At 23.1% G+C, this 72,089-nt stretch overlaps 5 protein-coding genes across 7 annotated transcripts in view; 4 read left to right on the forward strand and 1 right to left on the reverse strand.

The window, feature by feature from the left end:
* The first annotated feature begins 7,979 nt into the window (after positions 1–7,979).
* LOC105360119 (uncharacterized) lies at positions 7,980–18,443 on the forward strand. Of its 3 annotated transcripts, none has more exons than XM_011496916.1 (12): positions 7,980–8,377; positions 10,558–10,628; positions 10,771–10,880; positions 12,545–12,759; positions 13,878–13,986; positions 14,891–14,985; positions 15,087–15,150; positions 15,236–15,311; positions 16,047–16,274; positions 16,680–16,785; positions 17,575–17,803; positions 18,221–18,443. In XM_011496916.1, exons 2-12 carry the CDS (start codon positions 10,571–10,573, stop codon positions 18,359–18,361), a joined length of 1,431 nt encoding a protein of 476 aa, XP_011495218.1. In that variant the 5' UTR covers positions 7,980–8,377; positions 10,558–10,570; the 3' UTR covers positions 18,362–18,443. The 3 variants fall into 3 exon arrangements, with proteins under 3 accessions (XP_011495218.1, XP_011495220.1, XP_011495219.1); XM_011496918.1 differs by having other exon boundaries at positions 16,047–16,184; XM_011496917.1 differs by lacking the exon at positions 7,980–8,377 and having other exon boundaries at positions 10,558–10,671.
* Positions 18,444–20,896: 2,453 nt separating this feature from the next.
* CysRS (cysteine--tRNA ligase, cytoplasmic) lies at positions 20,897–25,375 on the forward strand. Its single transcript, XM_011496919.1, has 9 exons — positions 20,897–21,251; positions 21,382–21,564; positions 21,746–22,088; positions 22,205–22,345; positions 22,703–22,913; positions 23,259–23,876; positions 23,935–24,140; positions 24,566–24,949; positions 25,158–25,375. Exons 2-9 carry the CDS (start codon positions 21,386–21,388, stop codon positions 25,266–25,268), a joined length of 2,193 nt encoding a protein of 730 aa, XP_011495221.1. The 5' UTR covers positions 20,897–21,251; positions 21,382–21,385; the 3' UTR covers positions 25,269–25,375.
* Positions 25,376–29,987: 4,612 nt separating this feature from the next.
* Positions 29,988–32,032, reverse strand: LOC105360121 (chymotrypsin-2-like). The gene is made up of 4 exons (XM_011496920.1): positions 31,902–32,032; positions 31,402–31,751; positions 31,010–31,273; positions 29,988–30,358 (listed from the first exon to the last, which is right to left on the reverse strand). Exons 1-4 carry the CDS (start codon positions 31,945–31,947, stop codon positions 30,197–30,199), a joined length of 822 nt encoding a protein of 273 aa, XP_011495222.1. The 5' UTR covers positions 31,948–32,032; the 3' UTR covers positions 29,988–30,196.
* A 17,160-nt stretch (positions 32,033–49,192) lies between these two features.
* Positions 49,193–52,253, forward strand: LOC105360359 (chymotrypsin-2-like). The gene is made up of 5 exons (XM_011497249.1): positions 49,193–49,238; positions 49,335–49,681; positions 49,931–50,194; positions 51,966–52,102; positions 52,250–52,253. The coding sequence occupies exons 1-5, from the start codon at positions 49,193–49,195 to the stop codon at positions 52,251–52,253; spliced, it is 798 nt and encodes a 265-aa protein (XP_011495551.1).
* An 8,982-nt stretch (positions 52,254–61,235) lies between these two features.
* Positions 61,236–72,089, forward strand: part of LOC105360361 (uncharacterized) — a 12,228-nt gene continuing 1,374 nt past the window's right edge. Inside the window, exons 1-5 of the mRNA XM_011497251.1 lie at positions 61,236–61,309; positions 61,947–61,995; positions 62,078–62,427; positions 62,527–62,790; positions 63,257–63,352. Coding sequence (XP_011495553.1) covers positions 61,959–61,995; positions 62,078–62,427; positions 62,527–62,790; positions 63,257–63,352 — 747 coding nt within the window. The 5' untranslated portion in view covers positions 61,236–61,309; positions 61,947–61,958. The remainder of the gene's footprint in view (positions 61,310–61,946; positions 61,996–62,077; positions 62,428–62,526; positions 62,791–63,256; positions 63,353–72,089) is intronic.

A 72,089-nucleotide genomic window follows, 5' to 3' on the forward strand; every position in this document is an offset into this window, starting at 1 on the left:
AAACATTTACTCGGTATTCTTATTGGGCAAATCCTCCATTCGAAATGTCATTGCTTTCAACACAGAAATACATAAGAAAAACGAAAATTATCCACGGGAAATGCACTTTCTGTTTGATCGTCTTCTTTGCCACTGTCGTCATCGCTGATACGTTTGTGTTCCTCGCGAAGGCATATAACTCTTACTGAAAGCACCGAAGCCTCAACCACCGCGCGCTCTTTCTCTCATTTTAAATATAACGGTGTATAAATAAGTATGAGCAATAGCAGGAGTACGCGAGGCTGCCTCGCAGACCACAATTCCCTTCTCTCTTTCTCTACTTTGGAGTGAAAAAAGATAGATATATAGAAAGAAAGAGAACGAGAGGGGGAAGACAGAATGAGGGAACGATCGAATAAAAGAGAAGGAGATAATGAAGGAATAAAATGTAGTTGGAGATCGTGGAAGTAAGAAATGCCGAACAAGGAGACAAACTCTGCTAGATATCCTGCGGACCTTGATGCATCATTTTTCTGGGACATAATTATCGTGGTGAGACTACATGTCACTTAATAAGTCCGTTAAAGTCGAAGATAAGCAAAGAGGTACAAAGCACAGCGAGTCAAGTATTCTGATTTTCAACGGATATAGTCAGTTAGTAGTAAAACTTGATACATGAACTTGATTTTTTAATGGTTCTATTGACGACGAATGCAATTATATTGATTTTCAATCAGATCTTGTTTCTTAGAAAACAGCAATATTTGTTGGAAAGAATTTTGAAAAACTTACTTCGAGAGTATGAAGTAGCATACTAAAGTGATTGCTTAAGTAAATGCTTTATTTGTTCGATGAATTATTGTTTAAGTAAATGATTGATTTATACTGTCATTGATTAGTGTTCATACTAGTTAGCAAAATAAAGTTTGTTAATATAATAAAACTTTTGAATAAAAAAAATTATAAATATTTGTATGTAATGATTGATGGTATTATTTAAATAAATTTGTTTAAAATATCGAATTTCATTCATATTCTACATTTATATAGAAAAAATATATACTATTATTTTACGTTGAAGAATTTTTTTTTAATTAAAAATGCATTTAATTAATTATACATTGTGAGCTGAAACTTAATTATCTATTATAAAAATAGACATTTTTTTAAAAATTATTTCTACATTTATTAATTTCTAACAATTTATAGATTATTAATATTTTAGTATAACGTTTAATAATGATGATAAAGAGATTGAAATATATGATTACTATCTATCTCAAATATATATATATATATATATATATATATTGTGTGGGTGTGTGTTTGTTTGTTTGTTTGTGTGTGTGTGTGTGTGCGCGCGCGCGCGTGCGTGCGTGCGTGTGTGCGTGCGCGACACAGCAATGTCTTTCTACAATGTATATATTTATTTAAAATATATTCAATTTCCTTCTCTTATCAATAAATTTCTTATGTAGTTAAGTTGTTCTATTTTATTCATTTATGAAGTTCTAGTTGCATACTCGACATGTAACTACATGTAGGAATATATGTAAGAAGACGATAAGAAAAGTATATAGTCCAACACAGATTAGCTTCTCATCGCTTACTCCGTTGATTCTCTTTTTCAAAACAAATTGATCTTGACTGAAAAGAATCGCATTACACGATAATATTTAAGTATTTAAAGTACATTTAGCAAGTATAAGTAGGATGGCAGTTGGTTCAATTATTACTTAAAAATATGCTACATATGTATTGCATATAAGTTTTAATATTATAATATATTAATATATTAAATAATGCTATAATTCATAATTTCAAGTGTGGTTTTTCACTTAATTTGTTTATTATTTTTATTTATTTTATTTTTGACTGTTAATTAAATATATTCTTGGATGATTACATCAAATAAAGATACATAGATTATATCAAAAAAATTTATTTCATGGTTTTTTTTTTTAGACAATTTAGGATAAATTATTTTTTTACAATTCAATTTCAATATTATCGTTTCTTTTAATATTGTTATTTATTTACATATGGTTTTTACAATCAAATAACATTACATTTTATAATAAATATTGACAGTAATGTCTAAAACAGGATTCTTACTAAGCAAAAGTAATATTAAATATTAATTTATATTGATTTTATTTACATATTTTATTTATCAAATTAATGAAAATATTTTTATGATATGTGGCTTTAATATTTTAACATAATTTCTTTTTCTGAAATTATTTGAAAACCAACAAAGTTTAGACATTTCGTGTCAAGGGCTTCTATATATATTTCTGTGAATAAGAATTTCATTAGAAGTTCTTTAACTTTAATTTAAGTAATTATACTTGATATATTGATAATACAATAATTTAGTATTTTAAAGCTATTTTATTTTAATTTTATCATTTTGTAATAATATTTCTTTCATTATATATCTTATGCCCTGAAATTATTATACATTCCATTAATTTGTAAAAGTTTTCGAACGAAGTAACATGATTTTTTATTACTGAAATATGTAAAAATAATTCTGAAATATAAATTAAACTTAAATTTTGGTGTAATATTGATAATATTTTGAACATTATTTTTACTTGAAGCACATTGAATACGTGAATGACTTTATACATATTTTTAACTTCACATTAAAACCCAAATTAAAATAAAAATTTTGTTTTCAAAATAATGCAAGTTCTTTTATAAAAACATAAAATTATTTTTATACTTTCGTGAAAACAGTCAGATCCTTAAAATCTTTACTTCCATTTAATCTCATTGTATTAATTTTATTCAAAATTTTAAATAATATGTAAATTATTTTTTATACTAATTATTTTTTTTTAATGTTTAAAATAAATAAAGATATTTTGAAAGATACACGATTTAATATAAATATAAAATTACTTTTACTTTGTTTTTTAATTCTAATTATTTGTTTATAAGCTCAATATATAACAATTACTTCTATAATAAATGTATAAATATGAATAGATAAAAAACACTTGCAAACCTTTTATTAGAAATAGATTAAAAGAATACAATTATTTAATCATTTAATATTTGATAGTTTTTTTTAATTTTTGTATTATTCAAATGTAGCTTAAAAATTAAATTCATAATCTAGTTATTTTACATATGTATCGATTCCTTTTTGTATCCGAATAGTGTAATAATTTATTGTAATTAATTATATTTAGTTAAACAGGCTGATTTTAATTCTTTAATGCAATTGAAAATATTCATCAACTATTTATAAAGTTGGAAACCTCTTTTATAGTTTCATAACTATTTGTATTTAATAATTTCTAATAATTACGTAATAAGAATCTACATTTAACGATTTCTAATTTATATATATATATATATATATATATATATATATATATATATATATATATTTGTATATTGAAAATGTACATATTAATTGATTTAACTTTCATGTTCATTTGTAAGAAAGTATAGGTTTTATTTTTAATGATTAAAATTGATATTATAACGATGATTAATTAATAGAACATGTAATTTTATGATTTTTACCCTTTTTGAAATTACAATAGCAGTTAAAATAGTTAAAAAAGTTTTTAATAAAAGAAAATATTGTACGAATATATGAATATTAAAGTATATTCATCATTAGAATCGTCTATGATTATACAATACATGTTGTAATCTTAATATGTAAGTTTCAACATTTTTCATTCAAATTTACTCTAGTTTTTCACTTTTTGTTTACTTGCAAATTTACTTTTATGATTTCACAGTTAAAAATAGAATTCGAATTTGTAATCTTGCTTATATATATATATATATATATATATATATATACATGTATACATATACTTTTTTTTTAAACAATGTCATTGATACTTTCTGAAAATTTAATTATTATCTATCGCAAATATTTCTTGATATATTATATACAATATTAATTATAAATAATTACATAAAGTATTATAGTTATTTCCAAATTTTGAAATGTAGGGTCTAACGTATATTTTAACAATATTTTGATAAAAATAAATACTTGCGGATACTATTAATATAATATTATTAAAAGTATTTTGGTAATAACAACAATTTTAGATTTTTATTTTATATATAGTTTAAATAAGTTATATATTCATTAAAATTGATCAAAACAAATATATTTTTCATTAATTATTTATTGAATTATTTTTATACTTAAACATTAGCATAATAAAAAAATACGTTTATTAAAATTATCATATATATATATATATGTGCAGATGTGTTTAATTTTTGTGAAGTAAATTGTACATCTTAATTAATTTAATTACATGAATTATTTTATAAACTTTCTAATGAATAATTTTTATTCTTTTTTAGGCAGACGAGATACTTTGTGGCGGACTGTGATTTTTTGAGATGCCACGTCTCGCAGAGTCTTCGTTGCAAATAAACAAGGAAACTGGCACAATGTTAAAGGATTTCTTAATATTTGTTAACGAACTTGCATGTTTTTACAAGCAAGGGTGAGTTTTCATGTGTGTTTTTTTTATACTAATATGAACAATTTATGTTTTAATGGCATTATAATTCTTTTGGTTAATATTATTTGGTCGAATTTAATCATAAAATATTTTTATTTACTACTTGTGTCATTGGCAGGACAACAATAATATGAAACTGCTTATTAAAATTTTACAAAAGTAATAATAAATTATATTATGGAAAAAAATTCGATTATGTTAAGTTCGACTTTTGCAACAATATTTTTTCTTATTAAGCCTATGTGTATGTGCTATAAATGTTTTTATATAATATATGATATAAAATATAATAATAATATATGAACGATTAAATTTAATTGTATATAATATATGTAATTGTTATTAATACTTTAAGAAAAAAAAAATTATTAATTAAATAGGAGAATTTTCAATTTTATGATTAATCAGCTTAATGTTTCAATTAGTCAATTTAGTGCTTAAGTTTAGGTTACTAATTCTCATTAAATCTTTACGAATAAAATATGTAAAATACAATTATGCATATATAATTTTTATGTGAATTGTTTTTATATTATTATTAATAGCTGTAAAAAATAATAAAACGTAATTATCTATATGCTCAGTCAAGATACATATAATTACAATGAAATAATAAGTCTGACTTGTTTCATACGTTTATTTTTTTTTTGTTTGATAAATTAAAAAAAAAAAATTACAGCCGTATTATATTTTTTAGTTGAATTACGCAATTTAAAATAATTTGATATTTAAAGTTAAACAATTTACACGAACTAAAACCTGTATAAATCATGTTTACATAGTCATTATCAGTATGGGTAATTTTCTCTTATGTATACGTATGTGTAAATAAACGTATTGGGTAATTAAATAGATTTATAAATAATATGTATACGTTAGCAGGCGCGAATCATCATAATTTTATGAATCAAAAAATAGTTTATTACCTAAAGGGGTTACTTAATTTCAAAAGTTTTGAAAAATACAAGATTTAGTTTCTATGTTTTATAATAAATCATAAAAATTAAAATTAAAAATATTTGTTTAAAAATTTTATAATATAATGAGTTAATTAATCATGAGAATGCAGTCAATGTCGCTTTTTTTTTAGCTATAATCGTTTATAAAATAAAAAGGAAATTTTTAATTTCATTAGCGAAAGCGAAACTTTTCACTTTTTTTTTTTTTTTTTTTTTTTAGAATAACGATATAATTTGGCGAATGTTACAAAATCTCATTGGTTTTTATGTTTCTATTTCTAGCTTTAAATCACCATTCAAATTCTAATTTCTTTTACATAATATCGTCTATGAACATAAATGACAATTTGCACAATTGTACACATATATATATCTTTTTACATATTTATTATATTTTCTATTTTTTAATTTATGTAAAAATATTTAATGAAAGTCAGAAATCAGGTATACGAAAGCATCACTTTTTTTTCAAATTCATAGCAAGAACATTTGTTCTACTATAAAATCTTTTAAATAATTTTTAAATAGATTCCGATCGTTAGATATTTTATTTTAAAAATTTCAAAAAATTATTAATAATGAAAATGTGATTTAGACGCTCGCTAGTAAAATTTCTTAATATTTTTTTTCCTAACTGAATGAAACAGAAAAGAATGTTATAAGATAATTTTGTAATTGGAAAATTAATACAAAGTTTGTTATCATTGCATAAAATAATTTAATATAAAATCAAGTATTTTTAGAAGTGTAAATTTTGTGTTCAATTTGACAAATGTATGAAAGAAAAATAATTTATTTGCAGCTATTTTTCTACACTCATTGAAACGACAGAGCATATGTTTTCCAAACATTGTAGGAAATATTTTTGAAATTAACGACTGCAGGTGCAAAACTATAAGAAATGATTTAAAATAAAATATGGAAGATTAACTCGTCTTATTAAATAATTAAGGGATATATAATTAAGAATAGTTTTTTTTTTTTTTTTTTTTTAATAAATTCAGAATAAATATAATTAACAATTTTAGGGAGCAAATAGATTTAGTTTGTTTCTTGTATATAGCTAATATGAAATTGGCGAATATCCAAGAGATATTTTCATATAAATATGTCTTTATTTGCATAAAAAATTTAATAATTAATCGCAGATATTGTAAGAGTTATGAAAAAGTTTCCGACTGTATATTCAATGTAAATTTGATTATAATAAAATTAATTTTAAACCTCTTATAAACAAATAATGTACAAATAAAATTTGGATGTATTTTCAGATCCTCACTAACCAATACTGGTAAAATACGTAATAAACAATTTTTTATGTAGATTGAGATAAAACTTCTTTTACTTGCTTACAAATTAAGGTTATAAATACTTTTAATTATTTATTTGATGCAAAAGAGTCTGAACTAGATAAAATCGTTATATAATCGATCGGATAAAAATTGAAGGAATATAATTGCCAATTAAGAATGCTGGAGTGCTTTAAGTTGCCAGCTATATTATGTGGAAAAAAAAATATCCATTATTCAGATAAGAACGAATAAAAAATTAATATATAATATGACATAGAAGTACTATAAAAATTGAAAAATAATCTCATGAATTAAAAAATTTTCAATTTTTTACATTGGGATGCGACCATTGCCACCATAAAATAATAATTTTTACAATAAAAATAAGATAATATCGAGATATTTATAAAGACTTCACGTTTATTGACGTTTCTAGTAAAATGTTTACATTTTCAGCCGTAATATAAGAATATTTTATTTTTAGACATTATTAAAAAGGCTTTTGGAAACATTATAATTAACAAAATTTTATATGAAATTATACGACATCTAGAATAACTAAATCTAGAATACTTAAACGAGTGAGTTCGATAATTTATTTTAATATTATATTAAATTACGATATTAAATGCAACAACTGATTTATCTTAATTTAAAAGCATGTTCTATATATATTCTTTAAATAGATATACGTAAACAATTTACTGAGTTTAATACATCGAATATTTTTATAATATATAACGGTCAAATTTAATTGAAATCCGTTGTATAGTTATATTATTATTTTTTAGTGAATTCAAGTAGCACGTGAAATTAATAAAAAAAATTTTCATGTTAGTAACGTATATTCTTATGTCGCGTTACACTTAAAAACAAGTTAATAAATCGGCAAGTCTATATAAATTGTTTATCACTGACAAAATAGGTATCAATTGTTATTCATTAACGTTAATGTCATATTATAAAATAGTTAATAGCGGAATAATGAGAAGAAAACAATAATTGTCATTGCTGAAAATTCTTTCTTAAAGGTTTTTCTTAACATTGAAATTAATTTAGGATATTTCCCTCCAATTACACGAGCTCATCTAATTTTAGAAACTTTTACATGACTCAGAAATTGAAATATTCTGAAAGGCTTGAACTCCTAAGACGTACGATGTAAAAAAAAAAAAAAATAATAATAAAAAATAAAAAAAAAAATTATTTTTTCATAAAAAAGAAAAACGATATATGAGAATCACACATAAAATTTAAAGTAACAATTATCTTCGTAAGTAAGGCTCACTTAAATGACTCGTGAGTAATTAATGTACATAAATATTTCATAGATATAGACATTCGTACAATGTTACCATCCTACGGGTTATCCTCCTTTCGTAATAAATAGAGAATTTAGAGTAATAATGTGTGATCCTTAGTGCCCTCCTCCCTTAAAATCCCTCCATTAAACTTTAATCTGCAATGACAACTGAGACACAAATCAATGTGCTCACTCATCTGAGCAGAGTTTTTCGTTCTCTGTTGCAGGCGAGAAGCGTCAGTGCATCAAACATGAACGAAGTGTATCTTAACCATGTTGAAGCGTGGGATTGCTTTATATACCTGTAAAAGGATTTGATATTTAAAAGTACGTTTAAGTCTTCCAGCTATTCTTATTTTTTTTTTATTTTTTTTGTTTTTTTTTTGTTTATTTATTTATTTTTTTTATTTATTTATGCGTGCTAATTTCATGTTGCGTATTATATAAAGTTTATATTTGAGATTTTCATTTGTATACAATATCAAATCCTGATTATTAATTATCGAGCGTTTGCATGACGTCTGTAAATGGTTTTGCCGCTTATATTATTTATGCATGTAAATAATTGTATTATCCAAATTCTCTTTTGACGTGTTATGTTAAATTATCTCATGAACGAAATTAACCGTGCGATAAGTTTTCCAATAGCATGAACTTTAAAAATAATTCCTAATAAAATACAGCTACACTAGGCATAAAAAAAAAACAAACTATCATTTATTTCCTGTACATGTCTTGTACTATTACTATTCTCTACTAAAGGATTTGACGTGAAAAAAATTAAGTAAAATTTATCGATTGTTTAATAAAATGAAGAAACTTATCGACTACTCATACATAATGTACATATTATCGGGAGATATAAATAGTAGAAATTTTATTGTACTTTTTATGCGTCATAAAAAATATTCGTAATAATAATTAATGTTTTTCTTAATACAAGATTAATAATTAAGTAAACGGTAATTTACGTAAAATAATATTTGTACTTAAAGATATGTACAAATGCCTTTCACGACTTTTATAATATTCACTTTGTATTCGCATTCCGAATGCTTTAATGTCTTATGTTAGCCCTAATACTGTTCTTTTTTTTTTTTTTTTTTTTTTTTTAATTTAGAAATAAATTAAAAAAATAGTTAATATTTTGTTAAATTGTATTATTCGATCGAAAATAATTATAATCTGAAATATTTACGATAAAATTTATATTCATAATGCAGAATAATATTTGCAATAATCATGCGACGTTATTATTTACAAAAAATATTTAAAATATTTAATAAGTTTCCTACTGGCTTATTGAACATTTAATGATTTAAAATTGCATGATTATTATTTTGATTATTTCTTCGGTGTTTGTAAAAAGAAACATTTTTTTTTTAGTAGAAATAGACATTTAAAAAAATATTTTTAAGTACAAGTCTAAAATACACATGTAAATTTAAAATTTGAATTAATTATATAATTGTTTAAAATGGAAAGCCAAGGCGATGATAATAAGAGAATGCCTATATTTAAAGAAATTTTATTATTATAATTTATTATTGTATTCATTATTTAAAATATGCAATTCAATAATATATATATATATATATATATATATATTCAATATTAGCGTTTATTATAATAATTGAGTTTGTGAAAATGAAAGTCTTTAAAAAGGTAGGGCAATGAAAATTATAATTATTAAGTACAACATTTTTGTTAAAAAAATTAATTGTTAATAGTAGATAGTAGATTATATTAATTTCATTTGAACGAGTACGATCACATTATATGAAATCCTTCGCAAATAGAATTACTATTTTTATTAGTATTTTTCATAGTCAAGTACTCTTCATATATTTGCAATTCTCTAAGAAACATAAAAGCATACTACAAGTTATTAATTATTTAAAACCATGGCTTCTCCTCTTAAATCATATCATTATATTTTAACTATTGTTTATTCCCTGTTTAAGAAATATTATGAAACTGCAAAAAGTATGCGATGATTCAGTGATTAATATAATTGTAAATGACATAAAATTGTCAACATTAAGCGACTTGAACATCTTGTTATTATTCATGATTTCGAATGAAATTGATTTGCTTGAAGTTTGAGTCGTGTAAATACATAATAAAACTTCAATTTATTTTGTATCTTAAAACTTCAACCTGTGATTTTCAGCAAAAAATTTCGTTGTGTATAGAATAAATGCAAAAATTCACAATATTCAACGAAAACAAAAATCTTATAATATATTTTCATTACGCTCTAACTGTGCATTAATTTTATTTTATTTTCAATCAATTTTTTTTTTTTTTACAATTGTCACATTAAAAAAGGATAAACATAAGTGGAATATATTTTGGAAAATCATCTGAGTTTGCTATATTAACTTAACTAGTATGTTCATTTAACGCATTATCCCCGTTAACACATTCTAATTTTTATAATTTTTAGCCTTTGTTCAATAAATAATTATTTCTTATTCATATCTTTTTTTTTGTTCTTTTTCTAGAGTATCTGTTCCTATGAGCACCTCTTGCTCTTTGCACTGTGATGGAAAGGATACTGGCAAGGCTATCTCAAGTACGTTCCTAGACATATAGAATGGCAATGCCAAACGTAAAGTGTATGCGAGAAATATCGACAGTCTTAAAATAAGTCGTATTTCTCACCTTTTTTTTAATCGAAATGTCATTTTCTCTTTTTCTTGACCATGCAATACCAGAAAGGATGGCGTATGAGGTGTTCCTGGGTGGATCGTGTAATCCCACCACCTGGAGGATCGACATCGCTATTCCAACGCTCCAGAGCCTTGGTATTACCTATTATAACCCTGTGAGTAAGTTTTATTTATGTTATGTGAGAAATAATTAACTTTTTCTTTCAAAGTGCTACATTTATAATTTTATCAAAACTACATTCGCCTCTAATTCATATTTTAGCAGTAAATTTACGATTTTATTGATTATTTACTCAATTTTATTTTTGGAAATACATAATTATTGTAATAAAATTTCTCGTCAATACATTTAATGACAATTAGACATGTTAACAATTGTTTTGTTGTAATTTTAAAGATAGGCATTATCATTTTAATAATTTAATAATCATCAAGAAATATTTATTTTTATGAATTTTAATATTTGTATGAAGAGTCAATTATATATTTTTAATTTATGTTTAAGTTTTTCAAGTCTATTTCTTAACAAGTTTTTAAAATGTATTGAAACGATGATCATACTTCGAATAAAATTGATAGATTTTAATTGATTACACTATTACATTCAAGAATGTGAATTAAGTTTACAATTCTTGCATTAAAAAGAAAAAATTTGTTTAAAAACAATCAACTTTTTAACATAAAACTAAATTGAGGATTTTATGTAATGTGTTCGTTATTTGAATATCCTTCAATAAGTTAGATATTTTAATTAAACTTATGATATTACCTTAGTGATCTAATTTTTTTGTTATTTTTTTCTATAATTAATGTTGTTTTTTTAGAACCTTATTTAATTATTCGAACGTCGACTATCAAAACAAAAAAATCGATAACAGATATATGTTTTTATGTATATTAATGTGAATAATAAAAACGTTTGTGGATATATTCCAATCAAATTGTTGCAAGTTGTTAATAAATTTGTTGTTAATAAATTAAATTTTTTTTCAACTTTCACTTCATAAAGGGTCAGTGGCGTTGCGAATCTACGATGAAAATTTAAAAATGCAGAATCATCAAGATGAGAATGCTATTACAATCGTATTTTTAATTCACTAAATTGAGTGTGAATTAAGTGGTTTTTAAATTTCATTAAGGAGACTCTTAAAGCGCTTTAACTTTTGTAGCTCAATTACAAAAAATATTTGTTTAAAAAAACGACCGTATTCAACAACTACATTTTTATTAATTTTACATATACTATTTATAGTACCGAATGATTAATTTTTTATTTATCAAAGAATTATAATGATACGTTATTATATATAATTATAAAATATATGTTTAAAGCATTGAATTGAAAAGATCAAAAAATTCATGAGGATTAAATTACAACTAACAATTGTATGTATTGTAAAAAAGCTATTGATCCTATAAATAACATAAAAAGTATCTAATGATAAGGTTGATGAGTCGATTTATTTATGTTATTCAAAGAAAAAATATGAAAATATTCGGTGGAAATAATGTTGCTTGTGTCAAAGTTTTATTCATCTAACAATTATGTAAAATTTATTATCTAATTTCAAGTGAGTAAGCAGATTATCATTATATTTGTTCGACAAGTGAACTGTCTAGGAGCCTACTTTTATTCAACCACATAACGAATTTTATCTCTATACAACCGTTTGAAATTTTCTAATTACATGATTTTGTAAAAGCATTTTAAAAGCAAGTTGTATTCGCCATTAAATAAAAAATAAAAAAAATAGTCAAAAGCTCCCTGCGCAAACATACGATATCAGCGAGAACATAAAAAAATTTTTTTATTGCGCAGCAAGTATCTCATTGGAGCCCGGAACTCATCGCCCAGGAATACGAAGCCAAGGAGACGGCCCGCGTGTTACTCTTCGTCATAGACGACAGAACACGCAACTGCGCGGGTATCATCGAGACAGCCGAGTTGGCCGGTACACGCCGAGAGTCCCTCATCGTCGTCATACATCCTTACAGACAAGGCCAATCGATCCTCGGGGAGATCGTATCCAACCAGTGGGTTACATTGATTATTACATGGCACATAAATGAACAGCTAAGCAACCTCGATAGTTGCGAACGGGTCATACGCTCGTCTTTCATTCGAGGGGACGCCAGATATCTCTGTCCTTGTCGTCCGTTCGATAAATAATCACCGAGGCGAATAAACGCCAACTGTCCTCGCTCGCGCACGTTAGAGAATTCTGTATCATTTTATTTTTTGCTTAAATTTAAAACTTAGCTTCTTTTTCTCTTTCATTTTATTTCTCAACTACCGAGATGAAATGAAGCTATAGTAATTAAAGTTCTGCATTCTTATTAATAATAACATTGCTCCTCTAGATATGTTATTTATTGTATAAATGTATGATTTAATTATCATATTATTGCACGCGCGTGTATTTCTAATAATGCAAATGCAATTAGAAATGAATAATTTTTTATATTTAATTTCTTTACTTTTCAATCCGTTTAGACAAAGACAAGATATTTGACGTTTCGTCGATTTAATAGAAAATAGTAATAAATTACAAACTAAAATGATATTTCGAATGCTAAAATAAAACGATGTTTAAAGTGCCAGATTTGACTTGAAAGTGTACGTATATTAATAATTATTATATATGCTAATACTAAAAATAGGAAAAATAAAACTATTCGAAAAATTAAATTACTTTCATAAGCATATGAATTATCTAACTTGGTCATTTTTCTAATTTCAAATTCAAAATTTATATTAAATATCTCATTTGATCAAAAAAATTTAAAGGCATTATAGAATTTTGTAATAAAAATAATTTTAAAACATTGCATTCAATTGATTACAAATCAAATTCAATTCAGATTTTTCAAGATAATTAATTTATTAAGGCTTTATGCCGCTGTTTGTGAAGTAATGGCAAAGTGACGAAAAAAATATAGGATTCGTGCCAAATATTCAGACTATCGTTGATAAAATAAAAAATGCATAGTGTTCAATAGCTAGCATTCTATTTTCAATAAATTATTAGATTCATCACATTAATGTTTCAATCGTGTAATGTATAAACAAACATCTGTTATTCTTTTGGCTCGTTTTAAATTTAAATTAAACATTGTGAACGAAAATGTTTGTCTTGTTAAAAAATTTTTAGAGAGTATTATGAGCTGACGAATGGACTGTTGGTTCTGCAGTATCTTATGGAGAGGCAAAGGATACCAATTTTCGAGAGCATATCGGCCGCGCTCAATTGTACGTCTAAGGTGAATTTCTCGCATTTTATATGTATTTTGAAATAAGTATATGATAATTACAATTATATAAAGATAAAAAAATTAACTAACGGTATCTGTAAAAAATATATTCTATTCTTATTCATTGAAATCTTGAAAATTTTATTGAAAAGATTTTGTAGATCTTTATATGATGTAAAATTCAATTTTATAAAATTTTATTTATAGATAGATTATAGATTAATAAAAGTAAAATAATTGCTGCAACAAATCGTTTATTTAAGAAATTGTTGCATATATTTATAAATTACTCGTTATAATCAATTGTATCGAAAAACTATTAGTCATTCAATTTTTTAATTTATAAATAAATAAATGAATAAATAAATAAATAAATAAATAAATATATATATGTATATATATATATATATATATATATATATATATATATTTAATGTATGGTCAATAGTTGTATGATTTAAAGTACACAATTGTAATAACTTCATCGATTATATAATAGTCCAACTGTATCGGTTTCGTAAAATCAATATAAATGATGGCCTTGTAAATATTTAAATACTTCTGAGTATGATATATGTATTTTCTCTTTACTATAGGATATTAAATAATATATAATAGAACATTTATTATAATTTATTTGAAAGATTTTCGTCAAAAATGTATAAATCATATGATATTAAATGCGATCAGTTGAGAATAATATTTTTTCTGCAATTATATTAACAAATAATATAGTTCATAATTATTAAATAATATTTTATATATTTATAATCATTTATATATAACATTTCTATAAATATTTATATTATAAATTTCTATCTTCACTTCACAATCATATTATATTATAAATATATATTATTCATTAATAAAGTTTACTTAATTAAATTTAGAAATAATATTTGATTGCTTAAAGATTCTTCGTAATACGACGAATGTTCAAGATTTGCATAGTGAAGATGGAATTAGGCCATCTAGAATCTCATTCGGTCAACAAGGAACCGATATCACGTATGTACACACCTTATTACGCAGTTTTCCAAGACAATAGATACTGGTTTAAATAATTTACAATGCTATTTCAGTGTATAACAAGATTATTTATTTTCCAGAAAGTTAAGAGAAGCGTTCAAATCTCTGGATAATAATGATACAGGGACAATAAGTTTTGCCGAGGTAAGCTTACGTAATAAATAACTAATACGTGCATGTTTTTGCGTATTTTCAGAAATTAATGACAAATTTATTGATAAATCTTTAGGCCTTAATGATACTTCAAAACAATGGGAAATGCAATATACCTGTTTCTGATGTGCGCAATGGTGTAAATAGATCTGGTAAGATATTTTTATTTTATTCAGAATAATAGAAACAAAAAAATTATTTGCTATAAAAATGTTCATCTTTCATTGATAATAACCATTGGAAAAAATGGATAAGTATTTTTAATAAAACGAAGGATTTATTCAATATTTCTAAAAAATAATATGGGATAAAAATAATTGCACTAAATAATAAATTATTATATCTATTTAATTTAAAATTGTTATTAAATTTATAAATGTATTAAATTGATTATTTATAAATCTATTACACTCTGTATAATAATGATTATTCAGTTTTATTAATTTAAATCTATTGATATATATATATATATATATATATATATATACATTAATATACATTACGAATATAAAATGAATAATTATTTTACTTGCTTTCCTTTTTCTTTTAGTTATATATTTATTAATTTTGAAAATATCAAGTTAATTTTTAATATTAACAATGAGATAATTAAAATTTTCAAATGACTAATCAATATCTTATGGTATTTTTATGATAAAAAAAAAAAAAAAAAAAAAAAATGTAACTATAGTTCAATTTCTGATAAAATTCTTATAAATCAGATGAATTCAAAATATATTTTTATTTTAATAGATAACTAATGAATCAATAAGATTTATTCGTTGTCTTTGAAAATATTATTATCGAAGCTTTTCTTTCAAGATTTAAGCAATAAAAATTAAGCTTCCATTAACGGAATAATAAATTATCTTTCTAATTTATTTCAGATGCGCATGAAAAACCAATGATTGAGAAATTGTCAAGCTACGGTGATGCAAGGGAACAGCGAGTTAACTTTGAACAATTCTGTGCTATAGCCAACGAATGGTCATGGCGTTTAAAGAATAACGGAGTAACCTGCGAAAGTGAGATACTTTCGGTTTGGCGTATATTATATAGGAAGGCCTCAAAATTTTTGCGCAGGGCTTTGATACATCCTTTTAATCGTTTTCTAGGTATTTCGAAATATTTTAGAAAATTAAATGCAAAGCAAATTTATCTGGGTAAACATTAATATGTTACTTTACATTATTCTTCTAAATCACATTATATGAATTTCTTAATTCCTAAACGTCCTTTTCTTCTAACAATTTATAACACCGATTAATGAGACATTCACTTTATTGAATACAGATTAAAGTTCTAAAAATTCTTGTTTATGCAGATATTATCAATACTGCAGTAATATTAATAACGTGTGATTTATTCTATTAAATTTAATACTTCGTTGTGAGATGATTTTCATTGTATTGTAAAGCACGCGCAGAAATTGAGTAGCTGTAAATTGAATATTAATTCAAATTAAGCCCACAAAGCACTGCCTACACATTTTCGGTAAAATGATAAAATTTATATTCTAGATTGGACCAATTCTATAATAATAGATTCCGAAAAGAAGGATCTGTATATAGCTGTAGTCGATAAAGATTTAATTTGGTTAGAGTCGTCAGCAATACCATTGATAGAGTAAGTTAATCAACCTATTAAGCGACCTACTTTATAGATACAATTAAAACGAATAGAAAGGCAATAAAATTTTCTTAAATATAATGACAATCTTTTATTCGTATTAATTTATAATGGGGGAAGTTGGCTGGAGAGTGGGGGGAGAGCGGGGGGGGGGATTTTCTGCACTAAGTAATGTATGAATTATTTATATGAAGATATTAAAAAAAAAATTTCTCATTTCATAATTTATCCTTAATAATTATTTATAAAAATTATCTCTCGATACATTATAAGTTTTAAATACATTACCTTACGTATGGATTTTATACAATTTACTTATTAAAAAAATTATTAATATTAACGAGTTTGTTTTAATTTATGTAGATAATAATGTGTACACATCCATTGCAACTGTGCTATGATAAAACTGTGCATTCAATTTTATTGTACTACATATGTTTATTTAAATTTATATGTAGTCATTTAGTTTATTACTTTATTACTTGCAACTCAGTGATTCATGTTTATGAAACAAAGTAATGGAAAAAGAAATTATATATCGAAAAATTTTATTCATTTTCTTTCATTTTTTTTTTTTTTTTTTTCGATAATGAGAATGCTCATTGAATAAACATTAAATTATTATTGTATAATATCAACTCAAACGAACTAAATACTTATTAAATACTTATTAAAAAAAAAAAAAAAAAACAAACAAATAATTAGTAACATACTGCAGTTAATTTGTAATATCCCTTACTTGCATTTAAAATTTGTTTAAGTGTTAATTTATTTGTGGACTTTCAGGTCATTGGGCCTAACACTTCATCGTTCAAGTACAAATGAGTTTAACGTTCGAGTATTACCTCTAGAGTTGCAGCGCATGAAGAATTCACGATTAATAATGGTGGTTATACCTCACCATACACGCGGTATAGCATTAATGGCTCTGGCTGCTCATTTGATCGGATTACGCGCTAAACTCGTCCTTTGTGTTCAAGCTCTACCTGAAGGATTTTCGGTGTCTGGTGAGAAGGTAATGAACAAAACGCCAAGCTTATTATATTAGATTTTTTCATTTTTTTTCTTATTCCAATAGACGTTAAACTCTACGTTAAAATTGAAATGAATAGACTATTAAAGCCTGAGATGTAATCAAATTCAAATTTAAAAAAAGCAATTATTATTTATCCAAACATTTATTTATATAAACAAAAGCTGATCACAAAATGTCGAATTTCAATTATTATAATGTAATAGCAACTATCTCTTAACATTAAGGATTAAACTAATTATTTAAAATAGCAGACACACAAATATATATATATATATATATATATATATATATATATATATATATTTTTCATCAAAGGTCATTAATAGTAATCCGTATGATGGTAATTTTGTATTTGCGCAATGCCTCTATTAAATAAATAAAAACTTCACGTTTCAGTTGACGGAGCAAGCAACAAAAGACTACAATAGGGGTAGAATATACTTGTCAGACATGGCGACGCGCGAAGGTGTACCTGTTTATGAAAATATCGATGATGCACTGCAGCATGCGATACAAATAATTCAAAGTCCTTGCTGATTCGATGACATATATGTACTTTTTAATTTTTATCACGTGATCTTCACACAACATACAAAACCTAAAAGTATAGACGTTGCGAGAAAAAAATAATCAATAAACTAATTTATTTTTAACCACTTCTCACTATTTTATCATTATGATAAAGAAATAAATCTAGGAGTGTCTGTATATGTGCGTGTATGCGTGTGCGTTCATACACGTACCCACCCATACACACACACACACACACACAGAGAGAGAGAGAGAGAGAGAGAGAGAGAGAGAGAGAGAGTGTGTGTGTATATTTAATTGTATCTGCCGATTATAAATTTTATATTTAATAATGTCAATCTTCGTGAAAAAGAATATTTATAATTTAAAAAATCAATTTATAAATTTATAAATAGATCGTAACAAATAATGTATAACATTTTTTTAAATCTTTTATTGAAACTCAGCTAAGGAGAGAAATTTTTAATATAAACTTGCAACACAAGTTGACAATTACATTGTAATATTTTTGAATTTGTTGTCGATCGATTAATTTATCGATTTCATAATTGTTAATTTTGATCTGAGAAGAAAAGTCAAAATGAATATGTGAATGTTGGGTGTTTGCAATGAATTAAAAAAGTGTATGAATGAAAGAAAGAAAGTTAGATAATAAATTATACAAAAAGACGGATGAATAATTATAATTCAAATATGTTTTGTTATTATAATAATATTATAAATATATTATGATTTCATCAATGTTATATAGAATATTCGTAAAGAGATTTAAGAACGGTAAAGAAAGAAATATTTTTTATTGTCTGATATGTGCTTAAAACTACAAACTAGAAATTCTTTCGTAGAATAATATTAACAGTGCATAAGAATTTTATTGTATTTTTTTTATTTATATCTTACTTCGTTTATCGATATATTAAATATTTTATGAAATCAATCAATTTTATAAACATAAGATTTTATATTATGTACAAAGGAATTATCACTTATACAAATTTGTGTAAAATATTTAAACATATTAAATTAAATTTATCAATATTCAGTTAATATATGTGAAACGTATAATAAAACAAGTTTTGTCTATCTTATTGCTTCAAATGTGCAATCGTACACTAAAAGTATAACGAGTAAAAAATTAGTTACATTAAACTGTTAATAAATTAATTATTGTCCATAAATAAATGAATTTTATACCTTAAATACAATTCTATTGATTTCAATAAAATATTGATATAAAATAATATCATTTTGTATTGTACAAATATATTTATTCAAATCGATTAAATATTCGTAATTTCTTATAATTGTGATTGATCATAAAAGTAAAATATAACTATAATTTTATGTTGAATATAAAATTAATACAAAATTTTAGTTCAAAAGATGTATTTGAAAATGAAAATAATAAATCAAAGCCTTGTTTTCACAAACATCTTTTTTATTTTATAAAAATATACGCTATTATTTTTTGTATTAATAAATGTAGTACAAACTATAAATAATTCTGAATTATTTATAGATAGTACTATTTATAAATGTAATATATTTTCTGATTAGTAAAAAATTATAAATTTCTTATAAATTAGAAAGTTCATTTTGTGACTAATAACAATTAGTTGTTTAATAAATTTGAAAATAAATATACTAATAAAACAAATGTGGTTGGATTAATAAAAAATATTAAACAAATTAATTGATTATATTTTATATATATGTTTTACTTTATGCCTAAACAAAAATGTTTACAAACACATTTAAGAGTTTTAAGTGTCAAGAGATATATTTGACAAATAAATATTATTCCCCTATTTTATTTTAATTTTAGTTAATTGTTGTACTAAGATTAATTATTTACGATATCATATATTAGAATGCACTAAAATAAATTTTATAAATTCATTGAACACGTCGAGAGCTAAATGTTAAGTATAAAAAATTATATTAAATTTATAAAATATACGATATAAAATTAAAATAAAAAATTTTTATTTGCCCGTCTGTGTTCCGCATGTACGTATATACATTGAGAGAACATTTCAATTTCTATTCACATTAGTTAGTTAAAAAAATTTATAAATAAAAAAATATTTAAGAAAGCAAATGAATACAAAAATAAATAAGGAACTTATTATAGTAAATGACGATTATAAATTAAAATTCTAATAATTTATTAATAACTATCTGAATGGAAAATTAATTTTTTAATTGTTATTCAATTTATATAATGGCAACACTAATCGAAATTTTTAAATCTATAGCAATTTCTATTTTAAAGATTCACAAACTTTACTTAAGTACTTGCAAAATTGCTGAAGTGTTTTAAATTCTGCAATTTTGCAAATGTTACAGGAGTAATCATGTATAGCGTTAAAAAGCATATATAAAAGTACAATATTAAAGAAAATACAACAGAATAAAAGTTATAAAAGTAGGTGAATAAAACCAATGAATATTTTCGTGAAATATGATTTAAATCTAATTTTAATTAACAATGGAAAATTATTTTATAATTTTTCTCTCCATTATCGGAGCACCCATGCATTATTGGCACGTTGGAATTACACGGATTTGCAAAATCCAGTAGACTCACACTTCCATTGGGCATGTGACAATGGATACACACGTTTCCTAACTTAATGTCATCATCGCCCATTTGTGCTCTTTTAATTTGTCTTGTTTGTAAATTCGTGAGATTACGTATGGACATACCGAAGGCGCCATATGACTTATTAAATCTGTTTTTACGTGAATTTTTTACGTTGTATAAATGACATATAAAAATTAAATAATTATATGATTTAATGGTGTATTATTTTATTGTATTTTCATATATTCTATCGCACTAAATAGATTAATTTAGTTTTATAACCTCTTAAAATCTCAGGACTCCAGCAAGGTGAGCAATTGCTTACAATAATTAAACTTCATTATGAAGTTTAATGAAGTATTTTTATTTACATACTCTTTTGTATTTTATATTTTTTACATTTATACATTAATGTATGTTTTTTTTTTTATAAGCGCAGCAGAATGTCAAAACGAATACAGCCTCCCTGGAGCGCACCAGAACGTAAAAGTGGAACTTGTTTAAAACTTTACAATAGTTTCACTCGTCAAAAGGATGAATTTATTCCACAAAATAAAAATAGAGTTATGTGGTACAGCTGTGGACCAACTGTATACGATGCGTCTCATATGGGCCATGCAAGGTAAAGTTACTATAATTCTAATAAGTCAAAAAATTCTTTTTTATGCGCACAATATTCCATTTGACTTAATTTTTAAAAGTATTATTATTTTAAAATATGAGAATTTACGTGATATATATTTGAATATTGTAATAATGACTTTATTTTTATTAATTATTTAAAATATTTTATCATATTTCAGGTCTTTTATGTCATTTGATATTTTGAGAAGAGTATTGACAAATTATTTCAAATACGACGTACTATATGTTATGAACGTAACAGATATCGATGATAAAATCATTAAACGTGCTAGACAAAATCACCTTTATGAAAATTATATCAAAGAAAATCATCCTCTTGATCAAGTATTAAGTCACATCAATGATGTTCTGATAACTTTGAAAGATAAAATAGAACTCACCACAAATCTTGATAAGAAAAATATGTTTAAAAATATGGTGAGTAAAGTAGAAAATTCTGTTAATAAACTTGAATCAGCTGTCAAATCCAGTAATCAAGAAGATGTTAAAACAATGCTACAGGTAATATTTTAACGTATGCAAAGAAATCTAAATAATTGCAATATCAGCATATTTACAAAGTATATACCAAATATCAAAATAATTTTGAAAAATTACATTTTTTATTCCCTATGTAGATTTTATTAAAAGAAGCGAAAGATCCACTTTCAGATTGGCTCGATAAACAGAAAGGTGATACAATTAATGAACATTCTATATTTAACAAACTGTCTCAATATTGGGAAAATGATTTTCATAAAGACATGGATACATTAAACGTAAGAAATTGATATTTAAAAAAATAACTAACATTTATGAAAAATATTATAGATTATAATTATAGATTAAAGTAATATTAATGTTTTAGCTATAAATCTTAAAAAAATTATATTATAAATCTTTTACAAAATCCATTTACAAAATATAATTACCAAATTTTCTTGTTATATACTTTATTTCAAATTTTGAAATTAATTAATTTAAAAATTCTATTCTATGAAACTATAAAAAAATATATATTAATTACATGTATATTGAACATTTTTTAATTTAGTTTTAACTGGAATTCCATAAACAACGTTGTTTCAAGTCTTATTATTTAATTATATATTTGTTATAACAATGATTCCCTGCAGGTCTTGAGACCCAATGTTCTGACAAGAGTTAGCGAATACGTTCCAGAAATCATTGCGTACATAGAAAAAATTATAGAAAATAATCTAGCTTATGAAAACAATGGCTCTGTATATTTTGATGTTAAGGCATTTGATAAACGTGATAATCATTTTTATGCTAAATTAGTACCAGAAGCTTATGGTGATACATCAACATTAAATGAAGGAGAAGGTATTGCACTTTTATCTAATTAATTATATATGCACTATTAAATATACATACATAATGTATATTATATATATATATATATATATATATATATATATATATACATAAAATTACTTGTAGAATTACAAATTAATTAATTAATATCGAAATTTAGAAAATCTTTATAATTTTGAAAATATACATTCATGCAAAAATTCTATATAAACAAAATAATAAAAATAACGAATGTACATTAAATTTCGAAATGTTTAAATTATAAATTAGAATAGTTAGAAAAATTATTATTTCTTATTATAAACTATGTCTTAAAAAATTTTTTTCATTATTAAAAAGAAATTTCGTCTATAGGTGACTTAAGTGTGACAGATGAAAGGTTATCCGAGAAACGTTCGCCAACTGATTTTGCTCTATGGAAAAGTTCAAAAATGGGAGAGCCTTGGTGGGATTCACCTTGGGGTAAAGGCAGGCCAGGTTGGCACATCGAATGCTCTGTTATGGCTTCAGTGATTTGTGGTGAAAACGTTGATATTCATACTGGTGGAGTGGATCTCAAATTTCCTCATCATGACAATGAATTAGCTCAAGCGGAAGCTTACTTCGATAACAATGACTGGGTCAAATATTTTCTCCATGCTGGTCATCTGACTATCTCTGGATGTAAAATGTCCAAATCATTGAAAAACTTCATTACAATTAAGGAAGCTCTCACAAAAAACACTGCCAGGCAGTTGAGATTAGTATTTTTATTGCACTCTTGGAAAAATACGTTAGACTACAGTGAAACTACCATGGACATGGCTGTTCAATATGAAAAATTTTTAAATGAATTTTTCCTAAACGTCAAATGTATTTTAAGAAAACCAAAATGTAATATTATTGGAACTTTTGAGAAGTGGGATAGTTTTGAGATTGATTTAAATAATAAATTTTACAATACTAAAGATGAGGTTCATAATGCATTATGTGGTGAGTATCTAAAATGTGATAAATAATACAAAATTTTAAAGTATGTTTTTTGTAACAGATAATATTGATACGAGGACAGTTCTTGACACAATAAGAGAATTAGTGACGAACTGCAATATTTATATGAAAAATCGTGAAAGCCCTAATGGCTCGTTGCTTCAGGACATTGCAATTTACATAACAGAAATATTTACCATTTTTGGAGCTATTTCTTCACACGATACGTTTGGCTTCCCGCTCGATGATAAAAATCAAAATCTTAATGTAAGACATTATGTTATTGAATTAAACTATCCATATCAGAATATTATATTGTTCCAGCAAAATTACTTTATGCTGCATGTAATGCTGAAACATTAACAAATAATATAACTGTTTTAAATGGATACAAAATAATTTTATAAAAATACTTATAACTTTTACTAAGATGTTATGACAATGTTCAAGATACAAAACAGACACTAGAAATCGATACTAAATACTACAAAATATATATTAGCTATCTAAACTAAAAATTATTTATAAATATTCAGCTCAATTGTTATTTACGTATAATTTATTTTTAATTTATTTTGCACTCCATCCACATTATAAAGCCAATATGTTCGCAATCTTACGTATATTTCAAATTGCAAAATTATTGCTTAATCCTATATGTATAATAAATTACTCACATTTCATTGGTGGAGGTCGAGGAAACGGTAATGCCGTACTTAAACATCCTTGCGGACTTTCGTGAGAAGGTGCGCGAACATGCACGAGCACTCGGCGCCAAGGACATATTACGAGAGTGCGATAAGCTACGGGATGAGGTGCTCCTGGACGTGGGGGTGCGATTAGAGGACGTGGGCATGGGCTCGAGGAGCATAAAACTCGTTGACAGGGAGGAGCTTTTGAAGGAGCGGGAAATAAAGAAGCGTCAAGAGGCCGAGCGAATTGCCGAAAAGGAGAAGAAAATTGCAGCTGCTGCCGCTGCTGCCGCTGCTGCCAAAGAGAAGGAAGCCCAGTCGAAAATACCGCCAAAGGAAATGTTTTTGCACATGACGGACAAGTACTCTCAATTTGACGAATCTGTAAGTTGGAAGGATATATTGCCAATGATTTCCACTTGTTAAAATTGATCACTAAAGTTAAAACTAAATCACTTGCTTAGGCCTATGCTTATATTTCATTCAAGAAGAAAATTAATTTTCCAATATTATTTGATTAATGAATTAATCATAACTCATAATATACTCTTAATACTTTTATTACTTTTTTAATTAATACTTTTGATTATAGGGTTTACCTACACATGATGCTACGGGAAAGGAAATTACTAAAAGTCAGTTGAAAAAATTAGAAAAAATACAGAGAGCGCAGGAGAATAAATATAAACATACGTGTTCTTAGTCTAAAAAGATTTTTGTCTAGAAAGACTAATTGCCAAAGTGATTATAACAAGTATTTTTATAACGTAAAAGTTTAATATTATTTTTAATAAAATATTAAAGATAACATCGATGCATGTAAAATAAAAATCAATATTTAATGAAAGTGTATATTTGAATTTTTTTTCCCCTTTCTTAACGCAAGTTAATACTAAGTGCAATAATTATAAAAATATAATGGGAAAATTGTCTTAACGAAGATGTAAATATACTCCAAATACGTATTATCTTAAAGATCAAAATGAATCGTGAGTAGAGTAATAGTCAACAGCACATAATTTGAATAATTTAACTGTTAATAATAGTTCTTCTTTATTAAATATGCTATTGTTCAATTTTGTTGTTGCTGTCGTTATTATTATTATTATTTTTTTTTTTTTATTTTTTTTTTAAGCAACAAAAAAGTCCATGAAATGAAAGAATTATTCAAATTAAATTCTAAAATATTTACAACAATTTACAAGAAAAAAAAGATATATCTAAGGTATTATTGAGATAAGCCGAGAGCGAAAATTTCTTTCTCATGCGCAACAATCAAAATAATAAGTTTAAAACTGCCAAACAAATAATCGTATGGTTAAAACGTAAAGGCAGCAGCGTCCGAATAAAGGATTTTTATTCAAAAGTTGGAAAACTCTGTCTAACTTACGGGTGAGGTGCTCTGGGCACTTGTATAGACATTTCAATGTCGACGGCAATTCAATGGCCAATGGATGTATAACCGCCTGAATATGAATATGTATGGATCGTGTCTTTTGCATGGTTTGTAAAGCCGTCAATGTCCGTTGCATATATGCGTCAACACTTTTTTCATGCATCGCTAAAACTTTCGATAAGTGACCCGTTCATTAATCAAAGCATGAGGTAAAAAAAAATTGCTTTAATATGTGCGATTATCGAAAGGATTTTCCATTTAAAAGAGTCGTTTCGATGTTTTTTTTTCGGATTTTTCATTGCCGGAAGTCGTATAATTGAATTTAACAACTTTTATTATAACTAATAAACGAAATACCAGACTGTTATTTTTTTGTTTGTTTGTTTTTTTTTTTTTTTTTTTTTTTTATTAAAACATTATATCGTTTTATTATTAATATTTTCATACGCTTGATATTTTATATCAATAATAATAATTATTATTATTATTATCATTATATTGTATCAATACTAATTAATATAGAATTAAATAAATACGTTCATTTTTCGTTATCTGGAAAATATCGCGGTACTTTTGTATAATTTACAATGATATATTGAATATATTATTGTACAATCTAAATATTAGTAATTCTTGAGCAAAGAATATTTTTTTAATAGAATGACGTATAATAATAAATTTACATATGTTAAAAATTTATCATAAATTAATTATATATGCAATAATTAGATATAAATAAATTGTTTAATAAAATACGATATTTTAATTAAAATATGACGTTCTTTTTTTTTTTTTTTTTTTTTTTTTTTTTAAATATTCACGATATTTAATTATTAGCCAATTAATAACTTTATTTTAGAAATAAAATGCAAACGTATTATTCATTATAAATGAAAAAAGTTACTATTGGTAGACTTATAACTATTAAATTTAGGCAAAGAATATTTTTTAAGTCTATCATAATACGTAATCCTATTTTCAGGAATATATAATAAGAAGATAGTTATTATCAAAAAATATTTTTACTAACGTACAAATTTAAACAAAAAGGCATATAAAGAATAACTACTGTTTAAATCAGTAAAAAATATCTATCTAAGCTTTTAAATAAACAAATATAAGCATGCATATATATTAATGATAAAAATATTATCTTTATCATTATTTACATTTTGTGAATAAAGAGCTGCTTAGTTGTTCAACAATTCTTAAAAAATACATAGATGTTCACTTCATACATAATGTCATTCCAGAATTTTTTTAATCTTAAAGTGTATTCAATGGCCTACATAATACATAACGTCAATTGTGTTGAATAACATATTTTGTCTCTTATTATAAATTACACAAAACAATCCAATATCCATTTTAGTTAGGAACACGAAATTTAAACTTATTTATTAATTTTTTTTTTTTTAATATCCCAAAGCCTAAGACATCTTAATAATTTAAAATTAATTTTTAATTATGAATATGTAATAACATACATATTATAAGAACATTATATATTGTCTATTAATTCAATAATTTTTTATAGACAATTTTTTTACGCAATAATGTAATTCCAATATTTCATCAAAAACATAATTTATATATATTTTTTCTATTTTTATTTGTAATTAAAGTTTCTTTCTACTTTATACTTCCCGGCTCTTGAATTTGTATTTGTAAGAACACTTGAATTTTATATATTAAATTTATAATTAAAATATATTTTTGAATATATTAGTAATCTATTGCAGTAAAAATAATCCATTCGTAATAACTGACTTCTAAATAATGAAATTCTCTTAAGTAACTTTTTATTGGGTTAATTATATAATTATTTCTTAAATCTATGAATTATAAAAAATTCAAGCACTGAATTATATTTGAAATTAGTATTTGAATTATAATTTCTTTATTATAATACATTAATTATCTAATAAAATAATCAATTATTATATAAGAATATTTGTAAAATATGCTAATAAATTTACATATATTTTCATTCTTTAATTGTGAGATTTTAAATATTTTTTTATTAAAACTATTTATACAGGTGAGATGATTACTGTTAAGTTATATAGATAATATTAGCTTTTTATAATATTTTAAAGTATGTTAGAAAACATATTTTTACTTTTAAATAAAATTTTACTGTGTATATACGCGTTAAATTTATTCCATTAATTTTTATATTTCAAAATTTTTTGACATATTTCGCAAACTAATGCACATAATATTTGAATTACTTATATTAAAGAAACATTATATTATTTGATCAAGATATATGAACATTCCTTTAATACAATATTATAAATAATATATTCATTTAGTGTAAGTAAATCAAATGCTTTAAATTATTTTAATTAATAATTAATATGAATAAATTTAATATTACAAATGGAAATCTACAGATAATCAGTTAAACATTAAAAGCTTTGGGAGGATTTATTCATACGTATTGATCATAGTATGTTAAAATTAAAATAATTACTAACTTTTAGAAGAAGAGAGAATTTGTTGTGGCATATAATTATAATAAGAATTAATATACGAAACAAATATCAAAAGGGCTGGTTTTTAATAAAAATTTATATAATTCGCTTAAAAGAACAAATATAATTAATTTCATGTACTTTTTACTTGAAAAAAAAATCTGTAGTTTCTCTACTCTACCTTACTCTACTCTCTATCTATCTCTTTTAATCTAGTTTCCCTTTTTGAAAACTATTATAAAGTACGTATGCATTTTATATATATGTATTTGTTCATCCTATTTGCCTTATTCTCTAATAAATGTTCCTATTTATTTTTATCGCTTGGTATATTACTTATCTGTCGTTTTTTTTTTTTTTTTTTTTTTTTTTTTTTTTTTTTTGTACGAGGTTTATTTGTTATAATGAAGAAAGAACGTATATCGAGTAAAAATGTAAAAGACTATTATTATTATATACTTATTATTATATTATTTATAATTATTATATATAAGACTAATTATTATATATCTTACCTTATTATATGTCTCACTTATTAATAAAATTTGTTTGTTATAAAGTGGTATTTTAAAAAATAGTACATATTAAATTAGTGGTCTAGTAAGTAACAAGATACAATTGATTGTGGTTTTTATTAATTTCAGAATTAAAAATATAGTTAAAAAATATTGAAACAATATATTGCTTTTTTATTTGAAAATACATTCATACTATTTTACATATATTAGATTTTATAAATTTTAAATTACTATTTGGTTATTAGTCTTGAATGAAATATACAAATACTCCATTATTATTATTAAAATTCATAATAATACTTCCTTAATACGTTTTTAAAACACTTAAATTGTTCATAAATTCAATTTTTTAACTCAATTTTATAGCATTCCATAGAGTTTTATTTGAATAAAAAATACAAGTTGTACTCAATAAAATTATTAATATAGATGTTTTAAAAACTTTGAATATGCAATTTTTTATGTATTAATTATATCGATTATTGCTGATGGTTATTGCTAAAGGTACAACAATAATGTTATAACTGTTGCATATAAATTACTTATACATGAATTAATTTTGTAAAATCACCAATTTATTATGTTAATTTTAAGATAATATTGTAATACGCGACAGAAAAAAAATTTTATAAGATAAAATAAGATAAAATCGTACTTTATTTACATTTATTGAATGTACATCGACCAATAAACAACGTCGACATTTTATTGCTTCAATTTTTAATAAAATATAATTCTTTTGTATATAAAAATTTGTACAAAAAATATCATTGAAATATTAATATTAATATTATTAATATTAAGTTTTTTTTTTCATAGATTCAGATGTGTGTAATAATTCTCATTATTGATACAAATTATATATGAGTTTTATGAAATTAAACTACAAATATTTTTCAAACTTATATAATAAAAATATCTTTGTATTATAATATAGATAACTTTTGAATACTTATGTTAAATCAATCACTTTTATAACAATATATGACTTTTTGCTTTTACAATACACTGTTTGATCAGACGTGTGTTTTATATTATGATGGAAATAAGTATTTTTCAGATTGTTGAATAGATTTTCTAACGATATCATAATTTTTTAATAACATTTAACTAAAAAATTGTATACAATTTAATTAAGACTTATTGAATCTATAACTCCAACTTTTATTTGACAGCTAAATGAAAAGTTGATAGAATTCATTTAGAAATACTGACTAATTATAGTTTAATACCTCATTTAAAGAAAATTTATAACATTTGATATAAAATTTCTATAAAAATGTAGAGACATATGCATATTTATTTTATTTGGATTAATAAATTCATTCGGATAAAGACACGTTGCTTTATGAATTGCCACAAGTTTTCCATTAAAAAATATCGGGCCGCCACTATCGCCCTAAAAAAGATAATGCAAATACACTCGTTAATAGTGAAAAATTGAGATAAAAAAAATTTATTTAAAAATGTTTGAAACATAAATCATTAAATGAATCACGCTTTCGTTAAAATAATTATTGAGAATAATATTAATAAACAAAAGGGATTATATATAAAAAATTTCCCATACCATTACATTGTCTTATTAATATCTTATGGTTATTATCAACGGCATAAATACGACGAAATTATCGCATGAATATAGAGTTTATCACATAAAGATTTCAAATGTAACAAGATACGGAAGATGATATATGCACGTCTCTGTGTACCGACTTCGGCGCACTTCTTATGAATTATAAATTCATCCTTTTTTATATGTTAGAATATTAGAGAGGATTTTTCATAAACTTGTTGTCACCGCTTTCAAGAGGCGCGCATGTGTATTCCCGTTGCGTACACACCCAATCCTACGACTATTTTAAAACATCAAATGGTATTAATTAACATTCGTTAACTTCCTTTGCCAAGTAATATTATGTTATATTATCTTGAATACGGTTTGATTAAAACTGTTTCGAATGCTCAATACCGATAATCAAATGTTTATAATCATTTTCGATGATTCTCTTTATTATTTTATATATTTTATGAATAATTCAGTACTTACGGCAGTCATTATTGCATATGGAATTCTAATGCTACAAATGATGTTTTTAGGAACTAGAACGTCGAATCCACGGACTACTTTTATTTTAAGCGCACAAAAGTCATTCGTAATAACTGTTAATATAGTTGATCTTAAAAATCTAGAATAGTTGCCATCTTCTACTTTGCCCCATGCTGCTATGAGAACATTTGCCCAATATAAATTTTCAACTGGCAATGGTGATATAGTTGCTGGTATAATTTCATTCGGTACTGGTCTAAGTAACTAACGATAATTATAGTTAGCTTTATGAACACATTGCAATTTTATACATTGATTATTTAAATAAGGCACATAAAATTGATTACATGACTTTCGTGATATAATAAAATTACTTATAAAACGTGATTTACTCTAACTATAGCAATGTCGTTCAACTGAGTTTCAACGGGCACACTATAAATTGTAGCCCACTCATCGAAAGTTATCCACCAAAATGGAAAGTATCTTGTACCACTTCTCAAATCATATGAACCAATGACTACTTCAAATCCATTTGCTGGAATAGATTCCATAATATGGGAAGTAGTTAAAACATCTTGTCTTGAGACAAGTACCCCTGAAGATAAGTGATCCTTCTCCACCTCAACATTTCCAGGATTAATTTTCCTAAGCGATACGACAAGAGTAAGGTATCCCTCGGTTATATTTGAAATATCTTGTCCGACCATTGGTTTGGCGTTTGCGAATCCATATATATGACCTAACGAATAAGATTTCCAATTTAATGAAAATATAATCACATTGAAATACCTGAAATTATTTATTTTATATTTTACACGCTATCCTTTTGCTTCTTTTTTTTTTTTTTTTTTTTTTTTTTTTTTTTTTTTTTCTTTTTTTTATTACTTACAAAATATTAGGATTTGAGCAAGAGAGAGCTGAATTTTAAGCAGCATATCGACTGTACAAACAGATAAATTGTAATTAATAAAAAAATATCAATAATTATAAATAGTCAAGGAAATATTTATACTCTATTGATTTCAATACATTGAAAAATTGAAAATTTACTTCTAACACACTTCGTATGATTTAAAGATTTAAAATCTTATTATTTTATTTAGACCTTCTACCTATAATTTGCTTAAGATTTATATAAGAAATAATAAACACTGTATTAACTTATATAATAAATAATGGTAGGTTTAATTTATCATTATCTTCGTTAACAGCAAATACGACGCAGTAATACCATTATTATTCAAAATTTTAATTGACGTAATATGGAATTATCAAGAGGTTACGCAATTAATTATATTTAAAAAATGGAATGAAATAATTAAAATAATTATAATGTAATTATTTCTTTATATAGTATTATACTTGTAAAATACTAAATTTAAATGAATATTGTTAGTTATATTTAATTAGCAAAAATTTTGTATAAATAAATGGCAAGGTTAAACTATAAAGGGAAATTTTTATTTAATTATTTTATTATTTATCTTTGTTATCCATTATAATATTACAAATAATAGCGGTTAGATTAGGATTAGAAAGGCGTAAGATAACGAATTGCGTTGGACGAAAAGTGGATTTGGTAGGGGGAAGACAGACGGACAGTCGAAAACTTGGGAACAAGTTTGTTAACCAGCCAAGTAAGAGGAGACGACCAAGGATGAGAAAGACAATAAAGAAGAGAGCTTTTAAGAACTAAAATTAACTCTTCGCACATCTCGCTCTTGAGGATTTACAATATTACAAAATCCTATATTTACGTTACATACCACGTAATATACCCATTTAAATCCATTACATATTTAACAATAAGCGTAAGATGTAATTGTTATTATTTTATAATAATAAGGCTTATAACGTTGTAAAGTAATTGATTTAAATTACCGTTTTAATTCATTCCTTCATTTTTAGTTTATAAAAATTGTTTTTTGTTTACGATATTGGTATTGGTATTACAATATTCAATGGAAATTTTAAGTTATTTAATATACACTAGTTTTGATACTTAATTTAAATTTAGATTTTAAAATTAAACGACAGAGTCTAATATTCAATTCAAAAAGAATCAAAGAGAACACAATTTTACGTACCTATTAAGGTAAAAAGTGTGTTCGTTTACTGTAACTTTGCGTTTCCCGGTATCGAAATAATAGCTTTCTCTTTTACTTAATTAAGAAATAGCTTTACATAGCAATAGAAAGATTAGATGGCAATGAGACTCGTATTAACTGATAAAACAATATCGATGTAATCAACATGAAATTTAATAAAAATTTAATAAATGTAATAAAATAAATACAAATTTTATTACTATTGTAAGGTATAAGATTTCGTTTATGTTCCTTTTTTCAAATTGCAAAATTTTTTTAATTATATTCTATTTTAAATATATTATATATAATGTTCGAATTTTTAATCATTATTTTTTAATTATGGGGTTAAAATTTTCATTGTTAGTATGCAATTTATTGGTAGAGTAGAGATAAATATAAAATAATGGATAAGTTACAAAAATTATTGATATTTCTCTTATAATAAATTGTATTAAAAAATGCTTAATGAATTACAAAACAATTAATATAAATAAAAAAGTAATTCGCACTTCTCTAGAAAATTTAATTGTGAAAATATCGATTAAATTAAAGAAGTTCGTTCGATCAAATCCGATTCTGTTTGCAGCTGGCTTTGTGTATTTTTAAATGTATTTTTTGAAAAATCGTATATGAAAGTTTTAGTACCTATATTTCTCTAGTGCATGCTGAATAATAATACGATAATTTTTTATATTAAGATTTTCTTCTGATTAATTTTTTTTAATTATAAATAGAAAAAATTAAATTTTTCAAAAATATGAAAATGGCGTAAACTTCCAAATGTAAGTATAATATATTAGTTTCTCTAAAAATTATAAAGTATCTTTATATATATATATATATATATATATATATATATATATATATATTTATAATATAAAGTATTTTATAATAATATAATATAAATATTAATCTAATAAAAAAAAAAGCGTCTTAAAATTACAATATTGGGAAATGTTAATTAACACTGCACAGGTTAATGACGGCAAATTATTACATTAGTCATTCTTAATCATTTTACTTATTACAGAAGAGCGCAAACGAAAAAAGCATTTCATGTAGAAAAGTTCCAATAAATTAAAAAGCCATGAGGTGTAACTTACGAAAGAGAATTCTTATACTCGTAAAGTATAGTGGGGTTGCGTTTGAGAAACGCGAGGAGTCAGGGGGTTGGATGGGTAAAAGAGCGCATCACTAGACGAAGACTGGCGCTCAAATCCCTGTGGATAAAAGAGTAAGAAATATATATATATATATATATATATATATATATATATGTATAGAGAGCGAGAGAGAGAGAGAGAGAGAGAGCCGCAGGTATGTATAGAGAGAGAGAGAGAGAGAGAGAGAGAGAGAACCGGTGGGGAAAAGACCACCCCAGAGCGTTGACTCACTCTTGCAGTATCACCCCAATGATTTTTTTTAACCCCTTACACAGTATAGCACAGCCACCCTCAGATGTCTCGCGTGTGTGGCCACCGTTGAGGAGAAAAAAGCATCTGGGGTACGAGAATCCTTTCGCTGCAACCATCAGCTCCCCCCCCCCCCCCCCCCCCCCCCCTCCACCCACCCCACCCCGTCATGTCTTCTTCCAAAAAAAAAAGAGTTCGCACATATCTTGCTCATATCCTGAAGGACTCGGATAGATTTTCATTCTTTTTTTCATTTCCCTGTTAAAAATACTGGATGAAATTGATGGTCACTTAATGATAATATTTGTTTGCTTAAGAACATTATGACGAAAAAAAATCGATTCTTGCAAGGTGTATTTAAACATTTTTATACTTTTTCTAAATACTAATTTTACCAAATCTATTAACTGTTTAAGACGATCAATTCTTTACTCATTTAATAAAAAGTAAAACTTATTCTAATAAATTATTTTTAATATATTACAATATACGAATAATTTTAAATATATACATATATAATGTATAATATAATATATGGATATAATATATAAAATTTTTTAATAAATTCAGTTTATATATATATATATATATAATAAAACTTAGTGTAGCGATTATTAGAACATAAATTGTGATATACTTTCATTTTAATAAATGGACAACAATGCTTTAACTGTGTATATAATGAGAGTTTTAAAACTGAATCATAGAAACAGATGTTCAAATGTAATTCTTAAATAAATAATTAACATACGATTATTAAATCATATAGCACGTAATTATTTAGGGAAAAAGAAATTTAAAATATAATAATGAAAATTTTGTATAGTTACAAATCTTTAAATAAATGAATGTAGCACTTTTGAACTTTTAAATAAAATAATTCATGAAAGAAATCATAATTTTCTAAATTAGTAGATAAGGCGACAAGGATGAATAATAAAATTTATTGCCGATTTCATTTTCAATAGATATTAAAAATTATTGTTACACTTGATTTAATTGATAAGGCATTCAAGTTTTACATCATTAATTAACCATATTTATATACTTTATATTCATGTTGTTAAATAAAGTAATATAATATTTTATCATTATTTTCAATTTGTTATAAAACATCTGCAATAACAATTGTTATGTATAAATTGAAAATAGTATTCTTTTTTGAGAAACAAAAAATACTCCGTTTTACTTAATCATTAATTTTATTAATCAACAAAAAAATATAAATAACAAGACAAAAATTAAGTACTTTGTGTTTCAAAAGCCCTTCTCAATTTTATTTTGCTTTAGCATCAGTGTGTGTCGTACTGTTAAAAATATTCTTATTTCCCTTCTATTCAAGAGAAAGGAAAAGGTTTTTCAGGTGAACTATTTTTTTGGTCATTATGCGTTTGTGTGTGTGCGTGTGTGTGTTCGTGCACGCGGGAGGGGGGGGGTGTGTTGTACATAGAATGCATTTTTCGTTGGAGCTTCTAATTTATTGTTCAAAGCGAAACATAAATAAATTATAAGAATGTTTTTGCTCAATGGTAATGATGCAGTTTTCATTTTCCCTAAATATAATGGTAATGTGAAAACGTGCTGTAAGCAACCGTCGATCTCATTCCACATTTCCATTATAGGCTGTGTTTTTTTAATTATTTTATAAGATTTTTTATAAGGCTCTTATTTTTCTACAAGTGGCATCCATCCGTTTTTTCCATTTAACATAGCGCAAGTGAATATCTTTTCAATGAATGAAACAGGTTTTTGAAATAGTGCTTTCTTACTAATAGTGCTCCTGTATACTGAACATGGTACTATTGCATGTTCGGTTGACATTAATAGGAACTGTAGATCAATAAATTAATTGTTTGATCATAGCCCTCCCTTATAATTTTTCCTAAATTGTGCATGATTTTATGCACAGATAATCATAATATTATTATTTTCGTTACTATTGTTGTTATTTATTATTATATTTATGTTTATTTTTATTGTAAAAAAAAAAAAAAAAAAAAAAAAAAAAAAGAAAAACTCTAATGTTAAATAGAATTAAACTCACTATATATTTAATTTATTTTCTCTCAAGAATATGTGATAACATATCGTAAATGTTGTAAAGCAAGAGTATAATGCAATAAAAATAATCATTTACGCCGAATAATGTCAAGCTAATAAAAGTCTATAGAGATTTTTCATTAAATATGTAAGACATTAAAACAAAGCAATTAATTTAATTTATAATGTAAATGGCTAATTTACATCTTTGTCCATTTAATTTCTATTACTACATCTAAAATAAGAATAGAATAATCTTATTGATGCTATCAGTAAAATATGGGTGTAATGAAAATGTAGAAGCTTAGAGAAGCTTTAGGCTTTGTAATCGAAATTAAAAAAATGCGAAGGCGGAATGCTTTGCAAGCGCCAAGCTCACGCGTAGCCAATGAATAATTTCTCCGTAACGACTGTCTTAAAAATTGTCTCTTCCTCGATTTTTCCTTCTGTTGTTCTATGATTCATCCTATCTCTGTCGCGCTGATTTAAATTCTTTTTTTTTTTGAAAGAGGTCGGGGACTTGGAAATTAGGCCCTGTGTCGAATAAGAGAATAAGAACAGGGAATACATAAATATATATAGTTGAATTTTGATGAAGCCATGGACTTATTTCACCAGTAGTCTTTAGGTTCTTAAGGTTTAGCAGGGTATTTGATTGATCTGCCTCTACGTGAATGCCATAAATTCGCGCTGTTAATCGAATTTCTTATTGTAAGTACATAAGTGCAATGTAACTATGTGCAAACAACAATATATTCGTATGATAATACGGGATATAGACATTCTCTGAGATTTTTCTAGTCAAATTAATTTACGAATATTAACTAAGCTTTTTTCATAACTGAAACTAAAATAAACTATTCGTTATTAGGTATCTTTATTACTGTTACAACAACAACTACAATATAAACAACCTATCTCAATCTCTAATGATATTAATCAAATTACCAAACATAAATTTATAAGTTCTCGTTCTTAATGAAATGAGAAAACTGAACATAAAATCAGCCATTGTTTTGATCTATAATATGTTATGAAAGTATACGCGTCGAGGTTATTTCGCTTAAAAATGCAATTAGTGCTACAATGGCTCACGCCAAAAGGGATTAAATATGCGTTGATGATTCTCTGTGCACATATCGAGAAAGAAGACAGTGAAAATACATGAATGTGCGTGGGAGAGAAAAAGAGAGCCAACGTTATGATCCAGGGCCGCGGGGAGAGTCTAAAAAAAAAATCGTTACGGCTTCACTCTCCTTTTCTTTCTTGTTTTTTTTACGTAGGGGTGCAGATTCTGCATGACACTGGGGTGGTCGTTGCCACCCTCGTCTTTTTTTTTTAGAATAGCTTTCTGTCTCTGTCTCTCTGTCTCTCTCTCTCTCTCTCTCTCTCTCTCTCTCTCTCTCTCTCTACCTACCTATCTCTAATTCGCTCGCACACGTTTCCTCTCTTTTTTTCTCCCTTCTTTATCAAATATCGCGAGAAACGCACGCGCTTTCTCACTTTTAAACGTTCGAGCAATGGCACAATACGAATAGAAGCAAGGGATGGATATTAGATGAGAAGGAATAATCTCTTTCCAGAAGTTTTAATGTAATTACTTTTTTCTTATAATCGCACGAGGGACTTTTAAAATACGTCAGAATTGGAGTTGTTGCTTGGATGATTCATCGGGAGGAAATATTATTTTTCCCAAGATTGATGTGAAATCTGTGGAATTAATTTACTTAATTAAACGTCTTATTGCATTGTTAATAATGTTTGCCTTTGATATCTCCAGTGACATTAAAATAAATCATTGTCATTATTAATATAAATTTCTCATAAACATCAAAAAACTAACTTTTTTGACAATGATAATTATAAATTTTAATTTTCGATAAAGATAAGCTATACATCAGAAATTATATTAGCATATGAATTGTGTGGACACTCATTCAGCATCAATGATGTTTTTATTTTATTAAAATATTTAAGATATTCCTTCAACTTTTAACAGACTAAAATAGATACCATTATGACGTTGATTCTAAAATTTATGTAATATTTATGTACCATCAATTTATGTACTACAATCCAAATTATTATCAAATACTTGAAAGATAACAAATTACATAACATAGAAATATACGATAAAATATTTCATTAAATAGAATATCAATATTTAGATAAGTTTTTAATAAAAAAAAAATTGAAAATAAGCAAAATGACCAGAGAGACATGATAACAGATGATAAGAGTAAGAGAGACAGAGACAGAGAGAGAGAATATATTGTCCAATACGAAAACTAATTTAAAAGGTAAAAGATAAAAAGATTAGAAAATTTGTAACATCTTTAAGATATATAATTAAAATCAATAATTTTGGCATAATTACAATACATAACATTGTTTTCATTTATAAATATATAGAGATAAATGTAAATCATATTCAATATATATTAACTTTAAATTAAAATATCAGCTTCATCGTCTAATAATTACAGATTTTGTATATAGTTTAGATAATATAATATTTGTATAAAACTAAATAGTCAAGGAGAATGCCACTATTACTAGAGAGAGAGAGAGAGAGAGAGAGAGAGAGAAAGAGAGAAAAAGAGAGGCTTGTCACAACGAGCCTTATTATATAAATAAATATTTCAAGTATCCGAGTGTTAAAACAAATGAACCCATTTACATATTTAACTGGTTTTGTATTACAAATAAAATAAATATATTTTAAATATATATTATTATGTATTTAATATGTACTCCTACATTATTGAATGTTATAACTTTGAAAATTCCATTAAAATGAAATATAAATTAGCCTAATTAAAAGAAATTAAAAACACTCTATTGACATCTAATCATTATTTTCTATTTTTCTTAATTATTTAACAGTTTTTAAACAATCCGATATGACGATCTTTTATTATTTTATTTTTATTACTAGTATTTTTATTGCTATATTTTTTAATAAAAATCGGTATATAAAACATCAATGCAAATATATTAGAGTTAAATGTTTGTAAGCCATTAAATAACAAATACTTTTTTCTTACCGCTACTATCACTATTTTTATGAAAGACTGCAATACTAAAATCTATATAAAATTCATTATATTATGATTCAAAAATTGATAAACAAACTTGTTTAAATTTAATTGTAATTTTAATGTTAATAATTACACGATAATTGAAATTTTACTTCGAATATATAAGCTTTTTATTTACAGCATTGTAATAATATTTTCTGATTATTTGTCGAAGGATTTGAATTTTCAAATTGTATTATCTTTTATTTATTAATCAGATAATATTAAAATTTTTATTTCAAATCACCGTTATATTAATTATCGTCCAATATATTGTCTAATAATAATAAATTCATTCCATTTATTAATATTCATCTAAATTGAATGGGTGAGGGCAATATGGTGAATTTATAAAATTATGTGAAACCATGCGTACTTTCGCAATGCTTATTACCTCTCCTATTTTGTACAGAAAATCGATTTATTTGACACAAAGTATGTCACTGTGTGTACATTCTACTGATTTCTGCAACGCCTGTATGAAATGGAGTGCGCATGAACGCATAAATTCATCTACAAACTAAGACTACTGTAAAATATCTGATATATGTATATATATATATATATATATATATATAAACATGCCTATTGTACTTTTGCAATTGACGCTAAAAGCAGGATTAAGCGCGTACTTTCAAATTAAAGATATTTTTAAAAGTAAAAATTGTACTTGTCCGCAATATTAATAATTTATATTAATTAATAAACTTACTCATTTAAATATTTATTTCCTAATTTTATTAGTATTATCTTGCCGATAATATTTTACTAAATAATTACTATCCTTACTAACGGCTTATTAAAGAAACTTATTTGATAAAAATTGTAAACATCCTTTCTTAAACTTAAGCAATATAACCAACACATATTAGGTAAAATATTTAATATATTACATTAGATAGATAGTTCAATAAATACTGCGATTTTTTCACTAAATGAATAAGTTATTGTTGTATTTATTATTGAAAATAAATATGTTTTAATATTGTTCAACTTTGTCGTCTATGCATTGAATATATTAGACGTATTAACTATCTGTTTTAATTATTTATAATTTGTTATCTAAAAATATATTAAAAATTGCGCGTTTAACTGCAATTATTTTATAAAAACTTCATATAATAGATTTCATTAAACTAAAATGATCTCTTCGTGTATGGTGTTCATATACAATCATACGTAGAGTAATTTACTTGCCAGTATAATTTAATATGTTTATTCAAACCGAAATATATGGTAAATAATAAAATAAGTGTTAAATTTATGGTCTAAAAGAATCATTATCAATATATTTCAATATTAAATAACGTTAATATGATACATTATTATCCGAATTCTTATGCATGTTCGTAAGTGGAAATTACAAAGTAAATATAAACATTTTAAATATAAATAGATTTTTGATATTTCTATGAACACAGATAAATGAGCCATTAGAAAAAAGAAGTACCTTGACAAGTGTACATAAAAAACATATTATATAAACCAACTAATAAGCTACATGTGCTACGTTATAATTAATTAATCCGTGTTTCCAATGTTTTAATCAGCTATTCACCAACGATTTAGCTATTTCATCATTTTCTAATTAAATGGAATTTAATAATTTATTTATATTAATTTTATAAGCTACTAAAACGGCAATTTATATAAATTGTATGTAGATGTAAATTTCTTTAAATGCAATGATATTAAATAATTTAGTAACAATTTATGAATTATTATTAATAAAAGTAGTTATATTTCAGATGAGCAGAAGATTAATTTGATTTCTTATGTGTAACTTTTTAATAAACTCTTGATAATCAAGTAATACATTCTCCTTTCTTACGATAAAAATCTGCAGGAGCGTTGCCTTCATTATTATTATATTATTATAATATATATATTTTTATTACATATATTTAAATTGATATAAATATTATTTTCAAATATATAAAAAATAAGTATAAAATATTGTATATAATAGTATAGTTACTATATTAGAAAAATTATAAATTATAATTTATTATATATAATTAAAATTATATATTATTTGTAATTATTATTTGGTATGCCAAATTCAATATTTACAGATTTAAATATATTATAGTTGTTTTATTAAAATAATTCATATAATAATATATATATATATATATATATATATATAACATTGATATTTAAAAATTGGAAAAGTATATGTTTTTTAAAAATATTATTATGTATATTTCAGGAGTTAAATCAATACAGTTATTCATATAAATTAATAAATCTAATTGTATATTTCTTGACTATGTCAGATTATAATTATTAATCTTATGAAAACACTGATTAAAAGCACTAAATTATAAATATCGTAAGGTACAAGTATCATTAGTCATTTTAACGGATAAGTAAAGTGCTTTCTAAACAAAATAATTTATTTTATCTACTACTATTACATATACTCAGCAATATATAATTATGCGAAAAATCAAAATTTTGTGAATGCAAAAATATATAAAGTGTTCAATATACATATATATCTTAAATTATACATACGTCGTATATTTTTCATTTACAAGATTTGATTATTTAAATGTATGGGCATTTAATTATATCAATTTTTATTTATTATTTTTCATTGTTTGCTTCTGTATAGAAATAATAATTAATTTACACTAACAATTTATACATCTGTAGTGTTTTTTTTTTAATATAAATTCCCTGTAATAAAAAGAGCCAAGAAAAAAGCAATCAAGGAAGGATTCAATTTTGTTATTTGTTTCAAATAATATGATAAAATAAAGATAGACACGTTTGAAAGAGTTAATTGTATAAATCTTAAATTCTTCCCTAGAAGGATAAGTAATTAAATCTAAACTATTATTTATTATAATAAAAATATAATATATCATAATTTTTATATATATATATATCTAAATTTGATAAGAGAACATTTAAGATTTCAATTATAAATTAATTTCATTAAAAATCACACTTACACATACACACACATATGTATATATATATATATATATATATATATATTCAAAATAGAAGAAAATGTAAAATAAACTGCTGAAAATTTAAAATAAAATTTTAATTTATGATTATATTTTATATTATTTATTATTTATTAATATTTTATAACATACTTTTACATTTAATAAATAATATGAAACACAATTTTTAACTTATATTGCATTGCAATACATATTGATTTATAAAAATTTTATATAAATATAATTATTGGTATGGTATTGTACCATATTATTGTAATATGGTATAATATTATAATAGTATATTAATAGTATAATAATAATAATAATAATAATCGTATAATAATAGTATAATAACAATAATAATAATCGTATAATAATTAGTATAATACCATATTGTATATGGTAACAACAAAAATATTAAATATTAATTCAATATATAATAATAAATCAGTCAAAAATAAAACCATATAAATATAATTATTATATTAATAATATGTAATATTTTTAATAATTATTAAATTAAATTGATGAAAATTGGCTAGAGCTACATCATTTTGACCATTCAATGAATATTGCATTGAATATATATTTATCAAAATATAAAGAATTTTTATAAAATTAATTTTTAAGTAAATTAATATAAATAATTAATTAATAATTAAGATGAATTAATTTGGGTATTTTATCTTCCATTTCATATTATATAAAATAGAAAATTGTTAATGTATTTAATAAATAATATTATTATTACATATTAAACATAAATAGTTAATAGATTCTAAAATAAGAATTATTTGCATATTATTAAAAAAATATAAATACGTGATCAGGTACTAAACGATTATATATGCTTTGTTATAAGAACTTATTCGTTAAAAATAAAAATAATGCACATTGGCATTAAGATTACTATATTTTTTTAATCTAATGATGAAATAGTATAATATTAAGAGGAGGTTAATTAAAAAATAATTTTATTAATATATATCCAGCGTGGCATATTTTATACTATTTTCAAAATGATTCCCGCAGAAGTTTCACAAATGTCCCAGTCATGTGCCTAAAGATAATTATGCCATGTTAAAATTTATATTTTTTATATTTTTGTATTTATCATAAACATAATTCATGTATGTATAAATCATGTTATATAAACTGATACTATTAATAGCATCCATATATATATATATATATATATATATATATATATATATATTATTGATAAATCAATACATAATGCATTGTAGTTTTGATGTTATTAATTGTTTAGATATTAAGTGATACTTTTATAGTATCAATATCAAATAAATATTTAATGCCTTTGTATATAAATAAAAATTTTTTAAATACTTCATATTGAACATTTACAATATTCGTAATTAAAATATTAAACATTTTAACACAGAAAAAACGAAAGAAAATTATCATAATAAATGGTTATAATTAAAAAAATTATCAGTTTGACAGTGATTTCTCATATTAAAAAAGTATTCTATGTGACAATTAAGTTAGATAAATATTCAATATTTATTAATCTTTTGAAAGATTGTACTGATATAACAGTATAATTTAAAATTGATATTTAAATATTATAAAACAATTTTCAATTAAATATTGAACAAAATTATGTATAATTAATCTATTATAAGTATAATAAAATAATAGGATAAATATATTAAAAGTTATATACTATATTAGATATTAGATACTTAAAAGTTATAACAAAAAATTATCTATAATTGAAGAATTCATATTTATAAAACAATATAATTTAAGCATTTATTATAAAAACATTATTAATATATTAGAAAACCTATATCTACTAAAATGTAACTTACTAAATTGTATTTAATTAATTTTATTTAAATTACAAAGGTAATAAATTTTTAAATATAAATATATAAGAATTAAAAAATAATTTTAATATAATTAAGTATAATAAAAGTAACATAATTCTACTTCAAACTACGATAAAAGACTGATTAAAATATTTACAGTGCCTAGGTGTGCATAAAGAAATAGCAAGATTTCAATATCAGTATATAGGATTTTTTTAAATTAAAATATAATATTCTTTTTTAAAACCTAATCTCAATATCGAAATCGTCTATTGGAAATTAAGAAACACAAAAATTAAATAAATGTAAAATACATAATTGTCAGTAAACTTAATTTTATTATTGCTATTTTTTGTGAATCAAAAAATTTTTTATACTTGGAAATATATTAACATAATTTTTTCTATATTTAGTAAAATGATATTATTCTTGTAATAATTAACAGAAAAGTTTTCTAATCAATTGTAGTTGCGACATGCGAATTTCCAAAACTTGAAGTCAAATATATTCATAAATATAATATTTTCTCAATATTTTCTCAAATGTTTTATACAATAATGTCACAACGTTACGAACACTACAAATAAATAAAAAATTACAATAAAAATTAGGATTCATTTTTTGTTACAAAAAATCATATTTTTTAAATTCCTATTGTCGCTATATTTAGGTATAGTTGAATAACGTTTTCCTATAAATAACCTCTCGCAGAAAGTTCGAATTTATAAAAAAAAGTAATTAATCATCATCCGTGTAGTTAAAACAAGTATTGTTAGAAAAATTTATATAAAGCTTTGAAATAATTATTCATTCTTATTAATTATTTCTAACAATAATCCTAATAAACATTATCTGAATATGTAAAATGTATTCCATTTTTATAATAATCACTCTTCGAATACTTCATTATAATATTATTTTAATAAAAATATATTTTCATAATAACCACACGTCATATGCTATTCAATTTAAAAAAAAAATAGAATTATAATAAACTTAGAAAAAAATTTATAAGTATTCTTTGAACTGTTTATGATGGTTTTAATACATTTTCAATATATATTTCTTTTTCTCTAATTGGGCTGGTTATTATGTTGTCTATGTGATAAATAATTAATCAATTCAAGCAACTAAAAAGAAAAAATTCTATCAAAACTACATTAGTTTTATGGAAAATTTATTTGAACTCATTTTTACACATCTTCTGTTCACAATTACTTTTATAACTCTCCAGTCAATATGATTGAAGATACTTTTATATTTAAAGAAAAAGTGTTCAATATCAAACGTTAAACTATTCTTCTAATTTTATGTACAATTTCTAATTGACATTTAGAAATATAAATTTAAAAACAGTTTTTTTTTATTTTTAGTAAATTCTCGTGATTACAAATTACTTGAAATGTTTCTAAGGTTATTTAAGTTAACTAAAATCTACTAATAATAATTTTCCTAATTGATTGTTTGGCACTTTAAAGTACTTATACAATCTTTTTGTGTATATAAATTTAAAAATCTTCTTTATTATTCAAATTCATTATTATAATTAATCATTTATGAAACAATCTACTAACATTTGTATTTATTAACACTATATAATAATAAATACATAATAGATAAATGATAATTGATACATAAATATTTAATTACCAAGTAAATTGAAATGATATCCATTATTTAGATAATAAATGGAGATTATAAGAGATAAACTGGCTATGTACGAATAGGATACAACCAGATAAATTCTTTCTGAATATAGAATAACACGAACAAATGTTAAACATCTTTTTTATTTCAAACAACCAGTTCCTAGTTATAAACAATATATAAAGTAAAAGTGCTTTATACTTACATTATTCATATAGTTGTACTTAAAAAGATTAGAATAATTTTATAAAAATTTATAAATAAATAGAAAAATGTTTAATATTGGAAAATAATACATTTAATTTAACTTAGTAAAACTATTAGAAAAATTTTAAATAAAGTAAGTAAAACTAAATTCAAATAATAAGAAATAAATTATCGTTATTCTACAAAATTTCTTGTTACAAATATATATCTGCTAAAAAATGTTAATAGTTTGTTCGGGAAACAAATTTTTTACAAGAAAATTAATTTTCTAACAAATAATCTGAATCTTTTATTTTTATTTCGATTATAAGATTTTTAATTTTAATTAAACCATAAGTATTATGCACAGATTTCTTATTTAAAAAGACTTTTATCATTATTTTTATTCAATGTTAAAGATAATTCTACAGATTACTACATTATTTTTTTACTTTATTACTTCTCAAATTTTTAATTTTAATTAAGTCGTAAGTATCATGCAGAGATTTCATATTATTACATAATATTACAAAAATTATAAATTATAATTTATTATATATAATTAAAATTATATATTATTTGTAATTATTATTTGGTATGCCAAATTCAATATTTACAGATTCAAATATATTATAATTGTTTTATCAAAATAATTCATATAATAATAATATATATATATATATATATATATATATAAAGACTTTTATCATTATTCTTATTAAATGTAGAAGATAATTTTACAGATTACTGCATTATTTTTTTTACTTTATTACATCTCCAATGTTATTCTTAATTAGTTCTGACTTTCTCAAATTTCTTATCTATTATTATTCTTTCTATTGATGTGAATATTTGTATAGTAATCACTAGAAAATCATTAATTTTAATATTTAACATTTAATCAATATATTTTAAAATTATTTGCATTAGCTTTTATTACAATTATTATTTTTATTATTATTCTTATAATTACAGTTTCAATTTTATTTTATTGTATAATAATTTAGAATATATTTATTATTGAAATTTCTAAAATTCTCTGTGAATTATTGTTTTAATTTATCTTTTAACTTTATCGAGTAAACTTTCTGCAATAATTAAATTTTAACTTTATACAAATTTATTATAAATTTATTTAAAAAACGTTAGTGTTGAATTAAATATTTCATCAATTATTAACGCTTCTATTCACATGTATTATTTTTTCTACTTTTTCTAATAATACATTTTTTAAATTCTTTTCATTCTCACTCCTATATTTACTTTCGTGTGTTTATATTTACTAGTTTATCTATATATTATGTTCTCTACTAATTAATTTTTACTAATTTCCCATTTTGATTTATTTAATGTATTTATTAATCGTGATCATTTTATTCTCAGTTTTATCAGTAAATGTTCTTAATGCAACTTTTTATAGAAATCTTTTAATTGCATATTGCAATATTTCCTATTGCCTGTAGGATTTTCTGTGGAACTGGATATAAAATTAAGTATGGATGCACACTTGTACGATATTTTATGTCTAATTAAAATTATTTATCCCGATCTCAGTTGTCTGTACTAATCTGTAAAATGTTAATATTACTTTTATGTTTTTCTGAAGATTTTTTAATTCTTCCTTATTGTATATTTTGTTATTAATTTTCACTGTTTAGTGATAATGACAAATACTTATATATCAGCTTTAAAATAACTTAATGATATCTAATATTAATTTCATTTTAATTATATTATTTTTGCATTTGCCTTTTCGATTTAATAAATTTTTATAGTTTAGATAATAATAGATTTTATTTCTTCTATATTTTATTCTGACTTTCGACATTTTTATCTATTCCTTAATGTATTATGACATTCATTCGAAATATATATATTTTAATTTCAATTTTGTGATAAACTTATTTGTCTATTATTATCTCATAAAAGAAATCATTTATAGGAGTATTGATAAATAATTATTATAAGATTTCTATTTCATTTGTTTTCGTATTACTTTTACTACTAAATATTATTTATTTAATGATCCCTATTATTGTATAAAATAGATATTTATAAATAATAATATATGTAGATGATACACAATAGATATATTATTCTTTATAAATATTATTTATTTAATAATTCAAACATATTGTATAAAATATATTAACAAAAAATAATATATCTATATGATACACAATATGCATATAATATAATATATTTATACAGTGTTTCAATAATATTTAAATATAAAAAAAAAATAATATTAAACTTATTGAAAAGTTTATTGAAACCAAAATTATGTAAGCAATATTTTTACATACTTAAAGAAATAAGATTGGCTGTTGACTTTTATAAGTTTAATTTGGTTTATTGTTATTCTTTGTGTTAAAGCAAGTTGTTTTAATATTATGTCAGTTACAACTTCACAAGATAAGACAAACATTTTATAAATGAATCAAGTATATATTAAATGCCTATTTTAAATACGAAAATAACGATCAATTATGTCGTAAAAATTTTGTTTTTAACTTAATTTTAATCTTTATTATTTGCAATTAATAACATAAAGAATTACATTTACTATTTAATTTGAAAAATTTTTACTTAGTGTTTTGTTATAGCACGATTCTCAGTTCTTTCAATCACCACCTCTTGAACAAAATTTAGATATCAAAAGCTTCGAAGCTGTGAAAAAGTGTTTATAAGAGAAAGTGCTTTAATACTTAATAAACAATACAAAATTATAAAAATGTTTTTATACACCTGAAAAAGATATTCATAATTATTTTTAAGTCACTCCATATAATTTAATTCTAAAATAAATTACATTTTATTTATTGACAAGTGGAATTAATAAAATTGATACAATAAAATTAATATTATTCATTTATTAATATTATTACAGTTATATAATAGTATATATTTAAAATATTTTCAGAATGCATTTAAAGATTTATCTATATGTGATTCAATATCTAATATTTTGTAAGTTATTAAATATTTGTTATTTTCATTAATTTACATCATAATTTCAAATAAATTATTATAAAAATAATTTTATATAAAAATTTTACTTTTCAGGCAATCAATATGAATTTATTACTGGAAAAGCTATGATGGGTCAAAATATTAAACATGCTGCACCTGGAGAATTCACTTACATAGTATCATTTATGAAAATTAATGAAAGAAAGCCTAATACAGAAAATGATTATTTGTGTACAGGGACGCTAGTTTCAAGAAAAGATATTTTAACCGTGGCACATTGTTTTAAATTTTGCACAATCGAATTTAGTGAAGCAATTGTAGGATCCGTTGATTTAAGATCTGGTACAAAATTTTATCCAAAAAAATTAATAACTCATTTTATCTGGTCGACATATAAAAAATTACGTTCATTGAATATGCATGATATTGCTATAGCCAAAGTAAGTTTTACTACAAGCAAAAAATAAATAATTATTATAAGTATTCTTCTAAATACAATATTTTTCAATTTATAAAGCACTTTAACTTTTATAAATACTTATATATATATATATATATATATATATATATATTCAACATTTATAACTTTTGATCAGGAATACAGTAATAAAAAACAGAAGGTTATATATATATATATATATATATATATGCGAATTAATAAGTAATTTTATTTTTTTAATCTATTTTAGCTAGATAACCCTGTTCCTGATGAAATCCAAATAGCCCCACTTTCAAAATTAACCAATATTCACTCCAAAAAATTAAATGTCGTAGTAGCAGGTTGGGGTGAACAAAATAATGGAAAAATTTCAATGATTATGGAAACTGCAAACTTAGAAACCATACCAAATGCGCAGTGTGTTCAAAAACTAAAGAAACTCAATGTAAATATAAATGGTTTGGATACAAAACATATATGCGCTATTGGAAATCCACCTGTAATTATGTGCAGAGTAAGTATATTTAATGTGCTTCAATAAGATATATAGATTTCATAAATCATAAATAGTATTAAAATAATTTTATTATAGTAAAATACCTTTTCGCAAATATTAATCAGAAGATAATCTAAAAATATTGAATTTGCTTACGTTTCTTCAAATAAGAAATTAATAAATTTGGCAACTACACTAAGCGTATATATTATATAAAGATGTTTATAATTTACAAATTGTACCTTAAAATTATAAATATTGAAAAAATAATATATATACATTTAACAATGGATATTAAAAAAATATCGATATATTATATACTTTTACTATGATAAAAATAATTAAAAGTATATTTCTATTATAAGTACATAGAATCCGAATTATTTGCATAGCTTAGTAGTATTACAATATTTTAAAATCAATCAAAGTATGATTGAATGTATTGATGATATATAATTAGAAAAAAAATTGAAAACATCTCAACAATCTCAGATTGTAATTAATAACTCTACGATTAATTATTTAATATAACCTCTGCCCATTCTAAGTAAAAACATCGCCTTTTATACTTAATTGTTATTTAACATGGTAAAATGCTCTTAATAAGTCGATTTAATTTTTCTATTACAAAGTCCTCATACAACAACTCAAGCAGATATATTAAATCTAAACGAAAAATCTAAAAATAATTGATATGATATCGGGTGACTCGAGGAGCTGAAAATTTCCGAATTCATACTATTCAACATATGCTCTCCAAATTTTAGGAAAAATACGTTTAAAAACAGAAATTTAATTGGCTGGACATATTTTTATTTAGTGGATTGATAAAATTTGAATAAAGTGTGTAACTTGCTCAATAATAGAGACTTTCGTCGTACGTTTTAAATGTCAATAAATGATATACCACATTTAGTCTGTGCGTAGGCAATTAAACATTCTTATGAACAGCCGTGGTGTATATATAAATTATAAAAATTACTTTGCTTTGATTTTAAATCGATTCTCATTAGAAAATAATGTATAAAAATTTGAACCATAAAGAACTTTTTATTTAAATTTTATTGTCCGAATAGATTAATCTGAATAGCATAAAGTTCAAGTCACAGATCTTGAAGGGAATAAGGGAAATAGAATAGAATGATAGGAAGATTTAACCAGCGACAGAGAAAGAGAGAGAGAGAGAGAGAGAGAGATATGAATTATTGTAGTGGTAGAAAAAGTGATTAGCAAAAGATTCTAATACGATTTCAATATGTAAATTGCCCCAGTTTAATGTCAATTACGATATGCGGTCACAAGTTTGGAAGAAACGAAATATTTACACCAAATTTTTATTTTATTGTTGATGCGTTCAATTTTGAACAGAATTATTTGCCCGGAATAAATCAATAAATTTTATTTAATGATCAAATATCATATTAGATCATATTATCATATTAGTACAGTACAAATCATTAATAATTATATCGAAAATCCCCATTATTTATTATATATTATTTTATTTTCTTATTATACTATTAAAGATACGTATTACATATTCAATTTTTATTTAGATAATTTAACGTGACAAAATATTAATTGTATTATCCAAAAAGTAAATGACATAACGATCACTAAATGTATTTGATACAAAGAGAAGGATTTTCATTAAAATCTTTTAACGCAATTTTTAATAATTGATATGTATAAAATATTTTGGATAATAAAATTTTCATTTATAATTTAATACTACGTATTTTTAAAAGAATTTTTAAGTATTATTGTAAGTAATATTTTTTTATTTTAGGGGAACAGCGGCAGTCCATTGTTATATGAAAATACTTTAATAGCGATTCATGAAGGAATTTGTCCACACGAAGAAAATTCTAATCATATTGAAAAAATAAATATGAATTTGTCAATTGATTATTATAGAAATTTCATAGAAGACGTTATAAATATTTTTTAATCACATTTGTAATATCTTTTTATTACGTCTAATTAAACAAATTTATTGTATTATTATTAATGTGAGATTATAATCTTTGTATAATACACATCGTTAATGTAACGTATTCAAATATATTTTAGATAATTTAAGCTGAAATTAAGTTATTTTGATCTATATGATTGTAACATGCCTTTGCCCTTTACCTTTAATGTTTATGACTAAGAGGGTGCTTTATAGTTTATTTTATTATTCTACCGCAATTGGTAGTGATCTCACACGTCCAAGATTTAGCATTCATTCACAATCAATTTCAATCACAAATGTTTTAATGTATTCATAATTCAGAGGTATTTTTAATGTTTTGCTCCATAAATATTGCAAGTGTCCGTCGATCCAACTTCGTCTAGTGATCCATCAAACCACACCTGCGCCAAGAATCGGAGCATAATACCGCACCAATCAATGCTGTATTGTAGCCTGCAAATTCTCAATGTATTCGATCGTCGGTCCATGCCGTACGCAGCATCGTTAACTCATCATTATTATTAACAATTTGCCATTATGTTCAACTAATGCAATTATTCCGACATTAAGAATTTTCAAACTCTATTAACGATTCGCGCATGATCTACAACACCGCCTGGCTAAAAATTTTGGCAAACATACGGTGTTTCATCACCTTAATAAAGAACAACTTATTTATTGTAATAAATCTCGAGTACAAATTTATCGTACGTTAAACTATATTATTTTTAAGAATAAATTTCGAATAAGTCAAATACAATATATATATATATATATATATATATATATATATATATATATGGTTTGCTGATTTATAATAAAATATCTAATACTTAAGCGCAAAGTTAATCTACAATTAAATAAAAAATAGATGAAAATATAAATATTATATTTATTGGATTGTAAATGTGCATAAGCTGAAAATTAAGAACCGTAAGTCAGAAAAATATACTTTATTCACAAACCACAAGAGCCAGCTCGGTAATTAATTCTTAATAATTCTTATTAATTATTATCCTTTAATTAATTAAAAATTTATTTTCTTACATTGGCTTTCTTACAAGTAATAGAATATCACGATCAGAATCTACAATAAACAATTAATTGAAATAAAATAAAAATAACTCGTTTTCCAACTATTATAGAACGACACACATTTACATGATACGAACTCTAATATTATTTATCAAATATTTTAAAATACCAAGAAAAATATCATGGGGGACAACTTTACTAAAATATTATTAATTATTTGTGATTAATATTAATATGATGAATATAATTATTGAATGACAGAATGTAAGATTATATCTATGTATTATACTACGTAAGATCATAAAAATTGGTAAACCTATGATGAGACTATCACGATAGCAATGTTAAATGTTAAATTGCCAATTCCAATTTTTATATTAGAAATACATTAGTATAACGCACTTTTATACGCACTTTTTCGACACATGTGATATCAAATTAAACATATTACATAAAGCGAAAATCGAAGGAATATCGAGATATAAAATATATTCTACGTAAAGAACTGAAACCACACAGTCTGGACAGGATAGTAGTAATGATTATCCCGTAAATATCTATTAATTGAATTATTCAGGAAATATAGACCATTCACAAAGAGAAATTTAGAGTTCATTATCAATTGCAATGATATTATAATTAATATTTATGGAATTAAATAATATCTGTTAGTTGCAGGACTTCTTCTGCCCTATTAACAAATTCGTAACAGAAATATTTAACGATTTCATTTTATTAATAAACATTATTTCTATGTTACATTTAACATATTCCAGTTTATCTTAATAAGACGTAGCAATGAATGTTAAATAAAGTATAATGCAGATAAAATATTAATATGAAATAGTAAATCAATTACTTCACTAGCTTTCAGTTACATCATTATTTGATTATTATTATGATTTTCTGAAATTGCAAAATCAAATTTAATAGAATAAATAAATTGTTTAAAGACACATTATTAGAATAAAACTTATATATCTATACATCTATATATACATAGATAGTTTTTATATATTTATATTTATATAAGTTATTTATACATAGCTTAAATATATATAAACTATCTATATATCTATACATCTTTGTATAATAGAAATTCTTGTATTAGAGAAAATATGATTGTTACAATATTATATATATAATTAAATAATAAATAAATAAATATATATATATATATATATATATATATATATATTTTTTTTTTTCAATGCGCAACACTCTATTTACAATTAATCTTATCAATAGGAATTTATATACACAAATTTTATAAATAAAGTTCAAGACATAAAAATAACCTTTTAACGATATAATTCTCAATGTAATTATAGTACATAATAATATTGTATTAATAATAGATATTATAAAATAAATATATATCGAAGCTTATCTTTTATTGTAAGTATTTATCTATAATATTATAATACAAAATGAAACAAACATAATGTTGATATGTATTCTTCATTATCTAAATATATATTAAGTAATAACTGTATTTGAACAAAATAAAGAATGATTTGGGTGTGAACAAATGCTATAAATAATTATAGTCCACAAATATCTTTTTTATTTTTTTTTTGATAATCCTTAAAAGCTTTATATTCAAAAGTAATCAATTAATTGCGATCAAAGGCGAAGTACCGCAGATCTTAATAAAGTCTGAAATTTTATAAAATTGTAAGTATTATTAAAAGCATCAAAGTCTTCATTTTTTAATTGTGTATATCTTGTTGTATATGTTGTTGTTGTTATTACAAATGTAATAACATTTTTCTTTAAAAAATACATTCTGTTATATTTGTATAAATTTAACATTTCTTTAGTTAAATAAATATACATATATCCAAATATATATATATATATATATATATATATATGCGTGCGTGCGTGTGTGTATTTAAACTTTTTATACGATATATATACACACACAATATATAAAATATATAAAATATATAATGCATTAAATGATGTATATATATATATATATATATATATATATGTATATAATATATTAAAACATTAATTAAATCGATCTTGATAAAAAGTACGTCAAAAAATTAAATCATTAAAACAAATTGCCAAATACTTTTAAAAATATGATAAAATAATCTTTATACAATTATTTTTTATTCGAATTTAAAATATTAATGAAAAATATAAATTATAATTATAAACCAAATTTCCTAACCGAATTAAACTTAATTTGAAACGAATATCTAATTCACTGCCACTATACAATGTATAATATTTTAATTATTTCTTTTCTTTTTAATTGCACGTATAAATTTAATAAAAAGTTGATGTTATTTTCATAATCTGTACTTACCAAACAGCTTTCAAAATAATATTTCCGCAATATACCTTTTCTATTTATTTCAATATAGTATTTCAATGAATTTTGAAAATATATAATATATCGAATTGTATTAAAACTTTTTACCGAATTTAATTAATATTACAGTATCTTTTAATAAATACTTTTCATTAAACATATTTTATTTTGATAAAGTTAAGTTGAACAATTTTTTTAAGTTAAATATTGAGTAACATTAATAATAATCAGATTTAAATATTTTAATAACAGCACTTTATATCAAAATTTACTATTTAAAAATTTACTAAAAAGAGATTTATATATAATGTCCGCCTTATATTTAAAGAAAAATTTGATATTGAACAAAGTTCGTATTGATTTAAATATTATAAATAAAAGAGCTCCATGTAAAATTAAACAATAATAAAAAATACTCTCTTATACAAACATTTTATATTTAATATATAAAAACATTGAAGATATCTATGTTGTGTTATTAAAATTAAAAATCAAAATAATTAGTTGAAATAAAAAACTAATCTCACCCACCAATAACTATAAAGAAATATATTCGTTCCGAGTTGAAGTAATTAGTGAGTATAAAAGAACAATTAATATTATTAAATATCATGTAATGTGGAATAAAATTGCCTGAGTCTTGATTAGAAAATATGATGCAAGATTAATGTAAATGGCATCTAATATTCTACTAAATGATGTAAAAACAAAATCTTAGTAGAATAAAGTAATATAATTAGTTATTGGTTTACATAACAGAATAAAGTAAAATAATTAGTTATTGGTTAACAAATTGGTTAACAAAATTTATCTAACAAAGTTTATTAATTGGTATTTTATTCATAATCTTGTATTATCAATTACATGTACGATAATATCTTATTCAATGGATTAATTTGACTCGCAAATAATTACAAGATATTTACAAATTTTAATGTATATATATTTTAATATTAAATGTTTTTAAAAGTAAAAAATGCTTATTTTTAAATTAACACACTTCATTGGTTATTCTATATGTCATTATAGATGGAAATATTCTAATTAAATAAAATATATGGAAATCTATTTTAATAGTTCACAAAATAATTCTAAAGTTTATAAAAATCACTAGTCATAATTGTATTCCGAATATGACTGGTAGTATAATAAGATATAATTAAAATATTATATACAAAAAACATTGACAAAGTATGAAATTTTATATACAACAGATACAAGGTTATTATGCTAATTATTGGAATTCACTTTATCAAATATTAATATAATATAATATTTATAAAAAATATTGATAAGGTATTATTATTTTTATTATTATATAAATTAAAATTTATTATTATATATTATATAAATTTAAATATTATATAAATATAAATAAAAAAAAATATTATTATATATAAAAAAAAATACATTAATAAATTAAATAATAAATGAACAACAACAATTAAATAAAAATATATTATAAATTAATTAACGAAAATTTTAGATATTTTTCTATATTTTAATATTTTATCTTTTACATTTTATATCTTATATTTTATTAATAAAATTAATTTATTAAAATGATTGATAGCTTATATATATATATATATATATATATATTCATATTTTCAGAGTTTAGTTAACATGAATTTCTTCATCACTGGCTTTCTCATATTCTGTAAGATATCAAATATCATATGTAGTGTTTTATGCAAAGCATGCAATTAATAATGTTTTATAAATAATATATCACAGTTGACATAATATAATTAAAATTTTGTACTCTTAGGTATCAAATATCATCTTGCAGCATCAGGCCCAATGTACGGAGAATATGTTAGATTAGCTTATTCTGAAGAATTTCCTTATGTTGTATCAATTAAACGATTTAATAATACGAATCCTGAACCAGAAACTGATCATATTTGCACAGGCGTTCTCGTTTCACATAAACATGTTTTAACCATTGAAAATTGTTTCGACTATTTAGAAAATTATACGACCGAAGTACTTATTGGCAGACAAAATATAAGGTTGTGTAAAAAATATTACGTCGCTTGGTGGATGTCATATACTGCGTGGGCTACGCTGCGTAATATAAAGCCAGAATTTCTAAAAAATGACATTACAATTATAAAGGTAAGCTTTTAATAGGTTCTATAAAAGTAATATAAAATTATTATTAATAATTAAAATAAAAATATGTTCTCAAATGTATAATGTATAATGTAAAGTTAAACTATAGCTCAAACGTAATTTTAAAATGGATATAAAAATTCTTTTAGTTAAAGCAGACTGTACCTACAACTATAACTCCAGCTACTCTATCATCAATGACGAGTAAAGATTTATATAGATCAACAGTTGAAATAGCAGGATTCGGTATGACTGCAGAAGATCGCATGACCAGTTACATGGAAACTGTCACAGTGTCAATTATATCCCAACGTGAATGCGAAGAAAGAATAGAAAAGATTGGACAAAATAAATGTGAACTTAATAAAAAATATTTGTGTGGTGTTGGAGATCCAGTTGCATTAATGAGTAATGTAAGTATTTTGAAAATACTACAATGATACATATTATGGAAAAGAAAAATTCTACCTACAATTTCAAACTATTAAATCAAATATCACTTAATGGGCAATCGTTACAGACAAAATCGTTACAGATTTTTAATACAAATTGTTTTAACGTTTTTATGTATCGTAACAAATTTAAATGAAAATTATGTCAATTTTCTGAAAATAGAAAATAAAAATACAACTAAAAGTTAGAAATACTAAGCTAAAAGAAGATATAATAATCATTTTCATAATTAATATTCACGAATGATTATTCCTTTGTTTTTTTCTTATGCTGTACGTTGATTTCTTATAAATTTTATAATTTAATAAGTTTAAGTTACGAATACTATTTAATTTTTCAACATTATATCGACTATCAACTAATTATTAAAATTGAATGCTGTATATCCGTTAAATATCCCTTCGTTTATAGACCATCAATTAAATTTATTAAATCATCCTATTTTTTAGGGTAACAGCGGCTCTGCAGTCTTATACAATGGGCAGTTAGTAGGTATTCATAAAGGAACGTGTCCTGTTCACGAAATTATGTATCATCCAGAAAAAATAAATCTTTTTCTATCTATATCCTACTATCAAGAATATATTGTAGACGTTATTTCTAATTTTTAATGGAAACCAAATTGTTTAAAAATAAAATAGGTTTTTCAAAAACTTCTGTTCATCATTGCAACCCATTGAAATTTATATACTGCAATATTTATAAATTGACCTTACAAAATTTTTAATGCTTCTATTAATTTATGTTAATCGTTTTTTCTTGTAATAATAAAATAATAAATTTCATAAAATAAATAGAATAAATTAGAATTAAAGAGTAATATAAAGATGTGGGAAACGGAATCGGAAAGTAAAAAAAAAAAATTCAATTTGAAGGAGAGATAGTTAGAGATATTATAGTATCATCAAAGTAAATTAGCATAAATAGATGACAAAGATCGGCATATTGGAGATACAAATGAAAGAAAGATTACATTAAAGTAACGTGTCATAGTCTACTTCATAATCTGAAATTACTACATCTGCTTTGTATAGTTAGGCGTTTGCTGAAAAGGATTCGCAGTTGGAGGAGAAATCGCGAAATTTTTTGCTGGATCGATATCTAGCAAATGGAAAAAATTATATCAGAAACAATATTTAATCGATATTATCGAAAAACTAAGAGCAATCTGACATGATGTATTAAATATTACTTATTTGAACAGTTGGATAACGATTTTTAATGATATTCTCATATTATGATGTAAACAAGTCGCTACTCAAATTTCCTGATAAAGATTAGTAGAACAGGAAAGAACGGAAAACCTAAAATAGAAAAAAAATTATCATATGCAGACGGTTATGAGGTTTGAGTAATGGAAATCGGTTTGCCCATAATATTCTCTATGGAGAATATAAAATTAAACCGTCGCGGAAAGAGCCAACTTTTTTTGGAATCTCATTCCCAAATTCGAAATTCACATCGCTGCTCACTGTTACAAAAAGCATTTCAAAATATGTTGATTCAATCACATCCCACGCACAAACAACCGCAATCGCCAATTTTTATCCATTGCACATACCTCACTTAGAAGCTACGGACCAACTCTCCTATGCTGAATTGTCCTGCAGTCTCCACTCGCAGGATTTCCATCCTTAATAACGTGCTCGGGACGACGTAATCATAAAAAAAGAGAGAAACATTAGGATTCCCTACAGTTTTGTATAAGTAAAAAAAGGACCTTTGTTTGCCTCTGTGGCCCTACTTCTAATGTTTTCTAAGTGTTATTGGTTATTCTCGGCTGCTAAAGTCGCGTAATTTTGCATTTGTTAATGTAATTGCGATTGTAATTAAAGTTGGCTGTAAGTGCTGAAAAATATTATTGGAGCTCCGTTTTATCAGCTTACATCTCCCGGTTTCGACTGTGTAATCAACTGGACTTTCTGACTCTGGTAATCTGAGTAAGAATTGAATAAATTATCGTAATCACGTGAAATGTTAACTATCCTATTTTTGATATATTTGATCACCTGGATTATATTATATTATCATGCCATCGGCTATTTGCATAACGCTATAATCCTCCATTATTTAAATGCGATTTAATAATTATATTAATTAAGAGCTATCAATTTCAATATATGCAGCACAGAATTATGATTAGAATTAAAAATTACCTTAAAATAACCTTAAGGTAACCAAGTAGAGCTGTATGATGGTTTAAGTATTTTTTTTATAATGTTAAGAGTGCCTTAACTATAAATTATGAAAACGGCATAATAGGAAGAGATTCGATTATATTATTTTATAACGACAAATAATTGTATAGAAGCTATTATCAACTATTATCTTGGCTTTCGCTTGTTATGCTTATATTTTTTGACTTGCTTGCCTTTTATACTTGATAATTTAAATGTACAAGATTATTATAAAACATAGTTTGGTATATTTAAATAAGTTTTCAGAATCCGTATTAAATAGCACTTGAACAAATACTAAATTATAAAAGTTAATATTGCCTGTGACTGGATTGTACTACATGATTGTAATATAAAATCATTTTCAAACTTCTAGGAAGTAAGTAATATAATTTTCCTAATTACTACAATTATTTTATGCATATATCAAATTAATTATTATTAAAAATTATATATATATATATATATATATATATATATTCAGTGAAGAGCACCATAATACTTGTGATATAATTTTTTTTTTTGCCTATTTCCCTGTACATTTGTCGTTATACACATAAATAAAAAATATACATTATCAATAAGAATAATCGTAATTTTTTTGCTTTTGAAATTTCTCATTTTCTAAATAACTGCGAAGAAATGACGTCACATTTCTTCTTTTTGTCATTTTAAGACATAAATTTTACAAAAAAAAATATTTTTCTTTTGAAATTTCATTATATAATAAAACTTTTAACGCTTAATCGTAGTTAAATTTTATGTCAATAACTGATAATTTCTGAAATTCACTCGATTCAAAAGAATAAATCTTCGCCTATAATATTTTATTTTAATAAATTATATATAAAATATTTATATTTATTCTGCTATAACTCAAAAATTCAGAATTGAATTTTACAAATATTTGAATTAGATTGACAATATGTATAATAATACTATTTATAAAATAATGTATCATATAAATCGCTGGACTATATAAAATAATAGTATTAGACAGAATGTGGAATCAAGTATTGAAAAATTAACTGTACAGTTAGCTTGATAAATTAGTTCAAAAGGTAAAAATATGTATTATTTAAAAAAAAATTTAATATCTATATTCCAAAGATTATATATCTAGTTCGTGCTGATTTTTGACTATTCTATAACTAATTAAATGTATTTTCCTTTTCATTGGAATATCTTACAATGAAGAATATTAAAAAAAAAAAAAATTATTTCTTATATGTCAAATAATTAACATGATTTTGCAGAGAAATTTATACTTGCGATTACTTTTCAATTTATCATGAACGATAGGTAAATAGTTAATTAAAAAATTCTGTATTTTTTAATATTTCACTTAAATGCATCAAAGTTCACTATTAAAAATTACTACAAACTGATAAAGTAAATAATATTAAAATGTCTCTTTATTATATCATTTGCAAAATATCCATTTGTATATTTATTTATTCTTAGTATAAAGTGTCATGACTGGGAAACAATACCATAAATTATATGCAATCGAAATATAAAATTCCATAAGAAGGCATAAGATAAATTAAGGATAAAAAAATTTTAATTTAACACCACATGCTAACATTTCATTTATTGTTTTTAATGTTTTTTAATGTTCCGTATTGTATTAAAATTACCATATTACTCCATTAAAATGAATAATTGTTAATTACATGTATAAACTTATATTTTCAGAGTATACTGATAATGTATCTCCTCGTTATTGCGGGTTTTCTCATTTTGTGTAAGAAAATGACAATTTATTATTCCGCTTGAAACATTATCATAATATGAAATTCGTAGTAATATACCTTTGTGCCGTCTAGGTCACCATTATGATTCGACATCGGCAAGTCCAATTGTTGGATTAAACGTTCGATTTGCTCAAATCGATGAATTCCCATATGTCGCGTCGATTAAGCGTTCTAATATTAATAATATCCATCCGGAAACTGATCATCTTTGCACGGGAGTTCTTGTATCACCTAGAGATGTTTTAACCGTTGACCACTGCTTTTATCTTGCGTCGAATCAACATGTCGAAATAATCATTGGAAGAAATAACATAAGACATGGGAGAATATTCCACGTATCTTGGTGGATGTCTTATAATGAATGGATCACTGTTCGTCATGTGACACCACAATATATAAATAATGACATTACTATGATAAGGGTAAGTTATTGTTGTTTCAATTAGTAAAATAAGATTTTATAAGTTAATCCTTTTACGACAAAAGAAATTTCATTTGAAATTTAATAACAATTCTTTTAGTTAACATCAATGGTACCCTCATCTATAAACCCAGTGAGTCTCTGGCCCTTTCCGGATATAAATTTATTTGGAAAAACTGCTACTGTTGCAGCATTTGGTACTTCGGAATTCGGTGTCAGAACTCGATTGATGGAAACTGCTGAATTAAAAATTATAACGAGAACCGAATGCCAGAATATAATCGAGAGATTTCATTCAACAAGATATCAAATTAATGAAAAGTATCTGTGTGCTCGCTCAACTCCATTTACCATACTTACCAATGTAAGTGTCATTTAATTAAATTTATTTACTACTGTGTATAAAACACTCTTATACATTTATTATTATTATTAATTCCGATATCGTCTTTGTTTATAAAACAGCGACTATGTCTTTAATATTATGGGCCTTAATAATTATGTATTATAAATTTACACTGTTTATTAAAATATTAGAATTTTGTATAATTGGATTATTCAATTTAAATGTTTTCATGATCCATTACAACTATTTTTTTATAATAAGTATCCAGTCATCTCTATAATTTGATTTTTAAATTCTAGGATATATTCATATATCTTTGAAAGTAATTTTGTTAATTATAATAAAACATAAATCATTTTTATTATTACTAACATTAAAATATAATTCAGCATTTTCTATATTAAATTATTTTTACTAATTTACTTTCAGCTTAATATTCAAATTAATAATTTCATGTATTTAATCGAAATTGCATATATTTTAGGATAATAGCGGCGCTGCAGTTTTGTTTCAAGACATGTTAGTAGGTATTCATAGAGGCACATATCCTGATCAAACATGGAATAATCATGAAGATAAAGTGAATATTTTTATGTCGATTGCTTTCTATAAAGATTATATTGAAGACATTAAACGTAATTTTTAATAAGACATACAATTGTTTAATAATAAAAGTTATTAAAAATATAAATCTATATTTGTTAGCTTGTGATTTTAGTTTTGTTATTTTATTATTTTAAATAAAATATGATTGTTACAAATTAAATTATAAGATAAAATATATTGAAAGAAAACAGTTGTTATATAATTAATGGTAAATATCAGTGTAAATCTATAAATATGCATCATTGACTCTATATATTAATTAAATTTTTTTCATATCATTTGTTAGTGTTCCTTTTTTTAATAGAAAAAAAAAATAAAAATAGAGAAAAATAGATACAGAATCGGCATAAAATTGATTGGTTTGAGTTCAAACCGTTGTTCCAAATCGTTTAAGTGCAATTTTTTTATTAATCCTTGCGACAATAAGTGTGTATTAACAAAGAATTATGTTAAAAAATATGTGATTGTACTATACACTTATATTATTTATACTAAGGGTTAAACATATGAATCTTTTTCGTATTAATTTACAGACATCTTTTTCATTTTTCATGAGTTAACTATATATTTATTTATCTATTATTTATATTATTATGTTTAATTATTAATTTAATAATGTAAGTATGAATATTTGTAATATTTTTATTATAATAAATTTAACTATCACGCTGATAGGTAATAATATTATTTAGCCTATTAAAGAAAAAAAAATTTGTATATAAATAAATATATTAAAATACATTTGCACTTAAAGATGATTATTAATATGTAATAAATGAAATGGGTAAGGACAAGAAAAGAGAGATAGGCTCAATACTATACGAAAGTTAAATAGTTAGAAAGAATTATATTTTGTAAATAAGTAAGCAAAATATTCCTTAGAAATAAAAGAAAGATATACAAAATCGGCACAGCTTACAAATTAAAAAAAAAAAAAAAACTATAAAGGCCTAAGTAAAGTAAATAATACAAAGTCTAAAAATAGAGTTGTAGGAGTCTAAATTTACATCCCTGTAGATTTAATCTTAAATTAATACAATAAAAAGTCTAGAGATTAAGTGCAAATTTGGATAACATTAATTAAGAAGAATCTTGAAAAGCTTTAGATTAATAATATTAAGTATTTATAACACACATATTAATTATTTAAATATTTTTATAAATTATTTAATAGGGAGTACATTAGATCCAGTATTGCTGATTATAAAGGAAAATTGTTTTTACCAACAAGGAACATTTGTTTTAATATCTTCGTATTGAAATTATAGTTACTCTCTAAACTTAAAAAAAAGTACAAATTAATGAAAAATTATTTCTTTTTAATCGAAAATTCGCTAACACCCTTACAGCTTCAATAATAAATAAAACTATATTATTTTCGTGACAAAATTTTCACCAGAAATTGATGAAATACAATTAATTTTTCATTCAAAATGTCATTAGGACAAAAAGATAGTTTTCTAGTCAAAAACTGAAAAAATATATTGAAATATGCCTCTGTCAAACAAAAAAATTAAGTGTTTTGTTCTGGTATATATATATATATATATATATATATATATGTGTGTCTCAAATTCATAAATTTATAATAAAAAAAAATTTATAATAAAATCATTTAATATAAGGAAATTATTTACATTGAATCATGAATCAAATAAATGTATTCATACGTAATTAAATGATTTTAAATGTAGATTAATTTTATTCTCCTTAAACAAATATCTGTGTATTTATGTTAGAGGTATATAGATAGAGATTTTTAAATAAAAGAGAAATAACATTTGGAAAGTATTTGTATTCTATTATATAATATCTGAAAAACAAAAAAAATCTTAATTTTTTTAATTTAAAAATATTTTTATTAATAATGATTAATAATCAATAAAGGATAACGAGCAAAACATTAAAAAAAAAAATCTTTAATTTTAAGAAAGGCTTTACCAACAGTACTTCTCATAAATATTCAAATTAATAGTAAAATAAAACAATAATAGATATTTCATTTACAGATGATGCTTACATATATTTCTTAAATAGAGTATGAAAATTAGTGTATCTGTAAATTTATATAAAATCAAAATACCACGCATGAAAAATAATACCCTTAATTTTAAAAATTCAAAATTTTTATTCCTAATTCGAGCGCTTAATAGAGCTTGAAATTATAATAAATTTCTATCTTAAGCCTTCATAGCTTTAGTGCTTTCAGGTTGAATGTAAAGTATGATTATAATAATAGATAATTATACAATTATGTATAAATATAACCTAATTGTAAACAAAAGTAAATAAAAAATTAAAGAAAATGAATTAAAATCATTTAATCAGAGTGACTTGTCAGGTATTAAAAAGAAAGTTTGCATACGAAAAGGTCATCATATCACGTCAGCCTACGGGTTGATAAGATAAGTCTTATGTAACAGTTATTGATATCCTAAATATAATTCAAGTAATAAAATAACTTCCATTATATTTTATAATTTGCCTATTTACCATTGTTACGTATTTATAAGGAAAATCGTGTATATAAAATAATTTATTTCAACTACTTATATACATTCACTTAAGATGAGAAATATTTTTCCGTATAGATTATTTCTTCATTTAATAATCTAATTTTAAAATAAATGTATAAAATAAATGTATGAAACATTATCAATACAAAAATTATAGATGAATATTCTAACATATATTTAAGATTTTTTATATTTCATTCAGTTAATTAGTATTAAAGATTTCATAATAGTGTATTATTACTTTTGATTTTATCCATAAGATTTATGAAGAATTTAACTCTATATACTATCAATCAATCTTGTCATTTGATAATTATATTATAATGCAGCTTATATTATAATGTTAAGGTAATAAATAAATTAGACTAAAAGAATTACACTTAATGTAAAGAAATCAATAATATTTATCTTAAAAATCACTAATTGTAAATTATTATTTAAGGATAAAAATGGATTTGTATATTTAATTTAATGACATTGAAGTATATAAAATAATGAAACTTAATATTTCTATGTTACATCATCTACATAATAATATATTAAGTAAATTAAAGGCAAATAAAAAATATATACGTCTAATAAATTCAATAGCAATGTAATAAATGAATTGGTAGTATTTTGTAGGAAAATTTGAAGAAAATTTTGTGTAAAAATAGTGACAATAAAAAAACTACTTAAAAAGATCGAAAGTACAAAAACATTAACATCGATTATATAATGTTTAATAATTATTATGGTACATATACCTATATCTACATAATTATTGTAAAACCTATATTTATCAAAAAAAAAAAATAAAATAATAATAATAATAATAATAATAATAATAATAATAATATCACGTATACATGAAAATGGCATATGAAAAACAACAAATTGATCTATGTAAAGTGTAAAAAAACCGAATACATACCTTCGAATTACTATAGCATTATCACAGACAGATTTTTGAGGACCTTCAATATAGGAAATATTAAGTAAAAGGTTCACCAGGATACTAAAGTTGGAAATGTGAGCAGAAACAATAAAAGTTTAAGTAAAATGGACTGGATAAAAATAATCTCAAGCTACAAAATACCCATTGGAATAATAAACAACAGACGGTTCCAGGTAATCGAAAATATAGTAATAAAGTAATTAATAAATAGTTGTACGTCTATGACATTTATACATAATGTATGTATTTCCATATAGAAAATCAACATATTTTAAGTATACGCTAAAAAAATATATAGATTAAAATAAAAAATTTGAATTGTAATTCAAAAAAATTCATTCACTAAATCGTAGATAGACTGACTGATCTCTGTTGAATAAAGTATTATTACGATTCAGTATCTTTTAATTAATCCAAATAATTAACGAGCTAACAAAAGAAGAAAGAAATAGCTGATGAAAATGTTGAAATATTTTCACAGCAAATATTGGCGAAAATTTGTGGTTAAATTAAAGGCCGATTTTCAAATGTTATTATCAAAATGCATTTCCCAAATATATTTGAAATTAATTAGAAATGTTATTAATGATTGTTGTCACTAAAAAGTATATGTTTTTTATTATGTAGATTATATCTAAGAGCGATGATAAGAGATTTAACGTAAAATTAATCGGACAATTAATACTTTTATCTATTAATGATTAAGTATTAATACTTATTATATGTAGTAATATTACAAACAATTATGTAATAATGCATTGAGAAGATATTATAATCAAAATATTTCAAATAATTACAATAATTTATATATTCTGTGCATCTATCCTTACTTTTTATTTCATTATATAGACTATATAAAGTTTTTAAAAACTTTATTTATTAAACTTATATATTTATTAAACCTATGTTTACATTTCAATTTGAAATAACAATTGAAATTCTTATTTATTTACTTTTATTTGTTGTTTATTTAGTACTAAGTATACTAAGTATAATAAATTTATTAAGTACTAAGTTATCTTTTTGTAATTAATTGTTATATAAATTATCAAATAGATACCACTTTAGAAAAACGTCAATCATTTCGCCTTTTAAGAATTTTTTTTTTTCTAGGAAATATACATAAAAACATTTCTATCTTTAAGAAATTATGTTTTTATATTCTACGTAAAATTTATCTTTATGATACCTTTAATCAATTATGTTAATGTTTTAAACATTTGTTAACCTTTTTTAATGAAAACGGAAGTATTAGCATTTCAATAGTGCTAAATTATAACATTAAATAGTGATGAAAATTTCCTTTCTTTCATCATATTCTTCTATAGTTCGTACACTGTAGTTATTTTATATAAAAATTATTGTTTATATAATAACATTACATACACCATAGTGTAGTAATCTATATGTAAAATAGTTGCATACAAGTGTAGTAATCTAAATGTACTATAGTAGTATGCATATATACATGATATATATATATATATTATACGGTAGTGGTGAATGTAAATTTATTGATTTTCATGCATTACATGAGATAAACTCCTATAGCTAACAATAACTATTAATAGCTCAATAATTATAAATATATACCTATAGCCTTTAAGGGGATATTCTTGCAAATTTTACCTACCTTTTTTATCCATATCTTACACATGAAACTTTCAATGTTTCTATTTATGAAATGATAATTTCTATAATTTTTTTACAATTTATCTTTGATCAACTATTTATATATTTTATTGTTTTATTAAATAATAAAATAAATGTTAACTTTTATCGCACACTGTAGAAATTGGGTATTTATGAAATCGTTTTATATCCTTTGTTATATGAAACTTTATCGTCAATATTTTTCATTCTTTATATTATATGAGTAACAAATTTATTTCAAGTAATAATATATATTTTATCTAATAGTAGATAATTTAAGTAATAATTTATAATTCAATATAACATAATTATATTTCAAACAATAATGCACTGTATTAAATACACTTATCCTCGATTTTCAATACCATTAATTATTATTTTCTTATTGAATAAGGTTGATTTAATCGTTTTGAGAATATATTTTATTGTATTTCTTTATGTACGATTTGATTTTTGATAGTCTCCATCTATCAATATATTCGTTTCAATCAATGTATTTGTTTACTTTATTAATAGAATCATTTTATTATATTTCGGTGAATGAGCATTATTTTGTCATGAAGATCGTAATAATGTTGTAAATCATCCGAGATGATTAATTATTTTTAGACTATTTTAATACGTGTTGAGTATTTGACAAAATCTTTTGTTTAAAAATATTTTATTTCCTTTTAATAAGTAAAACCATTTTTAAAAGCGGTGAAGGATTTTAAAATTATAAAAACATTTATATTACGGACTTCATATATATTATTTAGACCTTTCGCAGTTTTATTTTATAGTTTACAAGATCATTTAACCATTATCAGACACTTTTGTTATTTATTTTTTGATCGATTTTATTACAAAAACAAGTATCTTCTATAGGCAACGTACTGCAATAAGGTAGTAAATTCTATAATTTTACATCGATTTATTTGAATATGGCAATTGCATTTTTCAAGTTGAAGAAAAATGATTTCAGTTTACATTTTTGATACACACACACACACACACACACACACACACACACACACACACACATATATATATATATATATATATATATATATATATATATACAGGCTAAACGTGTATGCATACCATCCATGAGTGTTTTTTTGCTGTACTACATTATTAAAATACAACAGAAAAATAATAAAATTTAATCATCATTTAACATCATTTATCTTTTCATCGATCAAAACTATTTCTCTAAAGTCTTGGTTAATTTTTTTAAACGAAACAAAACAATTAGATTACGTTTTAAAAATCAATATAAAATAGGTATAAAATAATTTACTATTCACGACATGAAAATAATTAATTATCAATGTGATGAAAATTTTTTAATCAAAGATCAAAGAAAACAGTTTTAATAAAAAATATTTCCTTTTTAACAAGTGAAGAAAACTTAAGGATTTTACATTAATCATACTAAATATCTTTAACAAAAATAAGATTTACATACTCTTGGAAACTAAAAAACATTACGCAATATGGATTTTTTATAATTTATTCGATAATATAAGGTATGAACTCAGTGCTATCCAGCTTGCTAAAAATATTGTTTTTCTTAACTTTATAAATGATTGTATTACTCATAACTTTTGTCAAAAACTATTTAGGTACATGCCGAGTTCTTTACGCTCGTTATATTAAATATGATTATTAAATTTTCTGAGGACCATCGAAGAATCTGTTATTAAAAGGTTTAATAGGCATTAAAAATTTAGCAGCTAATTTTGTTGACCCATGTACTACTGTTTGATATAACTAATCTATAGCTATTAAGATATGTTAAAAAATATATTTATTCTTATGAGCTTTTGGTACATAAAGAATTTGGTACATATAGGTAGTACATATGCTTGTATAACTTTATATATGCTTTAATATCATAAAATTTCAATTATATTTTAACAATGAAAAGATTTCTAATTTTCATTTCTAAATCTAGCATAAAACTCAAAAAAGCATTAATTCTGACCGCTATATTAAATATACTATTTTTAATAAATATTATTTTTCATTATATACATGAATATATACATAGATAGATAAATATATATTTTCTTAATAGTAGGCAAATAAGCAGTATTCGATAATAGTTATAAAATAAGTACCATTTTCCAAAATACTCGTATTACAAATATTTTTAACTAATACAAAAAAAAAATGAGATTATATTTATTAAATAATAATTCACTGCTTATCATTGTTAATAGCTTTACGCAAAATTATCTTTGACAAATTTATATTTGCTCGTTATATTTGTTTGGAATTTAGAAAAAGAGATAACTTCTCCGCTTATACTGCAAAGTAGTTATAACAGTTAAAAAAAGTGTATGCAAATAATATAAAAGTAAACAAAAAATTCAACAAAAATAAAAAAGCAAAATATATAAATTAATATTGTGGAGGCATAATTCTATCATACAAATAACTAAGACAAATTATAAAATTAATTATAGATATGAAGATTTTTAAGAAATCGAGTGTTAAGTCATTAAATTAGATAGTACTATGTCATCATCGCGTCAACATTAAAAAAAAACCGAGTTCATCAAAAGTTTTAATTTAACAAAATTTAAACAAATAAAAGGATATTCAATCAAATCTCAATCTAAACATCTAATGATTCTTTAATATTAATTTAAAAACAATTGTATTTCTTAAGCATTACGAGAAAAAATAATAATTAAAAAAATTATAAATAAAATATGACGATAAAAAATTTCATATTACATTATCGCGGCCATATATATTGAATAGAAATTCAAATTATTTCGGCAAGTGATGGCAACAATTATTAACAGCTATAACTAAGGGAAAAAATTCTTAATTAGAAATCAATATAATAATGAATGATAATAAACTTTCGATTAGCATACAGAAAATATAATAAAAATAACAAATCTCTAATAATACTGAAAACTATAAATAACAATTAAAGTAGTATTGAGAGAAAAAACGTAACGATTGTATTAATATTCCAAAATAAAGCAATTATTTTCAATTGAGCAGTGACATAATAAAAGTAAATAATAATGACGAGAATATAAAATACTTAATATTTGATATTTTGAATTAAGTAGAAAAATATTTATCAGAATTTTTAGATAAAATAATCATGCGTTTTCATCAATGCAAACGAACAAAATTATTCACAAAATAACATTTTCTCAATGAACGAAACATCACTAAATTTTGAATATTTTAGAATTTTTCTAAATATTAAATTGGATTATTTGAATATTAATAGATAATATAATTTAAATATTTAGTGGCATTTGACTTTTATGTATACATCTGATAACTTAAAAAATTTTATAATTCCAGAAATAAATATTCATTTATAAAAAAAAAATGATTATAAAGAACAATAATAGAAGAAATTTATGAAGAAGTATTATTTATCTATCACTAATTCCAAAAATTGAGAAATAATTTATCAAATATTTGCATTGATTTTTTCATTTATAAAATAGCATATCAGTTTTCATTTTATGTTTTCTATAAAAAAAGTATATATAATACAAGCGGCTAAGGTTTTAAATTTATAATGAGTTGCCTTAAATTATTAAATATAGTATGTTAGAATTATAATTATTTAAATTTGATAT

The sequence above is a fragment of the Ceratosolen solmsi genome, unplaced genomic scaffold (assembly GCF_000503995.2).
Source record: "Ceratosolen solmsi marchali unplaced genomic scaffold, CerSol_1.0 scaffold13, whole genome shotgun sequence".
Lineage (NCBI taxonomy): Eukaryota > Metazoa > Arthropoda > Insecta > Hymenoptera > Agaonidae > Ceratosolen > Ceratosolen solmsi.

Coding starts and splice junctions, on each gene's coding strand:
- CysRS (XM_011496919.1), top strand. CDS start 21,386: ATGTCAAAACGAATACAGCCTCCCTGGAGCGCACCAGAACGTAAAAGT. Junction 22,346..22,702: donor AAGACATGGATACATTAAAC/GTAAGAAATTGA, acceptor GATTCCCTGCAG/GTCTTGAGACCCAATGTTCT. Junction 22,914..23,258: donor AACATTAAATGAAGGAGAAG/GTATTGCACTTT, acceptor TTTCGTCTATAG/GTGACTTAAGTGTGACAGAT.
- LOC105360119 (XM_011496916.1), top strand. CDS start 10,571: ATGAGCACCTCTTGCTCTTTGCACTGTGATGGAAAGGATACTGGCAAG. Junction 13,987..14,890: donor CGCTCAATTGTACGTCTAAG/GTGAATTTCTCG, acceptor GATTGCTTAAAG/ATTCTTCGTAATACGACGAA. Junction 14,986..15,086: donor CAACAAGGAACCGATATCAC/GTATGTACACAC, acceptor TTTATTTTCCAG/AAAGTTAAGAGAAGCGTTCA.
- LOC105360359 (XM_011497249.1), top strand. CDS start 49,193: ATGCATTTAAAGATTTATCTATATGTGATTCAATATCTAATATTTT. Junction 49,682..49,930: donor ATGATATTGCTATAGCCAAA/GTAAGTTTTACT, acceptor AATCTATTTTAG/CTAGATAACCCTGTTCCTGA. Junction 50,195..51,965: donor CACCTGTAATTATGTGCAGA/GTAAGTATATTT, acceptor TTTTTATTTTAG/GGGAACAGCGGCAGTCCATT.
- LOC105360121 (XM_011496920.1), bottom strand. CDS start 31,947: ATGCTGCTTAAAATTCAGCTCTCTCTTGCTCAAATCCTAATATTTT. Junction 31,274..31,401: donor ACGACATTGCTATAGTTAGA/GTAAATCACGTT, acceptor AATTATCGTTAG/TTACTTAGACCAGTACCGAA. Junction 30,359..31,009: donor CATATGCAATAATGACTGCC/GTAAGTACTGAA, acceptor TATCTTTTTTAG/GGCGATAGTGGCGGCCCGAT.